The sequence below is a fragment of the Hevea brasiliensis genome, chromosome 10 (assembly GCF_030052815.1).
Source record: "Hevea brasiliensis isolate MT/VB/25A 57/8 chromosome 10, ASM3005281v1, whole genome shotgun sequence".
NCBI classification, from domain to species: domain Eukaryota; kingdom Viridiplantae; phylum Streptophyta; class Magnoliopsida; order Malpighiales; family Euphorbiaceae; genus Hevea; species Hevea brasiliensis.
Window position 1 is genome coordinate 90,600,761 of NC_079502.1, and position 68,927 is coordinate 90,669,687.

At 33.9% G+C, this 68,927-nt stretch overlaps 6 protein-coding genes across 9 annotated transcripts; 3 read left to right on the forward strand and 3 right to left on the reverse strand.

Annotated features, from left to right (window-relative positions):
• Positions 1 to 3,814: 3,814 nt before the first annotated feature.
• On the forward strand, positions 3,815 to 9,772 carry LOC110651447 (guanosine nucleotide diphosphate dissociation inhibitor At5g09550). The gene is made up of 13 exons (XM_021806798.2): positions 3,815 to 3,977; positions 4,434 to 4,496; positions 4,582 to 4,665; positions 5,667 to 5,774; positions 5,863 to 6,035; positions 6,261 to 6,372; positions 6,793 to 6,873; positions 6,955 to 7,017; positions 8,171 to 8,272; positions 8,531 to 8,655; positions 8,927 to 9,137; positions 9,334 to 9,408; positions 9,532 to 9,772. Exons 1-13 carry the CDS (start codon positions 3,891 to 3,893, stop codon positions 9,586 to 9,588), a joined length of 1,341 nt encoding a protein of 446 aa, XP_021662490.2. The 5' UTR covers positions 3,815 to 3,890; the 3' UTR covers positions 9,589 to 9,772.
• Positions 9,773 to 10,989: 1,217 nt separating this feature from the next.
• LOC110651448 (very-long-chain (3R)-3-hydroxyacyl-CoA dehydratase PASTICCINO 2) lies at positions 10,990 to 14,445 on the reverse strand. The gene is made up of 9 exons (XM_021806799.2): positions 14,241 to 14,445; positions 14,028 to 14,139; positions 13,836 to 13,854; positions 13,599 to 13,687; positions 13,358 to 13,411; positions 12,242 to 12,312; positions 12,057 to 12,138; positions 11,497 to 11,593; positions 10,990 to 11,387 (listed from the first exon to the last, which is right to left on the reverse strand). Exons 1-9 carry the CDS (start codon positions 14,309 to 14,311, stop codon positions 11,317 to 11,319), a joined length of 666 nt encoding a protein of 221 aa, XP_021662491.2. The 5' UTR covers positions 14,312 to 14,445; the 3' UTR covers positions 10,990 to 11,316.
• A 16,381-nt stretch (positions 14,446 to 30,826) lies between these two features.
• Positions 30,827 to 35,848, forward strand: LOC110641256 (O-fucosyltransferase 39). Of its 2 annotated transcripts, XM_058154364.1 has the most exons (11): positions 30,827 to 30,986; positions 31,299 to 31,478; positions 32,556 to 32,618; positions 32,707 to 32,788; positions 32,944 to 33,014; positions 33,142 to 33,230; positions 33,370 to 33,573; positions 33,939 to 34,209; positions 34,377 to 34,604; positions 34,703 to 34,900; positions 35,314 to 35,848. In XM_058154364.1, the coding sequence occupies exons 2-11, from the start codon at positions 31,368 to 31,370 to the stop codon at positions 35,521 to 35,523; spliced, it is 1,527 nt and encodes a 508-aa protein (XP_058010347.1). In that variant the 5' UTR covers positions 30,827 to 30,986; positions 31,299 to 31,367; the 3' UTR covers positions 35,524 to 35,848. The 2 variants fall into 2 exon arrangements, with proteins under 2 accessions (XP_058010347.1, XP_058010346.1); XM_058154363.1 differs by lacking the exon at positions 30,827 to 30,986 and having other exon boundaries at positions 31,211 to 31,478.
• A 76-nt stretch (positions 35,849 to 35,924) lies between these two features.
• Positions 35,925 to 45,880, reverse strand: LOC110641255 (mechanosensitive ion channel protein 2, chloroplastic). Of its 3 annotated transcripts, none has more exons than XM_021792915.2 (14): positions 45,791 to 45,880; positions 44,946 to 45,162; positions 44,797 to 44,856; positions 42,938 to 43,101; positions 42,487 to 42,610; positions 42,285 to 42,382; positions 42,053 to 42,166; positions 41,633 to 41,693; positions 41,055 to 41,204; positions 40,614 to 40,724; positions 40,171 to 40,338; positions 39,945 to 40,058; positions 37,339 to 37,395; positions 35,925 to 37,071 (listed from the first exon to the last, which is right to left on the reverse strand). In XM_021792915.2, the coding sequence occupies exons 2-14, from the start codon at positions 45,021 to 45,023 to the stop codon at positions 36,118 to 36,120; spliced, it is 2,253 nt and encodes a 750-aa protein (XP_021648607.2). In that variant the 5' UTR covers positions 45,024 to 45,162; positions 45,791 to 45,880; the 3' UTR covers positions 35,925 to 36,117. The 3 variants fall into 3 exon arrangements, with proteins under 3 accessions (XP_021648607.2, XP_021648608.2, XP_021648610.2); XM_021792916.2 differs by having other exon boundaries at positions 44,946 to 45,165; positions 45,791 to 45,865; XM_021792918.2 differs by lacking the exon at positions 45,791 to 45,880 and adding an exon at positions 45,622 to 45,647.
• A 1,530-nt stretch (positions 45,881 to 47,410) lies between these two features.
• Positions 47,411 to 53,383, reverse strand: LOC110641279 (uncharacterized protein At4g38062). The gene is made up of 2 exons (XM_021792945.2): positions 53,207 to 53,383; positions 47,411 to 51,692 (listed from the first exon to the last, which is right to left on the reverse strand). The coding sequence occupies exon 2, from the start codon at positions 51,660 to 51,662 to the stop codon at positions 47,583 to 47,585; it is 4,080 nt and encodes a 1,359-aa protein (XP_021648637.2). The 5' UTR covers positions 51,663 to 51,692; positions 53,207 to 53,383; the 3' UTR covers positions 47,411 to 47,582.
• Positions 53,384 to 63,535: 10,152 nt separating this feature from the next.
• LOC110641263 (uncharacterized) lies at positions 63,536 to 66,943 on the forward strand. The gene is made up of 2 exons (XM_021792928.2): positions 63,536 to 64,987; positions 66,435 to 66,943. The coding sequence occupies exons 1-2, from the start codon at positions 64,528 to 64,530 to the stop codon at positions 66,485 to 66,487; spliced, it is 513 nt and encodes a 170-aa protein (XP_021648620.2). The 5' UTR covers positions 63,536 to 64,527; the 3' UTR covers positions 66,488 to 66,943.
• Positions 66,944 to 68,927: the final 1,984 nt, after the last annotated feature.

Here is a 68,927-nt window from a genome sequence, read left to right on the forward strand (position 1 = left end):
ACAGACTTGACGACAATCACTGTGGCGGCTGGGCGGAGGAAGAAGTCTGTCCCGGCTCACCTGACAATTTTATTACAATCATTTTTGCAAAAACTGCCCAAACAAGCTCTAAAAATTATTAAACTTTGCCCCGCGGTCCTTAGCAATATTACTAGGCTATTGCAAAAAGAATCATAATTTTCTAAGCTACCACGAATATTTTATGGATTTTTAATCCTATTTAAGCACTAGAAAATTACGAAAAAGCAAGGTTCGGGTTTACCTTTGCCAATTCCGACTTAGGCGCTCGGGGCGTCGACAATGGGGCTAGCCAAAACCTCGGTCCAATTCGAGACTTTTAGATCAGTGCATGCGGCACGAAATTTGCGCACTTGGTCAACTGTCAAATTTCAGCGAATCGAGGATACCTACACGAAGCCCGTAACACGGGGTTAGTACATAAATTTTTCAGAATTTTCTAAGCTCATTAAATGCTCGAAAAAATACTGCGAAGTTCCGTGGGACCCACCGAAAAACGGTGTCGAAAAAATTCGAAATTTATGTCGTTGCGAAGCTCTCGACGAGTGGAGCGTGCTGGTAGCCTTGGTTTTCTCGTGGGATTCACGGTTTTCGAGAAATCTAGCCCAAAAGTCGAAATAGGCTAAAAACTTCCCGAGCAAAAATTGGACAAACCGCTCCATGGATTTCGGCGTTCTTGGTGTCTATGGAAAGCTCTCGCCGAGTAGATGATTTTAGACACAAGACCCGGTCCAATTGGTGCCCGGAGAAGCCGCTTGCAGGAGGGGCGTTAGCGCGTTCCGATCGTTTGGGGCGGCGTCATTGGGACAGTGAGGCCAGCGCAAGGTGGGGACGCAGGGGAGGCGGCTGGCCGGCGGCAGGGGAGGGGAGGAGAGAGAAAAGAGAGAGAAAAGGGAGAGGGAACGTCGCGCGCGAGAGGAAGAAAAAGGGAAGAAGACCGGTCCGATTCGACCGGTCCGATCCGGTCCGGTTCGATTCGAAATACAAAATTTTGAATTTTTTACTCTGCCTCGGGACCGAAAACGAGGTCCAAAAATTCCGAAAAAAAATTCCAAAAAACTCAGAAAAATACGTAGACTCTAAATATATTTTTAGTTTTGCCACGTGGTCTTTAAATAAATTTTTAAAATTCATCAAAGTTTATATTTTCGAAAAATCGAACCCGATTTTTTTTAAAATCTGAAAAATCTCAAAAAAATTCCTAAAATTTAAATAAAATTAAAATACCAAAAATGCTCATAAAAATTAAAATTTTGGGGTGTTACAACAGAGTCTCTCCTCAAGCCCACAATAACTACATTTTATGCCCATCCAAGTCCTACAAAAACCTAGTCTAAGTCCAGATCTCTAATCTCCAACTTGGATCTTTAACTCTTCTATAATCCAAATAAAATCACAATCTCAAAACCTCTTACTAAAATATTTTGAATTTATTATAATTAAATTCATCAATAAAATTTCAATTCCATAATAAATTTCTAATCAAAATTTGACAGAATTCCCTCTTAAAATTGAACTAAACTCCTTTTCACAAAACTCAAATTCACAATTCAAAACTATATCAACATATTAACTTGCATAACTAAAATCACAATTTCCCCACCACTCCCTCCATAAACTCAAATTTCCATTTTAATACTATTTACTTCCTTCAATTATAATTGATTCCAACAACATCAAATCATTTTTTTCCAACTACCAATGCTCACATTCACCCCAAATTTAACCATTCACAAATATAAATTTTATATTCTGAACCAAGTATATAAAATTTAAAGAATACATAGGAATCATAAATACCACTATTTTATACCCAAATCTCAACCTAAATATTCAAAACATGTTCATATCACTAAAATCTAACTAAACACCTATTATTATTTCTCAAAAAAAAAAATTCCAAAATCACTTAAAAATTCAATAAATACTATATCCCATCTCAAAATAATTTTAGTTCCAATAAAATAACTTATTCAATTTAACCAAATCCTTAATACTCAATTTAGTACTCTGTATATTAAAATTTATATATAATATTCTAATTGTCAAATAAATTTCAAATTTTAACCATATGTTCAAGATATTTATATACAATATTAGTAAAAATTTTAGCATTAAATCACCTCTACATCATGAGATATTAACAGATTTATCCAATTCTTCAAATTTTGAATTTTTAGAAATAATTCATACTGAGATAACTCATACAAAATAATTTATATCTCATAAACTACAAGTTCAAAATTTGTCAAATTTTAATTATTTCTCCTAAAGATCATTTCTACCAAATTTTATAATTTTCTAAGCACCTAATTATTTATTTTCCTCAAATTTTAATAGCCAAAATTTAGAATTCCAAATTCAGACAGACTATGTTCAATAATTTATATCACTAAATCCAACCATTGAAAAATTATCACGTTTTAACCATAATATCTACGCATATAAACCTCAAACACATCCAAAAATTAAAGGTAAAAGATGAACCAAACTCAGCTGACTAGAAGACAAAGTTACTGCCGTGCTTAACTCCTATTTTTGCTACTATTCACATTCTTTTTCCCTTTTATCTTTTTAATTTCTTATATGCTGGACCAAAATCTATCTTTTCCTCTCGTTAGTATTCTTTCTCATTAGAGAAACTCAAAAAAAAAAAAAACCCAACGCCACCCGTCCTTCCCTTCTTCTTCTTTTTCTTCTCCTTCTTTCTTTCTCTCTTTTCCTCTCATTTCCCTTTTCTTTCTCTTTCCCCGATTCTTCTTTTATCCTTTCTCTTTTTTTCTTTTTTTTCCCTTCTTTTATCTGCTGGAGAGCTGTGTTAATGGTCCTTTTTTAAACAAATTCCATTTTGATCCTTAAATTCTCTAAAAATTATATTTTTCACCCCAAAACTTCTAAAACTTTACTTTCAAGTCTAATATCAAATTAAATTTTTCTCCCCAAAACTTTATAAATTTTATTTCTATTTAAATAATAACTATATTTAATATTTCTTCAAAAATTAGGGTGTTACATTTTCTCTCTTCTTTATTCACTCTCCCTCTCTTTATGTTACGAGCAATCAAACTCACTCTTTACTATTTTATTTGGAGAGAGAGAGAGAGAGAGAGAGAGAGGGTGGGGGTGGGGGCGTGGGGTGAGGGAAGAGAGAAAATGAGGGAGAGAGGTGCGGAAGAGAGACAAGTCAAATAAAAAAATTACAAAATGTGACATTGTATGTCACATGACAATCCAAATATAAAAAAGTCAAAATTCTAAAATAATTTTTGAATTTAGATACAAAATTAAAAGTTTTGGATATGTGTAAAGGTTTAAATTTATTTGTTCAATAATCTAATAATAATAATAATAATAATAATAATAATAATAATGGTTAATGGGTAATTTCCATGTGAAATATACAATTATATATAAAAATAAAATTTTAATCCTTCTCTACAGAATCGATCATTGTTTCAAATGGCATTCAATTCCTTTTCGGCAAAAGGATAAAAACAAATTCGAGTTTTTGTAATTATATTCTAATCTAGTAATTTTATTTCAATTTTAAAAGGTAATTATAAATTTATTAAATTATCAAAATTAAAATTAAAAAATATTTACGTGGCAATTAAAAAGGACAAATAAATTATTTTTTATTTTAAAAAAAATTAGGGGCAAAAACGTAAAAGAAAGAAACAAGTGGGACAGATGTGAGAGAAGAAAGTAACGGAATTAACCGAAAAAGAAGGGAGTTCCCGCTATAGACCTGCTCTCTTTCTTCTCCATGTAAGTTGCTTAAAGGCTTCTTCTTTTTTTCTTTCTGATCTCTTTCGTTTCTCCCTCTGCAATCTTTTTCTTTTTTCTTTTCATCTACTTTGCTTCTTGAATCCATGGATGAAGAATACGACGTCGTAGTACTCGGAACAGGTCTCAAAGAATGCATTCTCAGCGGTTTACTCTCCGTCGATGGACTCAAAGTACGTAAGAGCTCTATACAACCAATTTCAGATTTAAATAGTCCCTCGATTTGATACTGGAATACTTGAAATTTCGATTGATCACTTACAAATTGGGGTTTTTAATTGGATGGTTTTTAAACCTGAAGGCTGAATCTCATATTAAAATGAAAATTTTTTATGGCAATTAGGCTACTAGTTGAAGAGCTGAAGGCTTCGCATCTGATATTTAAATAAGTGGCAAGAATTTTTTGCATCAAAGATGCATGTTAGAGATCTTGATAGTGTTTATCTTTGAATTTTAGCGCAAGCTAGTCATATTTGCATTAGATCTCTGAACGCACGATATTAATAATTTATGAATTGGTAAAGATTTCCATTTGATCCAAAATTTTGGTCATTATGCTTTGGTTTTTTGATTATGTAATGGGTTTCTTTAACTTCTGAAAAATTTATTATCTTGCTTGTTTGAGATAGGTGCTGCATATGGATAGAAATGACTATTATGGAGGAGAGTCCAGTTCCCTCAATCTAAACCAGGTACTATTTATCTGTTATTATTATTATTATTATTATTATTATTATTATATGAATTTTATTGGAAAAAGCCCTTTTTTTTTTATAGCTTTGGAAGCGATTTAGGAGTGGGGACAAACCCCCAGAAAATTTGGGCGCAAGCAGAGACTATAATGTTGATATGATCCCTAAGGTATCCAGAATTGATGCTGATGTTTTTTTGACATTTTTTAATTCCTATTTTAGTAACTTAATAATTCTTTTTTTTCGATTTGAACTATCTTTTCACCATCATTAAGTTTGTTGCAATGTTGATTGGTACCATTAGCATTTAGCAGTGAAGTTATTGACTACCATCTTCCGATTTTGCCTTTGTTATCCCCAAAATTTAAGTGTACTAGGCTGAGTTTTGTCAACTTCAGCCTCATTTTTTTTTACATACCTAGTGAACAAGTCTTCCTGCTTTTGCGAGAGTCCACGGCCTCAGCAAAGCACATTATTGCTGAATCTAGTGGACTCATGGAATTGGTTCTCACGTAATCCTATATTGTTAATTGCCCTCTCAAGATGTGCTAATTTTCCTCTGTTCTTCAACTTGAAGTTTGATTTGTTCTAGTTTCTTAATGTTGTATTCAACAATTGAAATGTACCATAATGCTATAGAAACTCGATGACTAAAAAAGAATAATGGGAGCCTTGTTGGAGCTGTGGAAGCGACATTTCAATCTCTCTTGATTTGAAGTCATTCAAGTCAACAAGAAACGTGGAAGTGGATTTGTAGCCTGAAATTTTATGTGCTTTTCTGCAAGTAGCTTTAAATGCAATAAATGATATAAATTTGATAATGATCATGCCAAGTTAATTGTAACTTTGGATCTTAATTACTCCATTTTATCTTGGTTCATCATTTGAAAACTTCATATTCTGTTATATCAATTCAGCAACCAATTTTTTCATTGGTTCTGGTATTGGAGAAAATATTGATTCTTGATATAATCATGAACATTTTTAAGTTACTGATGTATAATTGGGGAAGGACTTTTGATAATGAAGATATCCTGCGTGAGTAACATGGAATGTGACTGTGTTGTTCATTTTGCTACAACCGATTAACAATTATTTAGTGATTTCTTTTGCTACAACCTTGGCTTTCGATGCCATCAAAATGATAGTGATTGTTCCATGCTCTTACAGTTCATGATGGCCAACGGTGCCTTGGTTCGCATTCTCATCCACACAGATGTTACTAAATATCTGAATTTCAAGGCCGTGGATGGTAGTTTTGTGTACAACAAAGGAAAGGTTTCACATCTAGAACTTGAATTATTATACTATGTAAATTGTTAACAGTCATCTTGCCACAGTAAATGGACTTGATTGTTGTTTATAGATACACAAAGTACCAGCTAATGATGTGGAAGCATTAAAATCCCCACTTATGGGCTTGTTTGAGAAGCGTCGTGCTAGAAAGTTTTTCATTTATGTTCAAGACTACGATGAGAATGATCCCAAGTCTCATGAAGGGCTGGACCTCAACAAGGTTAAAGCTAGAGATGTTATATCGTAATATCTCACTCTTATCTATCCTTCCTCTAATAAAAACTTTATTTACAATTACAAGCTTCAACGAAAAGAATAGCATTCTGGAAATTTGTGAAAGATCATGTCGTAATTATCATATACATTGCAGAATAGAATTTACAACTCTTAAGGAAACCAAGTACTTATAAATTAATTTAGGCTTCTGAGTTACTAAATTTTCCAACAGGATATTATTGTTTGCTGTAGGAAATATGGGCTGGATGATAATACAGTTGACTTCATAGGGCATGCGTTGGCACTTTATTTGGATGAAAATTACTTGGATGAGCCTGCTCTGGATTTTGTGAAGAGAATGAAGGTAATAAGTCCCAACACATCACCTTCCTTAAAATGATTGTTGATTGTTGTATCTGGGTAATTAATAATGGATTTAATAAATAAAGATTTATTTTATCGGAGAAGAAACAATCTGCAAGTAAAATGCTTGGTCGATGATTTCTCTCTCTCTCTCTCTCTCTTTTTATGGGAAAACAGTAAAGCTACAGAACATTTAGTGAGAAAATTTATATATTTTAACATGAAGCTTAAGAGTATGATTTGAAAGCAAGAATCTTGTCTAACTCGAATCTTGGATATGGTTTGTCTTGGCCTTCATTTGCTTCCACAATGCAAAACCATGTATGTTATTGAACGATGAATCATGTTCTGCATGCATTTGTGCTTGCCTGTGATGATGGAACTTTATCTTCTCTATGAATTTTTTTTGGCGTTTGTATAGCTATATGCGGAATCTTTAGCACGCTTTCGGGGAGGATCTCCCTACATTTATCCCCTCTATGGACTAGGAGAGCTACCACAGGTTTGCTCCATATGACGCTGAAAGCATCTAAAGGGGATTCTCTCTGGTTCCTCTAATGACTGTATTTACTTATTTTGACAGGCATTTGCTCGTTTGAGTGCTGTTTATGGTGGCACCTACATGCTTTGCAAGCCAGAATGCAAGGTATAGTTGATACTGCTTCTTTTCATTTGATGAGCTGAGACGCTTGAATTATTATCACAGCAGGCTAGGCAAAACCTGATATTCAATCACTTCCTTTCTTCATGAATAGAGAAGCCATTCATGTTTATTTCAGTTGCCCCATATAATTTATTCTAATTGATTCTGACTTCAAATTGATATAGTTGTGATAGATGAGACGCGAGAAGGAGTCAATAGAAAGCCAGTGCTCTGAAAAAGTACTCTAGAGTCAAAGGTCTTTAAATTAAGTAGAACGAAGACAAAAAACATACATTGCAAGTTCAATGAAGACCAAATTAGTGAAAGGGAGGGAATTAGTTTGGATAGAGCGGTACTGTCCCAAAGTAATTATTTTAAATATCTCGGTTCAATTATTTAAGTAAATGGGGGATGTGAAGAGGACGTTAGTTAGAGGATTAAAGCCAGATGGTTGAAGTGGAGACGTGCCATGGGAGTCTTTTGTGACCACAAGATTCCCAATAAGTTGAAAGGAAAATTTTACCATACAACTGTATGACCGACCATGTTATATGATAGTGAGTGTTAGGAGCTGAAGGAGGAGTCATATGTGTCTAAGATAAGATAAGAGTTGCGGAAAAGAGAATGTTAAGGTGTATGAGTGTCAATACTAGACTAGATAAAGTCCATAATAAGAGTATTAGAGAAAAGGTAGAAGTTGTGCCAATTGAGAATAAGTTGAGAGAAGAGAGATTGATTTGGTTTGATCATGTGAAGCGCAGACATACGGAGGCTCCAGTTAGACAAGTAGAATACATTAGGTTGGTTAGAGGATAGAAAGAAAAGAGGGATAGACCTAAACTAACTTGGAGGAAAAGTAGTACAACATTACCCAGAAACTTTATACATTTCCGAGAATTTAACCCAAAATCATTTAGAGTGGATAAAGAGAATACATATAGCCGATCCTAAATTTTTTGGATGAAAACTTAGTTGAGTTGACTTGAGTTGAGTTAATTTTTTGGATAAAAACTTAGTTGAGATGAGTTGAGTTGAGTTGGGTTAATTCTGACTTCAGATAGCTTTTAATTTAATATATGGTCTCATTTTTCCTTTATAATTCATAGAATCCAATCTTGTACTCATGTTTTTGCGGCTTTTTTACTGCAAATGGCAGGTAGAATTTGATGCAGATGGGAAGGCCTTTGGAGTGACATCAGAGGGAGAAACTGCAAAATGCAAAAAAGTAGTATGCGACCCTTCATATTTGCCAGACAAGGTAACATTGCAGGAACCTTTATTTCTTGGGCCAGTTGTATTAAAATGACAATTTAAGAATTTATTGGAGTTAAGTTGGTGCAGGTTTCATATCTGATCTTCTCAAAGTTTTGTCTTACCACTCCAAAATAACAACCTATAAAACTGTGCCTACTTGAACATAGCAAACATTTCACCTCAGACTACTGAATTATGTCCACATAACTGTAACACAATGAGAAGGAATGCTCATTCCTTTACCGTTTTTGTGCCAAAACAGGTAAAAAAGATTGGAAAAGTAGCTCGTGCTATATGTATTATGAGTCATCCAATCCCAAATACCAATAATTCTCACTCGGTCCAGGTTATTCTTCCCCAGAAACAACTCAAGCGAAAATCAGATATGTATGTTTTTCTTTACGATAATATGAATGCTTTGGCAGTGTATTCCTGAAAGTTAATATTTTACACACACATAGATCTCTCAACATTTGCATGTGAAAAGTACTTCAATGTATGCGTATTTGCACATTTGAATGTAGTGACAAATTCATTCTATGTTCATGGTGTGCCTCTATCTTTCTGTAGTAATTAATATAATTATTATCTCTGTGTGCATATATGGCTTTTATGCACATTTGACGATTTTAGTAATTTAATTTTATTCTTATCATAGGTACCTTTTCTGCTGCTCCTATACTCACAATGTAGCTCCAAAAGGGAAATACATTGCTTTTGTTACAACAGAAGCAGAGACTGATGATCCTCAAACGGAGTTGAAGCCAGGCATAGATCTCCTTGGACCTGTAGACGAAATATTTTTTGACACATACGATAGATACGAGCCCAATAACCAACACGATGTTGACAATTGTTTCATATCCACAGTAAGCTTACATGAACACTTTCATTTTTTATAATTCTGAACAATTTATCTATCAACTATGCTCAACAGGCAAGCAAGTATGCAATGTCCAAGTTTTTGGTATATTTGCAGCTTGAGCTTACCACTGGGGTGCTAATATAAGTTTTAGTGTTATTTCTTGCTGAAACTTAATATTTTGGAATTGGAATGTCCTGCAGAGTTATGATGCAACCACACATTTTGAGACCACAGTACAAGATGTGATTAACATGTACAGCAAGATAACTGGAAAGGTAATACCAAGTTTTCTTCACTTCCAAACAAAATATGTGCTTAAGCTGAAAAAATGAAGTTAGTCTAATATAGAATTGAATATTCAAATGAATGACTACTGATAAGTTCGTGCCATGTAACAGACACTTGACCTGTCAGTGGATCTGAGTGCTGCCAGTGCAGCCACCGAAGAAGAATGAAATTTTGGGGATCACATAGGCTGGATGGGGCTATAAGAGCTGAAAGAACTGTGTTGCATTTTTTTTTTTCTTATGATTTTCCCTTGCAGGCATTCAAAAATTTTGACAGATTTTACACTTTTTTTTTTCCCAAAATGTGGAGCCAAGTTTTGTTCTTTATTGTTATTAGAATTTTTCTTCGGCTTGTCTACACTTTCTTATTGCTATCTTTAAATTTTAATTTTTATCTCTAAACTCCTCAAACTTTGCTATTAAAAAGCTTTCATTTAAAGCAGTGATATGACACAATTAAACTGATATTTAATTACCTTTTGTTTAGATCAAAGAAAATAGAAAGAAAAAAATAAAAGAAATTTAATTTCTTCAAAATTTTTTGATTTGAATATCGAATACAGGAAAAAAAAAGAAAGAAATAGAAATATTTCTCAACTCATTTGTAATTAACTAAAAACATTCTTCTCCAAAATGAGTGAAAAATTAAAAGAAATTAATATAATTTATAATAAAATATTTAATAATTATTTGTTTTATTATTTTAATAAAGAAATAATATTTATCTCCTAATCTAATAATCTAAATAAACAATACAAAGTAATTTATTTTTTTTCTTTTATTTTATCTTATTTTTTATTTAATTTCTCTCAAAACAAACATTACAAAATAAATTAAATTTCTTTTCTTTTATTTTCATTTTTTTTTTAATTTCTCTACATTTCCGTTTTCCTTTAACAATTAAAAATCCAAACAACAAAGGGTAAAAGAACGCATTTAAACCCATTCCTTCCCCTTTCCGCCTATTATTTTCGTGTAAACATACGGGAGAGAGAGAGAAGAGCCCGTCCCCTTTTTGCTCTAATTCGACCACGCGAGGACTTCTGCCGTCGTCGCTAATTCTAATTGAGCCACATTACTCTTCTCCTTTCCGACCATGGACCGACGAAGATCCCTATTTCCATCATGCAACTCTGTGTCGCGATTTCCTCTCATCTCAATCAGACGATCACATAGAGAAGAAATAAAGCTTACCAAAGCTCTTCAACAGCATTTTCAGCAATACTACGATCGGAGAGCTCGCTTCCGTCATTACCAGCAATTCCACGCTCCATTTCTCGGTCCAGTACGAGTGTATGCGTGAAGAAAAGAGACACAGAATAGAAAGGAAATAACACATTTTTTTCAACATGGATGTGCCACATCCGACTTGTTCTAATGATTACTGTTAACTATAAATTGATGGAGGTTGGGGAAATTTTAGGCTTAATTAAATTGAATGCAGAAGAGGGTATTGATGAACAAAGACTTTGATTTTTTTTGGCCATGAAATTTGATTATTTGACCAGTTTCTGAATAACCTATTCCTTCAGTGGTTTAACTACCATAATTATAGAGTCCTCCACCAAATTCAACAACATAAATGAAGTCTTCAATTTGTTCAGCTAACAGCCATCCATACCTACACATGGCCATTTCACTTGCTAGCATAAAATCATGATCATACATAAACAGCAGAGGAGAGAGAGGGAGAGAGAAGCAGCAAGACAATTACCACAATACTTTTTCATCACAAGAGATAGCTGTTCCTATAAATCTCTCGCCCCAACCCAGTAAATTCAATAACCAAATGATGTTCAATACAGATCAAGCTGACCAAAAACCTTTCCAAAATAAAAATACCTCACTACCCGGATAAAGTAATGATAAACCACATTAGAAAATTTTGCTTCCATTCTACTCCCTCTTTGATTTTGATAGCGCTTTTTTCCTCTGCCCAAGCATATAGCTGTACATATGAGGACTGCCTGCAATAGTTGATGACATTTGACCAATAAAGTTTGCACTTGGCAAGCAAAAACCCACCAAGAAAATAAATGAGGTGGATCTACCTTGGAGGATATAATAATTTCATACCTGGGACATAGACTCCAAGTACAAGAATTGCAGCATAGAAGTAATCAAAAGAAAAGTTCCATGTGTTGGGCATCCTTACACAATACTTATCAGATTTCTGCAGACGACAAAGTTTTTTTTTTTGGTAATTCATGTTTAAAAAAAATAATATACATGCTCTTCAAACCATGAAATTCATATTCAAAACATTAAAAACATGACAGAATTAATACTAAATGGCTGCCAAGCTTCCTAAGTCAAACTTCCATCTCCCTTCACATCTATCTAGTGATGCAGAAGTAGAGTTCAGCATACTCAAATTCTAACTTACTATCCCTATTGACAGTGAATGGTTGTGTACGATCGATCATATGGTTGCTGTCAGGTAGCATAATGAAATAAGCTAATTACTTTCAAATACACCCTGCTAACTTTCCATAAATTTGGATTCCACCCAATGACTGGGTGAATATACACCTTGTGACCTCAACAAGATATTTTCAAGCATGTATCAGCATGTCAGGTGTTCAGTTCACAAAATTATATTCATAGACTGCAAATAGCACGTCATCGTTGTTTACCTTGATGTATGGCAAGGCAAAATATATTAGACCAACTTCACTGCTGATACCAGTGGGATACAACAAAAAAAATGTGCTATATCTGCACAGAACAAATTGATATTATTTAATTAATCACATATAACTAGAACATTTTTATCCCTTTCCAGGGAGTTAAATCATATAGATTATACAACTAGTTTTACCTGAGCCACATGAGCCATGAAGGTGCAAAACCAAGAGCCTCTTTTGTGCCAAAGAAAGAATATCGAATTATCTGCAAATGCAAGCAATAAAATAATCTTTAGACAGGCCTCAAGAAATCCTCATATTTTTCACTGCCAGCACACCCATGAGAACTTTGGAACTGATCCAACAAGAAAAGACTTGTAGTTAATGCTTTACTTTTGGTTTATGGGGACCTCATCTAAAAACAGGTTCAGACAAACAGATACATCTTGACTTACATAGAAGTTTAGTCTTTAGTTATGTTTCTGAAATATGGCTGATACATTCACATTCTTTGTTATATTCATTGACGTCATAGCAAGAATAATGACTTTAACCACTTCCTCAAATATTTCTTACAAGCAACTAGCTAATATTATGATACAGATACACTTAGAGCTGTGATTGGATAAAACCAAGGTGAAGAACTCTCCATCCATGTGTTAACAAACAGAAAACAACTGTGATCAGCCAATGGCAAGTAATGACGCAAATAGTAATTTCATATTGCAAGACTCAAGAGCTTTTGTACATGAAAGTTTTAAAACTAAGAGAAAATTCCCCCATCCTGTTTGGAAGAAAAAAAAAATGCACTTGAATGAGAATTTTGCCAAAAGAAAACACAATAATATCCTAAATAATTGAATTCTGCCAAATACCATGCCCTTAGCCCACAGCGAATATTTATGCCTTGAAAACTTCAATTCTAAATCATTTCCCCTCTATTTATGTAATTGGAGACCATGAAAATATGACCCGAATATGTTTATACTTGAGAAGAACAAACGAAAACAGAACTGATTATATCCGAATATAAATGACATAAGCACCAGGAAAAATGAAGAAAGAAAAATACATGAATTTCTCCATGCATTTGCAGGATCTCATTCACTAACTTTTTAATAAAATTGGTGCCTATGTAGTTTATAACTAATGGCCAGTGATATAACAACTAATTCCACTTCATTCTATTCTGTTTTTGAAACTTCTTAATAACATGTCAATAAACCAAAATCAAACTAGAAACAGAAACCATGTAACTTAAGGAAGAAGTAGAATTGATATGACCTGTAGATTTAGTACAACATATTTACCTCAGTGATTGACCAGCTGATGACCAAAGAACTAACAAGAAAGTGAGTTCGAATCTGCAATGAATCAAATGCTCCAACATTGCAACTTCAGATTGTTTTCTAATTCAGAATAAAAATATTCAATACTACTTAATACACAAGTAACTAGCAAGGGAGGGGGGGGGGGGGGGGTGGTGGTGTGGGGTTGTGGGTGGTGGTTTTGGGGGAGTAGAGAGAGAGAGAGGTGAAAAGGGGATCTAACCTCTGGGAAGCTATATAAGATGCCCCATGTTACATACAATCTTGAACCTATCTGTGGCAGTGTTGCAGTTATTGGAGATCTCACCAAGCCTTTTCAATACACAAATGAAAGTAAACAAAATTTTAAGAGAAAAAACGAAATTCTCGAATTCCTTTCAATATCCTTCAATGCAAAGCATAGCTAGTGAAATGAAGAATACCAATTAAAAGAAAAAGAAAAAAAGAAAAGCGTACTTACCCACTAGACCATGAAGAATCTGATCCAAAGCAGAACGCAAAACCAAACCCAGAAAGAAGAAAAAGTAAATTTAGACAATTGAATAGAATAGAAATCCAAATGGATTCTTACCCTTTTTAATATGGAAAGGGGACAAAAAAATAAAAAAAATAAAAACTTTCCCAGAAAAACACAGAGCGTAAAATGGCGTACCTCCAAAACGGCAGCAGTCTGAGCGAGAAGAAGAGGTTTCTCAACAGAATTATAGACATGTTCATGGCCTGATTCCTTCAAAGTTCTCACAGCAAGAAACAACACCTGAGCCCTGAATTCTCTCATTTATTAAAGATTGAAATTAAAATAATCATAAGAGATGGGATTCAAACAAAGGAGAGAGATGAAAAAAAGAAAAAGATTGGAACTTGCCAGCCAACGAAGACGGTCCAGTTATAGAGGGTGAGGTAAAGGCGCCTCAGGAGTTCGAAAACACCCGCCATTAGAGGGACTTAGAAGCAGAAGTAGAAAGGAAAAGGAGAGACTTATGGATTTAAAGGGGAGGGGGAACGAGACCTGTAGAGCAAGAGGGAATCAGACAAGAAATTAAGATGTAGGTGGCACCGGTGGGCTGCTCAACTACTATTTTTAAATCATGAAGAATAACATTTTGTGGGTACTGAATAGGAAAATAAAACAAAAGAAATATTATCTTATATTTTAAAATAATAATTAAATAATTAAAAAATAAAAAAATAATAAAAATTACATTTTTTTAATCACTCAATTTTTTAAAAATTTCACATTAATTTAAAATAAAAAAAAATTAATGATAAAATAAAAATTATAAAAACCGAAGTTGCGAATATATTTTTACATTTTTACACTATATAAATAGCAAATGGATACAAAATGAATTTTATAAAATTATTTTTTTATTCACTTATTCAAATAAAGTAATTAGAGATTAATAAATTTTGATCAAATTAAAAAATTAAATTCAATTGATTTAATTTAATTTTTTTAATGATTTGATTTGATTTCTATTAGTATTTTTTTTAACAATTTGATTTTCTTTTTTTTTGCCTGATTTATTTAATTTAATAAAAAAATAAACCGATTATATATTATGGGCTTTTCTCCAGCAGTCCAGCCCCATTCGAAGACACCTATTTACAGTTGCAACTTGTAAACCTGAACTAAATACATAGCCCAGCCTAATCCCAATCTTCTAAGCCCCAAATCCTTCTTGGGGCTTGGCTTGTTCAGATTAGGCTTGAGCTTAAATGATTTTTCCTTTATTTTTTTTTTAAATCAAATTTAAAACCTTGTCTTTTTCTTGGCTTGATTGTTGAATCCAATGCTTTAAAAGTAAAATATTTCCAAATTGATTTGCATATAGTAATTAACAATACCAATATCAAAATAAAATGTTAATAAAATAACATAAACATAATAACTTACTCAAGAGAACTACTAAAATTAAACTAACAATTATCGCATAAAAATATAAGATAACACCAAATATTCATAATATTGACAACGAGTGAGGATAGCTCAATGGGCATACATCCTCCCCAAATCATTATAGCTTATGGCACTTTGATTATTATGTTATAAGGAATTAGAGTTATGCTTCTATTAAAAGTTTAAAATTTTAACACGGTGGTAAGCATTCGATCATACAATTAATATAAGAGCATAGGTCATCGGTTCGAATCCTTAGAAGGTGCTAGGGGTGGGTTGAGGATAGCTCAGTGCATTAGCATTCTGTTCATATCCCTTTGATTGTACTTGGACTACTATGCTATAAGTGATTAAAGTTGCGCCTCTATTAAAAGTTTAAATTTTTTGTACAATGGCAAGTGCTAAATGCTGCACAAAATAAGTCATACAATATTTTTATTCAAATTATAAAATAATAATAAATTATCGAGTATAATATGAGTTAAGATTAATGTAACATAAGTCAAGAGTACAAAATTATATAATTTTTTACTTTAGATAAATTTTTCATTATATTTTTATTCAACTCTTTAAAGTTAAAATTTTGTTTGACAATGTATAATTTTTACTAATTTAAATTTTGATTCACAATATTAAATATTAAAAATAAATTTAATTTTAATATAGTAGATGTTTATAAAAATTTTGTAGACTATAATTAAAACTTTTAAATTAAAAATAAGATAGCCAAGCCAATGTAATCTTAAACTTAATGAATTTAATTATTAATACTTACTCTTAAATATTGTTTTTGCCCATACTTTTCGGCTATCACCATAAACCTCACAAAATATTTTATTTAGATCGTATCACTTACATTTTGAATAAATCATAATTCAATCATATGAAAGAACATATATATAAATTAAGTCATTTCATAACATATATTTTAATAAATATATTCAACTATTATATATATTTTTTCAATTATATAATTTTTAATAAGAAGTAAGATAATTAATTACTATAAAGTGATTTAATGTATTTATAATTAAAAATAAGAAAAGCTAATATTAGATTACATGTATACATTTATAATTAATAACAAATTAAATTATATATATAACATTCTTAATTACATATAATATATATAACTTTATTGAAACTATGTAATGTATCTAAAATATATATATATATGTATAAAATCAGTTTTTTGGTTCAATTTCGGTTTAGTTCGGTTTTGATTCAATTTTAATTTGATTCTTGATGAAAAATCAAAGCCGAACCAAAACAATAAAATAATTTTGGTTCGGTTCCTATATTAACAATTAATTTTCAGTTTCAGTTCGATTCAATTCGGTTCAGATTCCTTAGGAATCGTGCACAAACTTAATTTTGCCTCTCACCTTCAAATTGAGTGTTAAAAAAAATGTTAAAATGACAAAATATTTTTTAATAAAAAAATACATTTTAAGTTCTCTTTCTCTCACACACGCGCATACACACACATATATATATATATATATATATATATATATATATATATTACAAAAATTTATAAAAGCCTAAGAGGTCAGTTCCATGTTTATGCCTCTCACCTTCAAATTGAGTTTTAAAAAAAATGTTAAAATGAAAAAATATTTTTTAATAAAAAAATACATTTTAAGTTCTCTCTCTCTCTCACACACACACATATATATATATATATATATATATATATATATATATATATATATATATATTACAAAAATTTATAAAAGCCTAAGAGGTCAGTTCCATGTTTATGCAAATAAAAATATGCTACATAATAACTCCCCATGAAAAACTTGCTTATATTGATATTTACAATTATATTCATATGAAGTTAGTTTAATTTAGTTGATAAAACTTATTTCATATGAATTATAAGAAATTGTCACATTCACATTCACCAATCCCACATAACAACTTTATATAGAGAGCAAGTAAAATTTTAAGCATGATAAAAATGAATTTTATGTAAAATGATTTCTATTTTCTTTTTTATTTATTAAACATCTAAAGTGATATTTTTTATGTTATTGGGCTAGCTTCATTTTATAATCTTCTTTTATTTTCTATCTGTTGGGCTAGCATTTTGTTTGGGCTATTTTAGCAAGAAAATAGAAATTAAATTAAATTATCAATTGAAGTACTTAAAATAATAAATTTAAAAACAAATAAATAAAAAATTTCAAATTTAAAAGTCTCTTACCCTCTGCATCTTTAATGGATGAAAATCAAGATAATTTTATTTCTCTTTTAGAAAAGCTTAATAAATAAAAATAAGATAAATCATAAAAAAAAATTTGAAAAGAAAAAGAAATAAGAATGTATAAGCTTAAGCCACTGAGCTTATATAAAAATTAAGACAAAGGATAATCTGAATTATTTTTTAATAAAAATTATATATAAAGTGGAAACATTTTTTTTAAATGAAAATAAAGAAAAAAAGTTGTCACGACCCAACCTATGGGCCGGACCGGCACTAGGACCTGGGCCAGCCTAAAGCCCCCGAGGCCCGTAGTAAGCCTTAATTATTCATTAACCCAACTCTAAGGCCCATTTGGGCCCAATATCAAGAAAACAAACGGACAGAGTCCGGCCATAAAATGGACTTTCCAACGGGGAGTTTTCAACTCACCCGACCTGTAAACACAATAAACAATCCATTGGGGAGCTCAGCTCACCCTCCACATACTCATCAACATAATAATAAATGGGAGCTCAGCTCCCTCATCCAATCCATCAAACAGACTTAAAATATTAAGTTTACAGGTCTAACATGAATATAATATTACAGACCAATTTCAAATAATTACTGCTAACACATGCGGAAATTCTAGGAGTAATTAAAATTACACAATATTGATAAACAACCTGCGAGGTAAAAAGGCAGGTTAACCCAGAACAAAATAGCCTCTGTGGCTGTAAAAATTTTTGAACAGGAGTGAGCGTTCGACTCAGAGAGTAAAATATCAATCTTAACTATAATCTCTATAACTATCTGAAACTAATGCAACCTGTAGAGTGAAATGCAACATATATAACATTTTCACATCATAACATCAAAAAGGTAATTTGGAGCACTCATACACCCTGTAGTATCAATCATAACATATGGGAGCTGATCCCCTATACAGCTCTCTTAAATCCAACATGGTGCCAGCGAATTACTCAAGCTCGGACTTCCACTTAATAACCAAATCGAGGGTCCCAGCGAATTACTCAAGCCGTGACTACCTCGAAGGATCGGGTCCCTGAATTACTCAAGCCGTGATCGCCTGGCCCCTATCCATAGTCCACACCACATCACACGCACGCCAACGCACGCACACTGCTCCAAATTACCACAACAACATTCATGGCACATTAACAGTTATGAATGCAACATAATTCGTGCCTAGAGTTTAACTAAATAAATATATGCATATAAGTGATGCATGGGCATGCTGAACATATAATAATATCGAAATTACAATTAAAATTAATATTTTACTCACAGACTTGACGACAAATTACTGTGGCGGCTGGGCGGAGGAAGAAGGTCATCGGCTCACCGACAATCATATTACATTTATTTAATACAATCGACTCAATACAAATAAAGAAAAAGACCAATTACGCCCTAAGTCGTGTAAAATCCGGCAGTCTCCCTATACCTAGGACCTACCCAACCCGCAAAAGGGCTAAAAACTCACTTCTATACTATCAATCCATACAACAACTTTTCAATCATATCACAAAGCAACTCCTGGGCCCATCAAATCAATCATCCATCACAATACGCAAAATTTCAATTTAGTCATTATTGATCATTTTTGCAAAAACTGCCCAAACAAGCTCTAAAAATTATAAAACTTTGCCCCGCGGTCCTTAGCAATATTACTAAGCTATTGCAAAAAGAATCGTAATTTTCTAAGCTACCACGAATATTTTATGGATTTTTAATCCTATTTAAGCACTAGAAAATTACGTAAAAACTAGGTTCGGGTTTACCTTTGCCGATTCCGACTTCGGGGACGCGCTCGGGACGTCTGACAATGGGGGGCTAGCCAAAACCTCGGCCCAATTCGGAGACTTTTCCGGTCACGGGTCTGTCTGGCCCGAAATTTGCAGACCCGGTCAACTGTCGAATTTCCGCGAATCGAGGATACCTACACGAAGCCCATAACACGGGGGTTAGCACATAAATTTTTCAGAATTTTCTAAGCTCATTTAATGCTCGAAATTACACTGCGAAGTTCCGTGGGACCCACCAAAAAACGGTGTCGGAAAAATTCGAAATTTATGTCGTTGCGAAGCTCTCGACGAATGGAGCGTGCTGGTGGCCTCGGTTTCCTCGTGGGATTCACGGTTTTCGAGAAATCTAGCCCAAAAGTCGAAATGGGCTAAAATCTTCCCGAGCAAAAATCGGACAAACCGCTCGATGGATTTCGGCGTTCTTGGTGTCTATGGAAAGCTCTCGCCGAGTAGATGATTTTAGACACAAGACCCGGTCCAATCGGTGGCCGGATCGGCCGAATTTGGCCGGAGAAACTGGAGCGACGCGCGCGCGCAGGGGAGGGGAGGAGAGAGAAAAGAAAGAGAAAAGAGAGGGACGACGCGCGCGGGAGAAGAAAAAGGAAAGAGAGCCGGTTCGATTCGAAATACAAAATTTTGAATTTTTACTCTGCCTCGGGACCGAAAACGAGGTCCAAAAATTCCGAAAAAAATTCCCGAAAACTCAGAAAAATACGTAGACTCCAAATATATTTTTAGTTTTGCCACGTGGTCTTTAAATTAATTTTTAAAAATCATCAAAGTTTATATTTTCGGAAAATCGAACCCGATTTTTAAAATCCGAAAAATCTCAAAAAAATTCCTAAAATTCAAATAAAATTAAAATACCAAAAATACTCATAAATAATAAAATTTGGGGTGTTACATTCTTCCCCCCTTACAGAAAATTCGTCCTCGAATTTTTACACAAGGCAGAATAAAGTACATGATTATACATTGAACAAGTAAGGGTACTTGCTACGCATGTCCCGCTCTGACTCCAGTGCACTCTTCCACCGATCGACTCCTCCACAAAACCTTAACCATAGGGATCTGTTTGGATCTTAGCCGCCTTACTTGGTAGTCCACTATGGCTACAGTCGCTCCTCAAATGTCAAGTTCTCTTTTAGCTCTATCACATCCATTTGCAAGACATGAGAAGGATCAGAATGTATTTCTGAGCATGGAGATGTGAAACACAGGATGAACGTGAGAAAGGTTGGGTGGTAGCTCCAACCGTGAGGCAATCGCTCCACTCTATCGGTAACCACAACAGCTCCAATATACCGAGGTGCCAACTTGCCCTTCTGTCCAACTCTCATGAATCCCTTCAGTGGAGAATCCTTCATGAATACATAGTCGACCATCGCAAACTCCACATCCCTCCGTCTGGGTGCATAACTCTTACGCCATCGAAAGCCGCCTCGCCGTTCCTCGATTAAAGGAACTACCTCAAGTGTACCGCACTAGGTCTACATCATGCACTTTCGCTTCCCCATTTCTGTCCAACACAGAGGAGACCTACACTTTCTTCCATATAATGCCTCATAGGGTGCCAACCCTATCTTTGGAGTGATAATCGTTGTTGTAGGCAAACTCCACGAGCTAGTCGCTCATCCCATCGACCTCCAAAATCCAAGACACTCATGCGAAGCATGTCTTCCGATGTTTGGATCGTCCTTTCTGATCGTCCGTCTGCGAGGTGGAAGGTGTCTTGAAGTTCAATCTGTGTGCCAAGTGCCTCTGCAACTTTCTCCAAAACCAGAAGTGAATCGGGGCCCTCTGCCGATATTATGGAAGCCAGGAACTCCATGCAATGACTATTTCTCGAATGTAGAGCCGCATACTGCGTGTCACGCAGTATGTAGTCTTCTGAGTAAGAAGTGAGCTGATTTGGTCAAGCGGTCTACAATTACCCATATCGAGTCATATCCTCGCGTGGTACGAGGCAACCTATCACAAAATCCATAGTAATCATTTCCCACTTCCATTCTCGGGATAGGGAGCTCTTGCAGCTTCCCGACGGTCTCGTGTTCAAACTTCACCTTCGACAAGTCAAGCACTTGGACACAAAGTCTGCTATGTCTCTCTTCATGCCATTCCACCGGTAGCTATCTTTCACATCATGGTACATCTTGGTGGAACACAGGTGGACACTGCATGTTGTATAGTGTGCCTCTTGCATGATTTCATTTACGAGGTTGTCCACATCGGGCACACATATCCTAGAACCTTGCACTAGGGCGCCATCATTGGCAAACCCAAACTCACCACCTTCACCTTCTTTGTACTCTTTCTATGATCTTCATCAATTGTTGGTCTCTGTCTGGAAACTCTAACTCTATCCTCAAGTCCGCCTCACCGAAAAGTGAGCCAACAATACCCCTCATCTGAAAGATCTAGGATTAAACCTTGATCCATCAACTCATGTACTTCCCGAACCAACGGTCTCTTCTCTCACTGAAATGTGCGCCAAACCGCGTAAGATTTTCTGCTCAAAGCATCTGCTACAACATTGGCCTTCCCAGGGTGGTACTGGATGGTGTAATCATAGTCTTTCAGAAGCTCCATCCATCTCCTCTGTCTCAAGTTTAAATCCCTCTGTTGGAAGATGTACTTTAAACTCTTGTGGTCGGTGTATATCTCGCACACTTCACCATACAGGTAGTGTCTCTAGATTTTAAGTGCAAAGACTACAGCCGCCATTTCCAAATCATGGGTGGGGTAGTTCTGCTCATGCCTCTTCAGTTGCCTTGAAGCATAAGCCACTACCTTTCCATTCTGCATCAAAACACACCCTAGGCCAACTCTGGAGGCTTCACAATACACGGTGTATCCTTCACCACTCACAGGTAGTGTCAACACAGGGGCAGTGGTTAGACACTCCTTAAGCTTTTGGAAACTCACCTCGCAGTCATCTGTCCAAATGAATGGAACATTCTTCCTGGTCAACTTAGTTAGGGGAGCCGCTATCCTGGAGAAATCTTGTACAAAACGCTCAGTGTAGCGGCTAAACCAGAAAACTTCGCACCTCAGTGACTGTTGTAGGCCTAAGCCAATAAGTTACAGCTTCAATTTTCTTGGGATCCACTTGAATACCGTCACTTGAAACCACGTGTCCCAAGAATGAGATGCTTTCTAGCCAAAATTCACATTTCAAAAATTTGGCGTATAGCTGGTGCTCCCTCAAAGTCTGCAACACCATCCTCAAGTGCCACACGTGTTCTTCCTCGGTCCGAGAGTATACCAGAATGTCATCTATGAATACGATGACAAAACGGTCCAAAAATGGCTTGAACACCCTGTTCATCAAGTCCATGAAGGCTGCTGGTGCATTAGTGAGTCCAAAAGACATCACCAAGAACTCATAATGACCATATCTTGTCCTGAAAGCCGTTTTGGACACGTCCTCATTCCTGATTCTCAATTGATGGTAGCCTGACCGCAGGTCTATCTTGGAAAAGAATCTAGCTCCTTGGAGCTGATCAAACAAATCATCGATCCGAGGAAGTGGATACTTGTTCTTCACAGTCACCTTGTTCACTGCGTAGTCGATACACAACCTCAATGACCCATCCTTCTTTCTCACAAATAAAACAGAGCACCCGGGGTGAAGTGCTCGGACGTATGAAACCCTTGTCCAAAAGCTCCTGTAGTTGCTCCTTCACTCTTTCAATTCTGGTGCCATCCTCGTAAGGTGGCATCGATATGGGGTTTGTACCGGAATAACATCAATGCGTAACTCTATTCCCTTTTCGTGGCAACCACGGAAGCTCTTCAGGAAGACATCCATGAATTCTCGACAACAGAACATTTTCCATGCCGACACCTTCTACGGATGTATCTCTCACCAATGCCAAATACCCTTGGCATCCACGCCTCAACATTTTTCTCGCACTAATTGCGACACCAAATTATATGGAGCCACGCTCTGTCACCATCAAAGCTAAACTCTTCCACACGGTATGTGGAAGTATACCTTTTGTTCCCGCAGTCTAAGGTGGCATAGGAGTTGCCAACCAATCCATCCCGTGATTACATCGAAATCCATTCGGTAGAGGAACCAAGTCTGCTGGGAGGATCTTTCCATCCACTACCACTGGGCTACCCGGAAAAACCATATCTACATCTATGTTGTCACTAAGTGGGGTAGCTACCGACAAAGGGCATTCTAAGGTTGTAGGGTTTCTACCCAACCTCATGGCAAACACAGGGGAGACAAATGAGTGTGTAGCACCCGGATCTATCAAAACTCGAGCCTCATAAGAGACCAGGAAGAATACACGCCACAACCGCATTTGAAGCTTGAGCATCTGGTGGGTCGGGGTGAAAACCCGAGCTTGACCCCTACCCGAGTGGCGTAACCACGATCGACTTCTACCTCTGACCGCCTCCAAATCCACGTCCCCCTTGTCCTCGGCCACATTGTGGCCCGATCACTGCCATGTTGGAAGCACCCGGATACAACTGTCGAGGAACATTCGCAACAGAACCCTGTGACCCCATCTGTGGCTCGCTGAACATGGGGCATTCTCTAGCAAAGTGATCCGGTTGGCCACACCTGAAGCATACTCCTAATCCCATCAAACAAGGTCCTGAATGTCCTCTTCCACACTGTGCACAAGGTGCCAAGGAGGATCCTGAACCAGACCCAGAACTACTGTACCCAGGCTACCCTGCTGGATCCGTACCGGTGCAGATCCTCGTGGTCGGTGTATCAAACCACTTCTCTTGCTCCTACCCTTTCCTCTGTAATTACCGCCACCACCGTCCAGGAGTACCCATGGAAGGGACACGAGAACCCTCGCTCTGTTTTTCTTTGCTCTTCCACTTTGTCATCCACAAAGATAGCTAATCTCAATTTGTCCAGCTCGATCAACCACCACATCAAAAGATCGATCCGACATCATGGCGGGTTCGCATACCTCTGTCAAGCCCCTTTAGGAATCTTTTCACCTTCATAGTCTCTGTAGATCTGCTGTAGGGGCATATCTGCTCAATTCGAAGTGCAGAGCATATTCATCTCTGCACTGCCATTCTGTCTTAAGGCCTCAAAGGCCCACCGCTTCGATCTCTCAAGCTTTCGCACAAACCGATTGATAAAAAGTTCCACAACCGAGCCCATGTCAAACCCTCCATCCGGGTAACACGTAGTCATTCATCCATTGTCTAGGCATGGGCCCCATGACGTCTTGCATACACTCTATCAATCTTCTATCACCAATCGTAATTACATTTCTGCTGTGCGAGAATCCAAAAACCGATATGCATCGTCGACACATCATAAGTACCGTGCACCAACTTCTTAAAATTTATGATCTTTTGTAAGGTTCCCCTCTTGGTGCGGTGGCCGCTGCTTTGTGGAGGGTGGACCATATCTGCGCCATCATGTCGATGGTTCTCTGCAGATCACCAGAGTAGTCGCCATGGGGTCCATGGGACCGTGGCCATGAAAGACTGTTTCGACCGTGGGTAGCCGCTCTTCTACTTGAGCTCTAGGCTCCTACCCCGCCTCCTGGCAGCGCCTCATCTGTCCGACACCTCGTCAGGCACATCTGGTTCTGGTGCAGTGGCAGCTCTCCTGCTTCTACGCATTTTCCTGAAATTCAGCAGCATTAGCCCACAAAATTCAAAATTGCACATTGCACAGCTCTATAGATTCATATTTATACATAACATATGGAGCAGAAACTAGAAGCAAAGATGACAATGCAAGACGAATATGGACCCTATTTTTCCGCATGTGACACCTAGTAGACTCTTCCCAACACTTTAGACAACTTTTCCCTAGGAATCTGGAGCCTAAGCTCTGATACCACATTTGTCACGACCCAACCTATGGGCCGGACCGGCACTAGGACCTGGGCCAGCCTAAAGCCCCCGAGGCCCGTAGTAAGCCTTAACTATTCATTAACCCAACTCTAAGGCCCATTTGGGCCCAATATCAAGAAAATAAACGGACAGAGTCCGGCCATAAAATGGACTTTCCAACGGGGAGTTTTCGACTCACCCGACCTGTAAACACAATAAACAATCCATTGGGGAGCTCAGCTCACCCTCCACATACTCATCAACATAATAATAAATGGGAGCTCAGCTCCCTCATCCAATCCATCAAACAGACTTAAAATATTAAGTTTACAGGTCCAACATGAATATAATATTACAGACCAATTTCAAATAATTACTGCTAACACATGTGGAAATTCTAGGAGTAATTAAAATTACACAATATTGATAAACAACCTGCGAGGTAAAAAGGACTGTTAACCCATAACAAAATATCCTCCTGTGGCCTGTAAAAATTTTTGAACAGGAGTGAGCGTTCGACTCAGAGAGTAAAATATCAATCTTAACTATAATCTCTATAACTATCTGAAACTAATGCAACCTGTAGAGTGAAATGCAACATACACAACATTTTCACATCATAACATCAAAAAGGTAATTTGGAGCACTCACACACCCTGTAGTATCAATCATAACATATGGGAGCTGATCCCCTATACAGCTCTCTTAAATCCAACCTGGTGCCAGCGAATTACTCAAGCTCGGACTTCCACTTAATAACCAAATCGAGGGTCCCAGCGAATTACTCAAGCCGTGACTACCCCTCGAAGGATCGGGTCCCAGCGAATTACTCAAGCCGTGGATCGCCTGGCCCTATCCATAGTCCACACCACATCACACGCACGCCAACGCACGCACACTGCTCCAAATTACCACAACAACATTCATGGCACATTAACAGTTATGAATGCAACATAATTCGTGCCTAGAGTTTAACTAAATAAATATATGCATATAAGTGATGCATGGGCATGCTGAACATATAATAATATCGAAATTACAATTAAAATTAATATTTTACTCACAGACTTGACGACAAATTACTGTGGTGGCTGGGCGGAGGAAGAAGGCTGTCCCGGCTCACCTGACAATCATATTACATTTATTTAATACAATCTGACTCAATACAAATAAAGAAAAAGACCAATTACGTCCTAAGTCGTGCCGAAAATCCGGCAGAGTCTCCCCTATACCTAGGACCTACCCAACCTGCAAAAGGGCTAAAAACGCACTTCTATACTCACAATCCATACATCAACAGTTCAATCATATCACACAGCCCCTCCTGGGCCCATCAAATCAATCATCCATCACAATACGCAAAATTTCAATTTAGTCCTTATTATTGATCATTTTTGCAAAAACTGCCCAAACAAGCTCTAAAAATTATAAAACTTTGCCCCGCGGTCCTTAGCAATATTACTAAGCTATTGCAAAAAGAATCGTAATTTTCTAAGCTACCACGAATATTTTATGGATTTTTAATCCTATTTAAGCACTAGAAAATTACGTAAAAACTAGGTTCGGGTTTACCTTTGCCGATTCCGACTTCGGGGACGCGCTCGGGACGTCTGACAATGGGGGGCTAGCCAAAACCTTGGCCCAATTCGAGACTTTTCCCACACGGTCCGTTCGCCCGAAATTTGCGCATCGGTCAATCGTCCGAATTTCCGCGAATCGAGGATACCTACACGGCCCATAACACGGGGTTAGCACATAAATTTTTCAGAATTTTCTAAGCTCATTTAATGCTCGAAATTACATCTGCGAAGTTCCGTGGGACCCATCAAAAAGGTGTCGGAAAAATTCAAATTTATGTCGTTGAAGCTCTCGACGAATGGAGCGTGCTGGTGGCCTCGGTTTCCTCGTGGGATTCACGGTTTTCGAGAAATCTAGCCCAAAAGTCGAAATGGGCTAAAATCTTCCCGAGCAAAAATCGGACAAACCGCTCGATGGATTTCGGTGTTCTTGGTGTCTATGGAAAGCTCTCGCCGAGTAGATGATTTTAGACACAAGACCCGGTCCAATCGGTGGCCGGATCGGCCGGATTTGGCAGGAGAAATCGAGCGACACAGGGAGGGGAGGAGAGAGAAAAGAAAGAGAAAAGAGAGGGACGACGCGCGCGGGAGAAAAAAAAGGAAAGGGAGCCGGTTCAATTCGAAATACAAAATTTTGAATTTTTACTCTGCCTCGGGACCGAAAACGAGGTCCAAAAATTCCGAAAAAATTCCCGAAAACTCAGAAAAATACGTAGACTCCAAATATATTTTTAGTTTTGCCACGTGGTCTTTAAATTAATTTTTAAAAATCATCAAAGTTTATATTTTCGGAAAATCGAACCCGATTTTTAAAATCCGAAAAATCTCAAAAAAATTCCTAAAATTCAAATAAAATTAAAATACCAAAAATACTCATAAATAATAAAATTTGGGGTGTTACAAAAGTATAAAAAAAACTCAAGTTATAAATTATAAATAATCATTAATGAGGTATGAAAATAAGATGATATCTGAAAGTAGAAGGTAATAAAAATTTCTTGCTATAATTTAAGGATACTTATATTATAATTAATTTTTTATAGCACCGTGTATATGCATATTTTTATTATTTTTACTAAATAATTTTTAAATTACAATTTTTATTTAAAATATAATTATTTTTAATTTAAATATTTTATTTTTTATATACAATTATTTTATATAATTTACAACTAAATAAATATACAAATATAGTTAAATTTTTAGAAAAATTCAATTAGTAAAAAATTAAAACTTTTAATCATTATAAAAAAATAATTTTCTTTTTAGTAAACCATAAATATCTCCTACTTCAAATTATATTTAATTATGCTCGTGTTGGGAAGATTTATTACAGAATAAAGCGCTCCCAGTGAGAATTTTTTCTATTTACAAAAATCAAACAACCTTGTTTAAGGATAAAAATTTTTTTTGCCACTCGTATCAATCTCATTGGTAAATAATAATTAAAAAAAAGAAAATATTTTTAATTATTATAATAATTCATATATGTATGTGAAAAGATAAAAAAGAAAATGCTATAAATACTTTGATCAGAATATTAAGTTTTGTTGCAGTTTTTATTTATTAATATTTATCTTTTAACATTAATATTTATATATGTGTGGCTTATGTAGATAGATTCGTAGCTAAATTTGTTTTAAATTTTACTATAGAAAGCCTAAAATAATAGGAAAGCAATAAAATTTTTGTAATTGCTATTTTATTTTTATTAATTTTATTTTTTTAATGATTTCATTTGAAAAAAAAAATTATTTACATGAAAAGAATTTAATTCAATTCTATTTTTTTAACATAATTTTTATTTAGTTTAAAATAATTTTTTTAAATTAAAAATTCATATTTTTAAAAATGAAATTTGATAAAAAAAGAAATTAATTAAATAAAATTTTTATAAAATTTTATTTTCCAAATAGGGGAATCTAATTTCAATTCTTTGTGTATTTGGACTAAACAACAATAGGATTATATTTATATTAACTATGATAGTTAATTTTTTTTATAAATAATGTATAAAATCATTTGCTAATTTATAAATTTATCATATATATATTAAATATTATTATATAATAATAAATAAAATAACCATAAATTAACAAGATTATAAGATATACATACAATACAAGATAGATATATATATATATATATATATATATATATATATATATTGTTTATTTACATATCTCTTTATTTATTTATCTTTTATTATATTGTTTGTATTCGTTATATGTACTTGTGGGAGTGGACACAGGCAAAGATTTGACTTCTTAAAAGTTTTTAAAATTAAATGTTTACCCATAAATTTTAATTCTTTTAAAAAATATTGCTATTCACACTAAAAATTTATCTATAAATTTTAGTAAATTTTTTTTTATAAAAATTATTATTTGGTCCGATAATATTTTTATTTTTATATGATGCCTACACTTTTATGTAAAATTCATTCACATATTTTATATTTTTTAATTTTAATCTCTTAATATTTTATATTTTTATGAAAATTTTATTTAATTTTTTAATATTTATTTTTATCCCCCAATATAAACTTCTAGCTCTGCCTCTATGCTTGTGATTTATTTTGTTATATATAATTTCAGGAAAAATTTTATATTAATTAATTAGTAAATATTAAAACTAAAAGAAAATTTCCATAAAAAATGAAACTAAGAAAATCACCTAAAAAATAATTTTTTGTATAAATTTTGAAATGTAATTCTCCTAAGTCCATAATAATATCTCTCTTTTTACGTTAGGGTTTATATATATATATATATATATATATATATTTTATGGTAAGGTAAAATATTCTATAATATAACATTTCTTGAAGTAGAAAGCAAACAAATTTTAAAATTTTAGAAATTAATGCGGTAAATTTTTTTTAATTAAAAATATTATTAAAAATGATAATCTTAGGCATCAAGAACTAACTGAAGCAATTAATTTTAAAATAACATGAATGAAATCTTGCATAATGCAAAGTATTAAGAGTTTTAATAATTTATTCATATTTTTATTTTAAAAAAAGATGAAAATACAAAAAAATAAAAATTAAATTCCTAATCTGATAGACTATGACCTAGGACTAAGGCAATGGCCAATGAGGTTGTTCATAAAGAAGCATAGTTGAATTGATAGAGACTTTACATGCCAATTAATTGGGGGTGGAGAAGCATACCAATTAATTAAGAAGATTAGGGTAGGGGTGGTAGTTGGGCAGATTTTGGTGGGTAATTAATTTGTTGGAATGAATGAATTTGGATAATTTTTAAATAAATTTAAATGTGTATTAATTTAAAAATTTATACCCTTGGATTTGAATAGAGTTTGAGTTTAACATTCGGAATATTTACTACCTAAATTTATTTAGTTAATAGAGAATTGATATCTAAATACATCCTAATCCATTTAGTTAAAGATTTTTAAATTTATAATTTAATATTTTCTTTAAAATTTATTATTAAATTTTAATTTATTATTATTTGAGATATTAATTTTTTTATTATAATTATAATCAACTTAAATTTTAATTTATGTATTATACTTATTTAAAGTATGTAAATTTTCTTGAATTTAGTATTTGTTTATGGTTAACTTTATTTATAGATTTTTTTATAATTTATTTAATGAAATTAACATGTGAATTGAAACTATAATATTATTTTTATTTTATTATTTTAAAATTTAGAATTTTTTGTCATATTTTTTTAAATATTTTTCCTTTTGGATTCAGATATATGACTCATATATTCATTAAATTTCTAGTAAAAATAAAAAAATAAGGAAAAATTAAGGTAAATTCTCATGAGTTTAGGACGAATTCAAATATTATATATAATAAAATTCGACTTCTATCGTCCTTAATTTTGCTGCTATTCTATACGTTATCATCCCTTAGATGAGGGGCCACGAAGGCATAGTTTCCATGCTACGTGACAATGGGGATGCAAATGGAAGAAGAAGACGAAGAACAAAAAGGTGGAGGGGAAGACCCATCAATATCTCTCTCGTCCATCAATTGTTTTCAAAAATAGATGGGCCCCAACTATGACTTATCTTCCATAGCCACAGCTTTCCCTTATAAATTAGTATAATACACTGTAATATACAGCTTGAAGCCTGCAAGCGTCATAAACGGTGAAAGTGTCGGTGGTGGTGAGTAAAGGGTATTCAATGAAATTGAAAGTAGAGAAACCACCCCAACGGCTCTCTATCCAAGAAGTACAAATCTTGCAAGTGCTGAGAATAATTGGAAAAACTCCAACAGCTAAAACAAAGTTAAAAGGTACAAAATTGCTGCAATCAACTCTAAAAAACATTGCTTTTTTCCTGGGTCCTTGAAAAGGGACACCACCCTCCATAATCAGCTACTGCTTTCGTTGTACAGGTGTCCATGTGAGATGCCTTAACTTTTCTTTTCCTTTCACAGACCTCAAGGCAGGGCAAGAAAGGAGGGATTTATGTATCGTTTGCATCCTCTATGTATCATATAGAATGGAATCCTCTATGTATCGTTTGCATTTAACAGGGGCTGCTTCTCTTGTCCTCCATTTATATATTTCCTTTTATAATATTTTTTCTTTTCTCTATATCACAGACCAACCAAGAAGAGAAACGCCCAGAAACCCAATTTTGAGACCTGATTGGTGAGTTTTAACTGAGGGTCATGGACCTCCAGAAAAGAGGAGTTCTTGCTGGACTTCTGGTGCTGCTTTTACCTCTTCTTTTGCCTGGTTTGTTTAGCCTATTGAGCCATGCCTCCCCTTCTGCGTTCTCGGTATGTGAATGTTAATATCTCCTGGATTGGCGTTTCTTTTTTCTTGTCTTGAGTTTTCATTTCTCGAGTATAAGGCTCTTATGTGAACGGCTATTTTGCAGTGAAAGCTTATTCTTTAATTTTTAATTTTTTTTTCTCAAATTAAATTTTCATGTGAATATTCAACTGCGCTTCTTGGTTTGATTTTTTTTTATTATTGCTATTTATGTCTTAATGGTGTGCAAATTCTGGGTTAGTATCTGCCTATTTCATGCAAATAGAAATAAGAACTGTGAGGAGGTTGCCAGAAGTAGGGATTAGCCTGGGTTCGTTCATTGAAAATGTCAAGACAAGTAATTGAGTGGCGTATTCCACTAGTTTTAAGTATAATATAAACGAATAAATTTTTTACATAGCTTATCTCAACCTGGAACCGTTGACTGGTTCATGTATTGGGTTTGGTCGGTTCACTTGACTCACATGGTCTTCTTTAGCTATTGACTTGTGCTTTAAGAAGCTATTGAAGGCATAGGAATTTTGGGGAGTTTCCTGTGTGATCTCAGAGTGGATGTTATGTTCTTATGAGCATGCATGGAGTTGGGAACTCAAGGTAGATTTATTAAGATAGCCTTTATTGTATCGGTAATTGTGATACTATTACCCAGCATATGACCAGCCTAGAAACTAATTGAACAAGACAAAACCCAGTTGTCATCTGGAATTTGAGTGCATTGGACTCGACTTAGATTGCAGCCTTTCTCCACAAGATTTGAATAAAAGGAAAGGGAATCTTATTTATGATTGTTGCCTTTATTCTTAGTGTCAGGCATTGCAGACTTGTAGTGTGTTGCTCCTTGAGAGGCATTTGGGTTTATATGAAACTTTCATATTGTGCCATCACCTTTGCACATATAATAATACATATTGTGCCATCACCTTTACATTGTCTGAAATATCACCTTTAAGAATGAATGGAGTTTGTGCACACTAAAACCATGCTTATAGCTATGATATTTTAATTTTAAGTTGGTTCTAATATTATGGAATTGACTTTATAGAGGTAATATTACATTGTAATAATTTGGTTGTTTTCTGCAGGAATGGAATGTTCAAAAACCTAGGCACTTATCTCTAGTGAAGAGTGCTTCGCAGCGTGAGACTGTAAGTAACAGGTCAATGCACATGAAGTTTCTGTTTAGTTGATAAAGTAAGATCATATTTTTCACTCACTCAAATATACTTTGTTTAGTCACAGGAAAAGCAGTCTGATCTCTGGGTCCCTTTGGCCGATCAAGGATGGAGGCCATGTTTTGAATCTACAAATGCCCCTTGTGAGTGAAGAAATATGGTAGAGTTATTGTTTGAGTTTTGTTTCTGCAGTCTGACCAAATTGTACATTAAGAATGTGATTTGGAAGCTATGCATTAATATATATGTTAACATTCATGTTCATACTTCTTCCTATTGACTTCGTTGTTTTGAGCAGCATTACCAGTGAAATCAGAGGGATACCTTCAAGTATTTCTTGATGGAGGGTTGAACCAGCAAAGAATGGGGGTAGGTATTTAAAGGTTTTCCAAGATGGCTAAAAATATTTAATAGCCACTTCATTGATTAAGTCAACAAATCATGCTTGTTATAATGTATCTTCAGTATCTCATGTGATAAGTTGTTTTATTGATAGATATGTGATGCAGTGGCAGTTGCTAAAATACTGAATGCAACACTTGTCATCCCACATTTTGAAGTCAATCCCGTTTGGCAAGATTCAAGGTATTGTTTTGCATATCCATTTGTGCACACAGAATTCAAGTTCTTATAAATTTCCTTATATATATATATATATATGCAACTTTCTTATTCATATATTTCAAGAAGGCGTTATTCTGAAGCTGCATATTGTTTCTTGCAGCTCATTCATGGATATATTTGATGTCGATCACTTTATTGATGTGTTGAAGAATGACATTCTTATAGTTAAAGAGTTGCCTGATGAGTTTTCCTGGAGCACAAGGGAATATTATGCCACTGCTATTCGAGACACCAGAATTAAGATGGCACCTGTTCATGCTTCAGCTAACTGGTATCTGGATAATGTCTTGCCTGTACTGCAGAGGTTGGTAGTGCCTTCACTTTCTTCTCCAAAATCCAAATATGAGATTAAGTTGGTCTTTCAAATTTTTGTTTGTGGGAATTAGGATTCTAGTTTCAATAAGCTACTATCTGGTCAGGCATCACATCTCAACAATGATGCATTATTTAGGATAATAACATGCATTGGCACTTGTGATACATGAGAATGTACATATACGTGTTAGCTAATGCTTCTACGGTTAAATCCTCTGCCTAAGCCCAATAATTCCACAAGTGAATTTTAGCATTGTTTTTTTAATTTTATTTAATTTAATTTTATTTTATTTTTTGCTTCATTTTCTTAACTCAGCAAATTCTTAAGTCAGTTATTTGTTGTACATGGTCCAGTTATGGGATAGCTGCAATCTCCCCATTCTCCCACCGTCTGACTTTTGATAACTTGCCCATGGATATCCAACGTTTACGTTGCAAAGTCAATTTTCAAGCATTAGTTTTTGTTCCCCACATCAGAGCACTTGGAGATGCTCTTGTCAGTCGCCTCAGATATCCTTCCAAAGGAGCTGAAGTCCTTAGCACTGATTACCTAAGGGAAACCACTGATGTGATTGATGAAAACAGAGCAAGGAAGTTTGTTGTGATACACCTTCGTTTTGATAAGGTACGAGTGAGTTGTATCATACAAATTTATGTTTGGTTTGTATTTTGCGTATGTATCTGTTTGGAGTGTGATTGATCTATCACATTCTAGCAGTTGTAGTTTAGTAAGTTTGCATGGATGAATGCTTATCCTTTAGTTTGTGCCTGTTCCAACCTATCTCTTTGCAGGATATGGCTGCCCATTCAGCCTGTGATTTTGGTGGGGGCAAGGCTGAAAAATTGGCTCTGGCCAAGTACCGACAAGTCATTTGGCAGGGAAGGGTCCTTAACTCGCAGTTCACTGACGAAGAATTGAGGAGTCAGGGTCGTTGCCCATTGACTCCAGAAGAGATTGGATTACTTCTAGCAGCTTTGGGCTTTGACAACAGTACTCGTCTATACCTTGCTTCACACAAGGTATTTTATCCTACTAACTTGAGTTTGATGGTGTATAAATGATTTTAATGATTACGTTTAGGTGAGCTATAACTGGTGCATTTCCGCCTTTTTTTCAGGTGTATGGTGGGAAAGCTAGGATATCAACTTTACGAAAATTGTTTCCTCTAATGGAAGACAAAAAGAGTCTTGCCTCTTCAGAAGAACGTACACAGATTAAAGGAAAGGCTTCTCTGTTAGCTGCAGTTGATTACTATGTTGGCTTGCATAGCGACATCTTCATCTCTGCTTCTCCAGGAAATATGCACAATGCATTGGTGAGTATTTCTGGCTGATTTTTATGTAGAAATAACTTCATGGTGAATTCAATGGGGTGGCATATAATTTGTAACATGCTGTTCTTCTCTTCTCGCTGTTCTATTATAATCTTGAAATTTTACCCGTCTGAATCCTATACAGTTTAACTTTTATATATTCTTTGATTTTCACTCACTGCTATGCATTGCAAATGAATGAAATGGGGATTTGGTACATTTACCCGATTATGGTCACACTACAGTGGGCTCTTGGGGAGTGGTAAAATATGAACTAGAAATTGTTGAATGATATTATTGTTATCGTTGGCTTGTTGCTTTCTTTTTGTGTTCTCTCTTTTTATGTTGACATGAATTTTGGAACCTGGATTGCATTAAGATGTATGTGAAGATGACAAATTTTGTGATGCCAACAGGTGGGACATCGAACTTACAAGAACATGAAAACCATAAGGCCTAACATGGCATTGTTGGGGCAACTGTTCCTGAACAAAAGCATTAGTTGGCCAGACTTCCAACAAGCAGTTCTTGAAGGGCATGAAAACAGACAAGGCGAGATCAGACTAAGAAAACCAAAAAAGTCCATATATACATATCCTGCGCCTGATTGTATGTGCCAAGCTTAAGTTGATTTACCTGAAGGATGTCAAGTTATTTTCTCTATTCTATTGATTTGGCACCACAACTATTGTGTGTGGCCGTTATTATAAATAAACAAGAAATTCCATTTCTCCTTTGATGGAAGAGCACAGATAGCCATTTAGCTAGAGAACGTGAGAGTGAATTAGATAATGATAGTGTATTTTGTCAGCTTCTGGGTTATGGACCTCGTTTGTGGACCAGAAAAATATTTACTTGTGAAGTATCATTTAATAGGTCACAGCTGTATCTGTACTTCTGTTTGTGATACTTTTGACTTTATGTGAAACGTTGCATTGGTTATCTTCATAATGAACCCTGCTAGGTAATGACTCGCTAATGTTACAAGTCATCAAATGACCAATTTACCAATAAAATAATTTAAATCTTGGAAAATGGTACATTTCTATATGCTGTATCGACAATGTGAGGTTGAAGAGTATAATTACAGTGCTCTAATCATGGACGATATACCCTGAACTTGTACAATGTATGAAAGAGCTTTAAAGAGAAGGTTCCAGGAAGAAGTTAGTTCAGAGGGCAAAGTTCAGCATATATGCAAATATTAGTTTAGATGATTTTCACTGGTCGGATGTAGAACTAGGAGGGATTGGACTTTGACCATCTTTCCCATCCTCACCAGTTGGAGATGCAGTTCCATTTCTGCTTGCGGCAGCCATTTTCTTTGCCTCTTCTGGAGATGAATGGGAAGCCATGCCTTCCTCAATGGGAAGAGTTCTCCTTGAGCCCTCCAAAGCAACACCAAGAACTATATTTTCCTCCAGTGCAGGTGTTGACACTGATGACTGAGTGACTGTTTGTCTCTGTGCTCCCAGTTTCAATGGGGAAGATTGCTGCAATCCACTTGCTTCGTCAGTACCGGCTTCTGATAAGGAAACTGAAAGATTATCAAGCTGGCTATTCTGTCTTGTATTCCCAGGACTCACATTGTTAGGCTTCTTGCTGTCGGAGATCTTTTTGTTTTGTGTCACATTATTGGAAACTGAGCCTGCTGCTTTGGGTTCAGAAATTGATGCTTCTGCAAGGTTTGATGTCTTGGGGACAGAATTAGGTGATGATTTCACTGGCATTTTATCACCAACCCTGGGATCAGAGGTGGAAGCTGTTGCAGCTTGTGTGCGTTCCTTGGCATCGGAATTTGGTGTTTCACCAATTCTGGCATCCACCATAGGGTCAGATTTTGGTGTTTCTTTGGCTTTGGGATCTAACTTTGGGTTACCTCCTGTTTTGGTGTCAGATGAAGACCTTGGTGTAGCCCTATTTTCTTGGTCTCCAACTCCGCGCCCAGAACGAGTTTGAGATTTCGCTTTATCTTCCCCATTGATTCTGTAAGAAGGTTCAATTAGTAGCAAAGGACGGTTGGATGCCACTCCACCATGGTTATAGATAGCATCCGCGAATGGAACATTTTCCAAGTCAGCATCGCTATATATCTTCTGAATAGTTCGAATTGGCGTAGCAAGTCGAGCACGGTGATGGCTGATGACTCTTAGAAGGTCCAACAGTATAGCCTCCTGTTTCATCGCACAACATTCAATCTCAAATAAGTCCTCAAACGGGAGAAACTTAAATAAGCTGCATTCCATAGACAACAATAACATTTAGCTCAAGCGACTAAAAGCTCCATTTGTTAGAAAGGCAAAATATCATGAAGATTTACTTTATGTATTGTACACTGCTGCTATTTTATGGAGCATCTATACATAGTGAATCCCACTGGGGGAACTAAATTCAAAATAGAAAAAGATAGTCCTAGCAAAAAGAAATAATATTCTTCTTACCTTCACACACAGATATTCTTCATAATGTGAAGTCTTCACAAAACAGGATATCAAAATCTGCAAAACACAAATGTAATAAACATAAGTTATATAATGGGCATGCAAACAAAACAGGATAAAGGCATACCCGAGTTTCTCTTTCTAAGAAGATATTGTCATAATTAAAGGTGTCATTCTAGATTTTATTTAAAAGAAGAAGATTATATAATTATGGGATATTATTTTTCTTGAATACGTCATTTATTTAATATAGGAATTTAACGCGTGCAACTACTTTCAATGTGGATGCAATGATGGAAAAAATTAAGCATCATACGAAATTAATATATTTATCTTTAGATGTTTATATTTCATATATAAAAGATCGAACTAAACAATAATTACATGGCATCCTCGCACTACAGGGGTTACAAGAAACGATTATTGGGAAGGGAAAAAAATATAATTCTAACATTCTGTCAAGTAAATGCTCTCAGTACTTAAACCGATGCATTTCCTCTGGTAGCTCAAGATGAACATCATTGTGGAAGAAATTACTGCTAATGCAAAGGTCTAAAATATTTAGTGAAAAAAGCAAAATTGCAGAAAACTCCCTTGGAATAAAGGTTAAGTTTGCATTTCGTCTATTGTTTTTATTTGCAAAATGTCTCGTAATATGTCTAATAGAATGTTTCCTTATCCATGAGCAATGTGTCCCAGATTGCAACCAAAAGGAAACCATTCTAAACCCCATTTGAATTTCATTTTCAGGTCAACTAGAGAGAGAGAGAGAGAGAATAGTCACATTTTCTTGTATGAAAACTGTGGAAAAATTGGCCTTTCAAGATGTCATCTTGATGCATGAGCATTTATATGTCAGCTTTTGTTAAATACATAAAACCCTACGAACATAAAATAAGACAGCAAAACAGCACTTTGCAAAATCACAGGGCCAACGCAAATAGAGAAGAAAGCATTTTAAACTTTCAAATTTTGATCATCACACACATTAAATTTCTTTTATATAAGTTGAAAAAAAAATCTAAACATATTTAATTTCTTTTGTATAAGCTGAAACAAAATATCCAAACTAGACATAGAATTTCAGAAATTGATAACTTTCACTCGTTAAATCAAGATAACAATGGCAATATCACTACACTCACAAACAAAAGAAATTTTTTAAAATACTCAACTTAACTCAACTAAACCTTTATCCCAATAATTTGGGGGGTCGGCTATATGGATTCTCTTTTTCTATTTTAAATGATTTTGAGTTAAATCCTCAGAAATGTGTAATGCTTTTAGGTCATATTGTACTACTTTCCTCCAAGTCAGTTTAGGTCTACCCCTTCTTTTCTTTCTATCCTCTAACCTAATGTGCTCTACTTGTCTAACTGGAGCCTCCGTATGTCTACGCTTCATATAACCAAACCACCTCAATCTCCCTTCTCTCAACTTATCCTCAATTGACACCACTCATATTTTTTCTCTAATATTCTCATTACGGATTTTATCTGGTCTAGTATGACCACTCATCTAACTTAACATTCTCATCTCTGCAACTCTTATCTTAGACACATACGACTCCTTCAGTGCCCAACACTCACTACCATATAACATAGCCGGTTGTATGGCTGTACGGTAAAATTTTCCTTTCAACTTATGAGGAATCTTGTGATCACATAAAACTCCCGTGACACTTCTCCACTTCAACCATCCGGCTTTAATTCTATGACTAACATCCTCCTCACATCCCCCATCTACTTGAAAGATTGAGCCGAGATATTTAAAGTGATTACTTTGAGGCAGTACCACTCCATCCAAACTAACTCATTCCCTATCACCAATTCGGCCTTCACTGAACTTGCAATGCATGTATTTTATCTTCGTTCTACTTAACTTAAAACCTTTTGACTCTAGAGTACTTCTCCAAAGTTCTAACTTTCTATTGACTCCTTCTCGCGTCTCATCTATTAGAACTATATCATATGCAAACATCATGCACTAAGGGATACTCTCTTATATATGTTTCGTTAATTCATTTAAAACTAATGTAAAAGGTAAAAGCTTACAGCTGAACCTTAGTGTAATCCAATTGAGATAGGAAAATCTCTTGTGTCTCCTCCCACTGTGCACATAATAGTAGTTGCTCCTTTATACATATCTTTTAACACTTGTATGTACCTAATAGATACCCTCTTTTGTTCTAACACTCTCCATAAGATATCTCTTGGAACACTATCATAAGCCTTCTCCAAATCGATAAAAACCATGTGTAGATGTTTCTTCACATCTCTATATTTTTCCATGTATAGATCTTTTAAAATACTAACAAAATATATTAAATTGACAAAATCCCAATGTTCCTCAAAGATAGTGCCATAAAAGCAAGACACAGAATGATATTTATTAAGTCTTTAACTTTCCTTTAATTGGGTTAGGCATTTTAGAAGTAAAATCTGAGTTGGGGTAAAGGAAGTTTTTATATAAACAGGCAAAATAAACCTCTTGCTATCTTCAAAAAACTATAATTTTGGGACAAGCCAAAATATAAAAATAGTACATATTTTAAGGGACAAAGGGGGTAAGAGAACTAGAACTATCCCTTTGTAAGAATCACTAACCTGGAGAGCCTGATTTTCAGGACTGATATTATCCAAAAATACTCTTCTATGTAACCTCTGCTGCTCAACTTGAGGATTCTTAGCCAAGACTTTGCGCATATCAGCAACAATATTCTGCATAAGCAAACCCAAAGCCACTTTATGACAAAGGAAATATCATACGGAAATTTAATGATTGAAAAGGAACTATAATCATTGAAGGGATGATGAACTAATTTCTCCTCACATTAATCTTATGAACATCCAAGTGACTAATGGCTAGGTGGGTTTTAATACGCCAATGAGATTTTTGACTGAGATTTCTCACTACATTCACTGTGAACTTGTGGTTTGGAATATGAACTGCTTCACGATCTTCACCTCTTATAATTGTTGGCGACCACCAACCCACATGCTGCAGACAATACAAAAGAATGGCATGCACATGAAAAAGTCATCTTTAAGCATGCTATCCATTTCCATGCAAAAACACTACTACTTGATTGTTTTACCAATTGTCCAGAAAGAAATTGTTTTCATTTTATTAAATATCATTTCCCAATCTAGAAATTTAGAATACACCCTTTATATGGATCTATATATTTGAAGCCACCATATGTCAAATCTACATATATTTTCTTTCTATTGGCCCTTCTCAAATTCCAGAGGGATTGGCTTTCAAATACAAACCTCAACAGTACCAGAAACTTCATAGCCTTCAATCTTTGTTTGAATCCACTCATTCACAACAAAAGGTCGAGTTGCATGAATCATTGCACTTGAGAGGAAATTTGTGAATATCTAAAACAATGAAAAATACCAGTGTTATATTGGAAGAAAATGGATCTATATGGTACTTTTTAGAACTAGTGAACAACATTGAGAAAAAGAGGTTCCTCTAGTAGTTATGCAGGAAGGAGATAAACATAAGGTCCAGAAAAAGCAACATGTGAAAATACAATGACAAAGAAAACTCAGTTGCACCTCACGGATCTATATGGTACTTTTTAGAACTAGTGAACAACATGGAGAAAAAGAGGTTCCTCTAGTAGTTATGCAGGAAGGAGATAAACATAAGGTCCAGAAAAAGCAACATGTGAAAATACAATGACAAAGAAAACTCAGTTGCACCTCACGGCCAGCAAGGGTCAGCAAAACTGTTCCAAGACCTCCAGCAGTGAGCCACTTCTGGGTAGAGAAACCCAGCAACTCCATGAAAAGTGAAACAGCAGCTACCCACACTGCAGAGTATACAGCTTTCCCTGCAAATTGGAAACCCATCTGCCCAAAAAAAAAATATACCATTTGTCACTAGCCACTCATTGAAAATTCTATCTAATTAACATTTTAGGATGTTTTAGCATAAAAGCTAAAGATAAGCGAAAGAGAAATGAGAGAGCAGAGGTATCTTCATTAATCCTTATTAACTAGCTGAGGAATTATATATATTGCACATATCATTAAATTGAGAAGGAATTCTATCACAAATAAATGCATTAGACTGAATATTTCTTCACAGACCCATGGAGTGCGTCACAAAACAAATGACAATAACAATTTAAGAGGCCCACAGAAATAAAACGTGGAAAAAGGATCATTAGAACAAAAAGCAAAATGATAGCCATGCACATGAAGTCAGAAACCGGTACAATAACAACATATAAAATACTCATAAAAGCTGTTCTTCAAGTTAGAGCATTGATACATACATTTCTTGTATCACTGGGCTCATTAGACTCCATGAAGAACTTCTGAACTTGTTTAATCATGCTGCATGAAAATATTTAGCACATTAAGTTGTCATGAGAAGAACTGCCAATAAGCATTCTAACTTGGAAAATGTAATCCAGATTGAAGAGCCAAAACACTATAACTTTATCATAAATCTCAAAAGAACAATAATAAGTAACATAAAGCAGATAGGATTATAATGGCAGTAGAATTTGTGACAACAGAAAACAGAAGGTAAATCAACTAAAAGAAATGGGGATAAACAACCTATGCAAAACAAATCCCTTAGGACACCAGCGGAAGTCTAACAAATTCCATTTACCATGTCAAAACTGACTACTCATCCTATCATATGAATTAAAAAAAAAAAATAGTAAGGAGACAGGACAGAAGTTTACCTTGATAAGCAATAGGCAAAAGCCAACACAGTTGACAGTGATCTTACAAAATTCAAAAGCCTCTGTTTAACAACCTGGCTAGCTTCCGTAGGCAGAACAACAGGATCCAGCACTCTGCAATAAAAAACTTAAATCCTGATCATTACATATTCCACTAACTGGACAACAGGTCTTGCACTTAAGACTGAATGGCTGCAAGTCCTTGCAATTAAACTAAGTCATGATGTTAGACCTGCAGATAAGTGTTGCACCAGTCCACAGTAGCAAAGGTTGAACATAAGAGGTCATAACATAATATGTGCCACTCTTTTTCCAACTGTTATCATTCTTCTGCAGGATATTTTCAGATATAATAAACACAGTTATATAAGTACATTATCCAATAAAATGCTCTACATAACACAAGGATAAAAACAAAGGAGACTTTAATGTACATTTAGTAGCAAATTTCTGCTTTGGCGCATGAATGGCGCAAGTCCCCATACAGCAAATATGATAACACCAATTGCAGGAGCCAACTTCAATATGACTGGACTGCTTTTTAAAGCTTTATATGACCTGCATAATATGAAATATTTAATATTTTACTAAATTTAAAAGAAAATGTATATATGATGCCACCCCTAGACTCTAAAGGACTCCTAAGAGAAACATTAAACTTTTGGAAAAGCCCATCTGAAGTCTGTACATTAAAACACCATAAAATTAAACAATTTCACAAATGATGACATGATTACAAGCACAAAATAATGTGGTTGAACTTGGTTCCATCCAACTTTTCAAACAATTATTTGTATGATATTCATGAAAGAAAAGAGCAACCATGAATATGTGCTCATAGACATGGATTTATATCTATTTGGGTAAAAATGAAAGAAAAGTTACCTTGACAATGCCATGGAAGTGGCCTTCATACCAGGAAGTTGAAATGCTTGGCCTGGAACTAGAAAAGAATGGCACCTAAATACATTACTTCTATATGACACAGCGCATAATGGTCTATATAGATTGTCCGATAAATGAATACTCCAAGAATCCCATTGCCGAAACTGTAACCAAAAGATATCTCAAATTTAATTTTATTTCAATGAAGTTTCAAGGACAATTTTAGGTATTGATGCATCATATGTGTAGAAAGAAATATTAGCATAGGAATATTCAAGCTTATCATGACAAAGCAATAACATAGCAACTATTTACCATAACCTTAGCCATCTTTCTCCTCTCTCTCTCTCTATTCCTTCTTCTTCTTCTTCTTCTTCTTTTCCCCTTTGTGGCTATTTTGGGCTTCCACCAGTCCTTTTACGAAATGATAAATTCCCTTATCAACAGTTTTTTCTCCCTCAATAAAGTAGAGTATTTTTATCCTCATTCCTTGAGTTTTCCTCCTTTTAGGATTTTTTTTTAAAGAATAGTGTTTTTTGGGTGAACGCTTTGTCCTCTTTTTTTTTTTTTTGTTCTGTTTTTTTTTTTTTGGTTATCCCCTACTTTTTGGGGGCTCTTAATACTTGAGAAATGAATCAATTGCAGTTTGCTGGTTTTTCTAGTTTGAAAAGCATATCAGATGTGTGTCAACTCTCAAAACATTATAGCACATGGTACTTGGAGTGGGGATCTCCATCAGTAAAAAAAGATGTAGTGTCACTTAAAATTTTTCATGGCCAGAATAAATGCCAACATTTTGGGGCTAACCCAATTTGCTGTTATTAGTACTAATGAGGAACTTTTTTAATATTGGTATTTTAGATTTGAGAGATATTTTTGTTTTAGATACTGTACAATTATTCATAAATGAAAGTTCTCTGTTTTGCTATGAAAAGGGGAGATATTTTCAATGGTTTCAAATGAGAGATCACTGTGTTGGTCTTCTCCTCATGAAATCAAAGTTCCTGATATTAGAATCCTACTCTTGGAGCATAGAAAGGATAAAGTGCCCATTAATTGCAATAATTTGAGCAGTTAACATGCAGCAAATCAAAGACTGCAAATACTGCCATGGTGCAATAAATGCTAGTTACAAAAAACACTCTCCAAATCCAGTTATAAGTTAGCTTACAAGGAAAACACCTTTAAAATGAAAATTTGATAATATGACGTAAATTCAATCCAACTCAATTTAAGTAAGTCTCAATCCAACTCAATTTAACTATGTCTTAATCCCAATCTAATTGTTGTTGGCTATATGTATCTTTTTTCTTCATTCCACTTGGTTTAGGGCAAAAATATTTGGCAGGACTGGCAATGTTGGACACCATGTTAGATCATCCAACAAAAAATCTTAAGCTGGATGATAGAATACATAAGACCAAACCAAGTTTTACAACAAAGCAATATGTAATTATCAAAGCTCTTCTTCACATCACATGCTGTCCTGACAAACTTAAAAATAAACTTGATAACAGTTACAACTATTGATCCTCGCCCAATTCCACTTGGAGCATCTAACCTAAAAGTTTAAGATAGTAGGTAGAGAGGTATGTATATGATATGTAAGAATATATTAACAAACATGATATCCATCTATGAAGTGAAATTTATCAAGTCAGGAAATTTTCTAGAAACTTGAAAAAAAAAATAATGTAGAAAAGCAATCATCTTTTTCAAAAAACCAATATAGAAAAGCAATAATCTGAATGGCAAGTAAATGGATGGAAGTAGAATATATTTTTTTTCCTCAGAATGATAACTTTTGCATGCAGGTTGCCAAAAATTCTTGACAAAAAAGGACAGTATCGGCATATTACCGAGGCACGTGATGAGAGTGTGGTGCTCAATAATGGTAGGTTGCCCCTACTCAGTAAACTCTGAAAAAAAAAATTTTCTATAGGTTGTAAAATAAAAAAAGACAGAAATTTTTTTAAAAATAAAGAAAGAAAGAAAGAAAGAATTATACCTTATATCGTTTCTTGTACCCCTGGTTCTTGCGAAGTCCCAAATCATGGGACAATTGCAAGGAACCAGCAACAGCCATTGCCAAACTGAAACTGAGATCCTAGAAGGTCCCAGTAGTCATGAAAGATCAGAACAATACTCAGTAACACTTAACCTCTATTTTCCCAATGTGATATCAATAGTCAAAGAGATTTAAATAGCCTCACAATTTCTGACACCTGCTATAGAAGATTGAGAATTTCAGATGGAACCAAATGGCAAAGCGATATTAAGCTGAAAAGTCAACAAGCGTTAATAGCATTACTGTTAATGTTAATTAAACTTGAATTAAACCAAAAAAGGAGGTATCATCTGGCTTGAGCAAGAATAAAAAAATCCATGTAAAAAAATACGTAACGTTTACATTATCCACGTTTACAAATAAATTAATTGCCTGGATTCCATTCTCCAGAGTTGCATTGCAGTTTTCCATTACCCCCCAAAAAAAAAAATTTCAGGGCTAATCTTGAAGGGGGTAACTTAAACATCAATCAATAACCAAAAACATGAGAAAGAACCAAACCAATCCACATGGAAACGAAAACCCTAAGCATCCAAAAATAGAATTAGTCAAAGGACAGCAAAACGGAGCTCTGTTATGCCAATCCAAAATGGAATAAATCAGCCAAAAACTTTACCTGAAAATCGATTGAATTTACAAGCTAAAAAAGAGAAAAAAAAATTGCTCAACGAATTACGTACAAAAAGGAATATAAAGGATAAGCAATCCAAATTTATTCCACTTCAAAAATTGAAAAAATTCTAAGAAAATTTAATTAAAATTTTGAAAAAAAAAATTCTATTTACCTTTGTGTTATAAACAGCAAGCTTCGACAATGAAGCGGAGATTCTCAGGTTTGAAAAAATGTTTTCCTTCCCTGTTCCTGGCTCTAATTTTGCTTAAAACGGTGCGTTCTGGTCGAAAAATCCATTCCCCGGCTCTCGTTTCGCCACGTGGTACAACAAGTCAGAAATGTCGCGGCGGCTTTTTTTTTTTCCTACATTTCCAATTAGATGGGGCGGCTTTTAAAACGCATGTCTGTCCGCCGTTTTATTGATCCTATTTCCTCTCCCTTCCCTTAGAAAAAAAAAGCAGTATTCTGTATTGTTGCTCGAAGAAAACTCAATATTGTCTTTAAATTTTAAACTCATGTTTAAATAATTTTTTTAAAATTTTTTTATCATAATTAATTATAACTTTTTGTTTAAATTTAAATAGATTTAATTTTTTAAAAAATAAAAATTAATCAAAAATTATTATTTTAATTTTTATTAATAAAAATTGACCTTATTCAAAATTAAACAAAATGTTGTGACTTGTTAAAAATTAGTTCTTTTACCCGCGTGAACTATTTTATTTTAATAATATAAAATAATATATATTTTTATATTTTATATTTTTATAATTATAATAAAATTTTATGCTAATTATAAAATTTTTAATTAATTATGATTTTATTTTAGGTGATAATAAACAAGTTAATAAATAAAATATTTTTTAAATTAATTGATATATATTAATAAAATAATAAATAAAATAAAATATATATATATATATATATATATAAGCAGCGTGATAATTTTTAAAATATTATTATTAAAATTTGCAAACTTTAAATATTAAAAAAATTTTAAAACTATATTTTAAATTTTATAAATAATTGTTTATATATATATATATATATAATTTTTATAAAATAATTCATATTTTTTAGTTTAATTGAAAAATTAATTATAAATGATTAATTTTAAATATAAATAATTTTATAAGTGATATTTTATAATATCTGAAATTGCAAACTCAAAAATTTTAAAATTCTTAAAAAGTTATAGTAAATAGAATTTTCAATAATTATTATGTTTATATCTAAAACAAGTTTTTAATTATTGAAATTTAAAAATATTTAAATAAAAGATAATATTTAATGTAATAAATTAATTTTTATATAAAAAAATACAAAAAATGAACCACATGTCAATTTTTTAGAACCTCTCATTAGGTTAGGTGGCATACTCTTATAAAGCCATTGTTAATTATGGGTAAGGCTTGGCTTTAATATATATATATATATAGACTTTTTGGAACATAAACCAAGAGTCAAAGTATCTTTATTTCTCCTGTGTCTTCTAAGACCATTTGTAGATGAGAACTCAATAATTTTATATCTTTATTAAAATATCTTCCTTGTGCTCCAAATTCTGAAATATGTACCAACTAGACTAATTCAACTAGAATCATATTTGAAGCTTTTGGGAGTTTTAATTCAAGTTTTTATTTAATATTTGTTCACTTTAAGCAATCACTATTTCCATTAACTGTGTTACAGGGTTTATCATGCAGGAAATTTTCTCCAGCGGGACTCATTGTCAAACTCTCATGTCTTCAAAAAGGATTGAGAAGGACCAAAAAGAAAATTACTAGAGAAATAGCAAATCAATCTGAATTTGGGGCAAATTCTCATAGCACAGAAACAGATTGCATACACGTGCATCATGTACAAACTAAGACCACAAATCCCATGCTTAAAAATTGCATGGTAACAATAAGGGAAAAATTAAAAATAAAATAAAATAAAATAAAGTGAAGAATCCCCAGTTTCTAGTTGAGCTCTCGAAATGGTGATCTATCAAGGCCAAGAACAGCCTGAAATTTCTCTGTTGTGGGTGAAGGATTGGTATTCTCAATCTCTTCCACAGACTTGAGAACTTCCCCATCTCCCATCAAGGCCAAACCAGATCCACTATCACTAAGAGACTGCATCATCCGTTCCAAGGTTCCAACCAGTTGCTCATCTTCATTAGAGAACTGACTGATCCTGTCGCAAAGTCCCACAATAAAACCCAATAGATTCTCCCTTTCTGTTGACAACTTCATTACATCTTCAACCAAATTTCTTTTCTCGCTCGTGAGCTCATTAACCATGGCTTCTGAAGTTCTCAGCTTGGTTTTCATTTGATTTGTTAATTTCGTCATTTCTACTTGCTTTGCTTCAAGTTTAGCTTCTATCTCCAGTGCTTGCTGCTGTGAAGAAGACATGGATTTTTCCTGTGCTTCCAGTTTCTGTTGTATAGAGCAGATGTCACCCTCCAGCTCCACAATCATCAACTTCTTCTCTTCAATTTCCAGCTGGGCGAGAATCTCAGTGGCAGCTATCTTCTCCCAAGCGTCATGGACTAAACCAATTTCAGCTTGCTTCTCTGCAAGCTCTGAAGAAAAAGAGCTTAAAGAGCAATTAAGTTTTTGCTCCATTGATCCTACAAACTGTAGGAGTTCATCTATGCTATGATCTTTCTCTTCTAGAAGCTGTCTAAAATTCTCTTTTTCAAACTCAAGAGTCCTCTCTGCCCCTACATGTGCAACAACTGCATCTTCAAAATCTCTTCTCAGTGATTCTTCTTCCAGCCAACCAATCTCTTTCTGGAGATCCTCCAAGATCATGTCCTTTTCTCTCATGGTTCGGAGAAAACTCTCTTTCTCCAACTCAAAGGACATGACTGCCTCCATTCTAGCAGAAGCAGCAGCTTCTGACTCTCTTGATTTAAGCTCTTGTTTGAAGGTTTCCCCGACTTCAACTTGTGCAAGAAGTGAAGCTTCTAGTTCTTTACGCAAAGCCTGATTTTCTTCAAGGTCGTCATTTAAGCGTTGAGCAATAGATTTCCATATCCACAATTCAAATTCAACTGCTTGTACTTCACAAATTTTCAATGCCAACTCGGAGTTTGCTCTGTCTAAGGCAGCACAAACTTCTTGAAGTTTCTCTTGAGAATCACTTTCCTTCTGTAAAGTTTCCTTCTGTAAGTGAAGTTGGCACTTGGATGATTCCTCAATCATTTGTTTATACCTCCCAAGTTCTTTCTGCATCAGATTCTGCTGCTCTTCAATAAAATTAAAGGACTCAACCCTCCTCAATAAAGATGCCACCTTCTCACGCTCTTCATGCAATTCAGAATTTGCATTGTCCAATGCATCACAAACTTCTCTAAGTTTCTCTTTGAAGTCAGTTTCCATGTCAAAAGCTTGCTCTTCTAAGCGAATTTGTTTCCTGGATGACTCCTGAAGCATTTCACTATACTGCTCAAGCTCTTTCTCCATCAATTGCCGCTTTTCCTCAATGGTATCTAAGTATGCAGCTTTCATTGACAAAGAAACTGCCTTCTCACGTTCTGTGGTCAATTCTGAATTTGCCATGTCTAAGGCATCACAAAGTTCTCTAATTTTCTCTTGCAGCTCTCTTTCTGTCTGCAAAGCTTGCTCCTTAAAGTGAAGTTGAGACATGGATGATTCTTGAAGTATTTCCTTGCACCTTTCAAGCTCTTTCTCTAATAGGAGTTTCTGCTCTTCAATAAAGTCCAAGGATTCAACTCTTTTCAATAAAGCAGCAGCTTTCTGACGTTCTTCATTGTTATCTTCCAGTGCTTTAGCCAGAGCAGTGTTCTTCATCTCCAGCTGCCTCATCAAGAGAGACACAGTTTCATCTCTTTCTTTGTCATGGAGATTCATCGCAACCTCAGCATTTTTATGGGTCAAATGAGCCTCTTCTAGTTCTGATTTCAAGACCAACAACATCACTGATGCCTCCTCATTCCGCAACTCCAGTTGCATTATTGCAGAGTGACAATTTTCCAACTCTAGCTCTAGCTCTTTTGCTGCTGTTTCTTTGCTCTCTAGTGCAGACCTATAACCATTCAGCTCTTGAGTCAATTTTTCCAGTTGAGAGCTCCATTCAGCTTCTTTAGCTCTAAGATTTGCAGAACAATCTTGGTGCATCTGCTCCACTCTTTTGAGCTTGTTTCGCAGTTTTGCCAAAGAAGAAGAATTTCCCACCTCGTGAATCTGAGCTTCCTGGAGTTCTTTAAGGGATTCCAGTAACTCTTGATTTTCTTGCTCTAATTTCCCAGCTCGGTACTCAATTTCTTTGTAAAACGTCTCTTTTGTGCCCAATGAATGTCTCAGAGCTGCAATTTCTTTGTCCCTCTGAGTAGTCAAGCGTTCTAGTTGAGACTTCGCATCTTGGCACTCAGTGAAAGCAGTCTCAAAGCGTGATTTAAATTCACAAATTTCAGTTTCCAGATACTTTCTCCTGCTTTCTTCATGAGCTAGTGCTTGGTTGCACATCTTTAACTGGTTTTGAAGATCATCTGAGATTCTGGTCTGAGAATCTAAGCTTGTCTGCAGGGAACAAATCTGATCAATTAGTGCAGACTTCTCCAGCTCCCACTCTTTCTTGCTTTCCAGTGCTTTAGCCAGAGCAGTGTTCTTCATCTCCAGCTGCCTCATCAAGAGAGACACAGTTTCATCTCTTTCTTTGTCATGGAGATTCATCGCAACCTCAGCATTTTTATGGGTCAAATGAGCCTCTTCTAGTTCTGATTTCAAGACCAACAACATCACTGATGCCTCCTCATTCCGCAACTCCAGTTGCATTATTGCAGAGTGACAATTTTCCAACTCTAGCTCTAGCTCTTTTGCTTCTGTTTCTTTGCTCTCTAGTGCAGACCTATAACCATTCAGCTCTTGAGTCAATTTTTCCAGTTGAGAGCTCCATTCAGCTTCTTTAGCTCTAAGATTTGCAGAACAATCTTGGTGCATCTGCTCCACTCTTTTGAGCTTGTTTCGCAGTTTTGCCAAAGAAGAAGAATTTCCCACCTCGTGAATCTGAGCTTCCTGGAGTTCTTTAAGGGATTCCAGTAACTCTTGATTTTCTTGCTCTAATTTCCCAGCTCGGTACTCAATTTCTTTGTAAAACGTCTCTTTTGTGCCCAATGAATGTCTCAGAGCTGCAATTTCTTTGTCCCTCTGAGCAGTCAAGCGTTCTAGTTGAGACTTCGCATCTTGGCACTCAGTGAAAGCAGTCTCAAAGCGTGATTTAAATTCACAAATTTCAGTTTCCAGATACTTTCTCCTGCTTTCTTCATGAGCTAGTGCTTGGTTGCACATCTTTAACTGGTTTTGAAGATCATCTGAGATTCTGGTCTGAGAATCTAAGCTTGTCTGCAGGGAACAAATCTCATCAATTAGTGCAGACTTCTCCAGCTCCCACTCTTTCTTGCTTTCCCTGAGCTGATTTCGGAGCTTTTCATGTGCTTCTTCTAGATGTTTGAATTGTTCTTTCTTCCATTTTAGTTGATCTTCAAGCTTGCTATTCTCCTCCTCTAATTTGAGTAGCGTATCATCTCTTTCTCGAAGTTCTTTGGATTCTTTGGCCTTTTTCTCTGCTTCCAAGCACTTCTTCTGTGAAGTTGATAGAAGCCCTTTAAGACCCTCAATCTCTGCCATAAATACATTAATTTTTTGTTCTTTATCTATGTTCTTCTCATTTGCCTCATCTAGAGCCAACAGCAACCCACGTCTTTCCTCCTCCCATTTTTTGTGCTTCTCATCACAATCAACTCTAAGCTTATCATTTGAGGAGCTCAGACGTCTGATGATGGAGTCCTTTTCATTCAAACTGCATTGAAGATCTTCACACATTTTTCTTGCCACACAGATCTCCTCGGCCTTTTCACTGAGTTCTTGGGTCTGCTTCTCAATTTTAGAGTTTGCTTGTTGAATTTTAATGATTCGGTCGTTGTGAGCTTTCTTTAAATTCTCTGACAGTTCTGCTTTGCATTTTAAATCTACCCTGAGCTTCTCAATCTCAGCTTTAGCTTCATCTAGCTCTTCACAGGCCCTGTCCATTTTCCTTTGGAGTTTGTTTCAAAACAATACCTGTTTTCCAAGCAGAAAATTTCAGATAACAATTAGAAGTTTTTCAAAACTTAGTTATCAGATAATTGATGATAATAAACATTATGGATACAACAGCGATTTCAAAAAACAAGTGACTGGTTAAGTTTCTCAATATTAATATCTCAGACCATGGTGCCTTTTATAATAATATTGCTTAAAAAATTGTAGATATTAGAATTTTGAACAAAACGACAATGTGGAAAATAATGTCACCAATCGGAGCCACCCAAAAAATAATAAAATAACTGGATTGGCTGGAAAGACCAAAATTTGTGGCTTTTATTTTTTCTATGAATATGTAGAAATTTGCTCGAAGTTTGAGTGATTGATTGAAAGATGAGAATTGAAACCACAAAATCGACTGTAATTTCTTTTTCCCCTTTTTTATTTGCAGGAAGACTGGCAATAAGGATGGAAATACTAAAATATTTGTCTTCTATTCTATAATATCTTTGAAATTTGGTTAAATTTCAAGTGATATTGACATTGACAGAAGATAGAATTGAAAGATAATAACAAAACCACTCATTTTCCCATTGACATTATGGCTGAAAACCGGAATAGCTGGAAAGACCAAAAATTTGTGGCTTTTTTTCTAAGAATATCACTGAAAGTTGGTCAAAAATGAAAGAAAAATGAACCGCTCAATGCACTCATGCAAATTCCAAGCCATGATATTAAACTCAATTTCAAACTTTGGAACTGCCGAAAGACCTAACGATATATATATATATAAAAAAAAAATTACTCTGATTGAAACAGCTACGGCTGTGATATGGAAGTGGGGAGTGAACATGCCCGCACACACCAACAACAAAACTCTCTGACCCAATTAGCTACTCTTTTAATATTTTGGTGAACATTTAACAAAGATAAACTAGTTTCTACACATTGCTAAATTAAGAACATAAAATCAAAACAAACAAAAGCAAGCCCAAAACATGAAGGTAAATACAGTATAATCTTCTGTTGTTTGTTCCAATTTTTTAATGCTGTTGTTATGATCATTTAAAACCTCTAATTGCCAAACAAATCCCAACTAACACAGAACTTGAACTAGACACATAAAAAAGTCTCATAATTAATTGACAACCTGTTTTGTTTCCAAGAAAATCTAAGGACAAAAGAACAAGGACGGAACTAAATTCTGGAATCTAGTGAAGAGACTATCGAGTGAGGGCAATTAGCCAAGAAAAGCTTAAAAGATCTCATTTTTTGTTACCTTTTTACTGAATTTCTCAGCAATTAAGCATGGGCTAACTTGAAAAATACAACGTAAAAAACGAAGCAACAAAAACCCCAAAATCATTTATGCAAATAGAACGAAACAGACAAATCATGAAATAGTACACAATAAAAACAAATGCACTGTGTTTCAAGAAAATGAAAAGAACTCCAAAGCAAATGGCTATTCAACAAAAAATAAAAACTCTAGGTTTTCTACTTCACTCTACGCAATCCTGCGAAAAAAGAAAGGAGAGTCAGAAATGTACCTGGTAACGGATCTACAGATACGCCATGTACAAGGAGTTGTGAATTCTTGGTTCCTTTGTTGGAGAAGTGAAATGGAGACAGAGAGATGAAGAGGAGGGGTAACAAAAGAACTGAGAAAAGTAGTTTCTCACAGAGAGGGAGAGAGCCGTTGGGAGGGAAAGGGGTTCGATGGATTTGAAATTGAATATCTTGGATGTGCTTATTTTAAATTAGTTATGGCCGTTAGGTTGAGGAAATTGGGTTGATTGCGGCCCAGTGTTGGCCAGATTTTGTGAAGCTCTTTATTTTTAATTTTTCCTTTTTCAAAGGGAGGCCCAATGGACCGTCCTCACCAAAGTTTAAATGAAGCTTCCAAAGCAGAGTAAGTCTCGCTCACACCTTAGGGTGAGCATTTGATTCAAATCGAATCGAATCGAATCGAATTAAATTATAAAAATTAAATTGTGAATTTTAGAAATCGAACTGAATCGAAGTGGGTGAAAAACTGAATCAAACCAAATCGTTCTATTTCGATTCGGTTTGGTTTAAACCGATCGGTTTGATTTTTTATTGATTTTTTAATTTAAACTTGATTTTCAAGTTATTTGGTCTAATTTTAACTTTAGTTTAAACTTAATAACCATTAATCAATGAAATTAAACAATTAATATATATAAAATTAAATATAATTCATAAATTTTCCATAAAAATAAATCAAATAAAAAATCAATTCGGTTCGATTTAGTTTGATTTGACTATATAAATTACTATTCGGTTCGGTTTAACCGATTTTTTTTTCTTCAAAACCGAATCGAACCGAAATAACTGAAATTTTTATAATGTAAAACCGAACCGAACCGATTTAATTTTAAAACCGGACCGATTGAACTGAATTGACTCGGTTCGATTTGATTTTTCGGTTTGAACCGAATTTTGCTCAGCCCTACTCACACCTGAATGTACATACTGACCGATCAATAAAATATTATTTTAGCATTATTCATCCACGACTTAAATTAAAAATTATTACTCAACTCAACTCAACTAAGCCTTTATCCCAAAAATTTGGGGTCGGCTATATGGATTCGCTTTTTCCACTCTGAACGATTTTGGGTTAAATCCTCAGAAATGTGTAATGCTTCTAAGTCATGCTGTACTACTCTCCTCCAAGTCAATTTAGGTCTACCCCTTTTTTTCTTTCTATCCTCTAGCCTAATGTGCTCTACTTGTCTAACTGGAGCCTCCGTATGTCTACGCTTCACATGACCAAACCACCTCAATCTCCATTCTCTCAACTTATCTTCAATTGGCACCACTCCTACCTTTTCTCTAATACTTTCGTTACGGACTTTATCTAGTCTAGTATGACCACTCATCCACCTTAACATTCTCATCTCTGCAACTCTTATCTTAGATGCATACGACTCTTTCAGTGCCCAACACTCACTACTATATAGCATAGCCGGTCGTATGGCTATACGGTAAAATTTTCCTTTTAATTTATTGGGAATCTTACGATCACATAAAACTCCCGTGGCACTTCTCCACTTCAACCATCCGGCTTTAATCCTATGACTAACATCCTCCTCACATCCCCCATCTACTTGAAGGATCGAGCCTAGATATTTAAAGTGATTACTTTGGGGATGCCACTCCATTCAAACTAACTCCTTCCCTATCACCGCTTTGGCCTTCACCGAACTTGCAATGCATGTATTCGTCTTCGTTCTACTTAACTTAAAACCCTTTGACTCTAGAGTACTTCTCCAAAGTTCTAGCTTCCTATTGACTCCTTCTCGTGTCTCATCTATCGTAACAATATCATCCGCAAAACATCATGCACCAAGGAATACTCTCTTGTATATGTTTCAGTTCATCTAAAACTAATGTAAAAGGTAAGGGCTTATGGTGATCCTTGGTGTAATCCAATTGAGATCGGAAAATCTCTTGTGTCCCCTCCCACTGTGCCCACAATAGTAGTTGCTCCTTCATACATATCTTTCAATACTTGTATGTACCTAATAGATACCCTCTTTTGTTCTAACGCATTCCATAAGACCTCTCTTGGAACACTATCATAAGCCTTCTCCAAATCAATAAAAACCATGTGTAGATCTTTCTTCCCATCTCTATATTTCTCCATCAAGCTTCTAATGAGAAAGATCGCTTCCATAGTTGAACGACCAGGCATGAAACCAAATTGATTGAGAGAGATAGAAGTATCATGACGTAGTCGATGCTCCACAACTCTCTCCCACAACTTCATAGTATGGCTCATGAGTTTAATTCCCCTATAATTTGAGCAACTCTGTATGTCTCCCTTATTTTTAAAAATAGGTACTAAAATACTCTTCCTCCATTTATCAGGCATTTTCTTTGAGTTTAGAATCTTATTAAATAATTTAGTTAACCATGCCACTCCCATATCTCCCAAATACTTCCACACTTCAATTGGTATTTCATCGGGTCCACAGGCTTTACCTACTTTCATTCTCTTAAGTGCTTCCTTTACTTCTAAAGATCTAATCCTTCTAGTATAATTTACATTCTTTTCTATTGTTCTATAATCTATATTGACGCTATTTCCATTTTGACTATTATTAAAGAGATCATTAAAATAATTTCTCCATCTTTCTTTAATGTCCTCATCTTTCACTAACACTTTTCCTTCTTTATCCTTAATGCACCTAACTTGATTGAGATCTTGACATTTCCTTTCTCTACTCCTTGCTAATCTATAAATATCTTTCTCCCTTCTTTAGTTCCAAGTTTCTCATATAACTTTTCAAAGGCTGTGCTCTTGCTTGGCTAATCGCTTTTTGCCTCTTTCTTTGCTATCTTGTACTGGTCATATGCCTCATTATTATCACATTTAGGTAATTTCTTATACCATTCCCTTTTTCTCTTCAACGCTTTTGTACTTCCTCATTCCACCACCATCTCTCTTTTGAGGGTGGTCCATGTCCTTAGACTCCCAAGTACTTTTCTAGCTACTTCTCTAATCTTTGATGCCATCTGTATCCACATATCATTGGCCTCCATATCTAGCTTCCATACTTGCACTCAAGAAGCTCATTTTGAACTTCACTTGCTTTACTCCTTTGAACTCCCACCACTTTGTTCGAGCTACACTATTTCTTCTGACCTTACTTGAATTGTTCCTAAACTTGACATCCAAGACCACCAACCTATGTTGACTTGTTAAAGCCTCTCCTGGAATGACCTTGCAATCCTTGCATAGAGCTCTATTTGTCTTCCTGGTTAAGAGGAAGTCGATTTGGCTTCTATGTTGCCCACTTTTGAAAGTCACTAAATGTGACTCTCTTTTTATAAAGTAGGTATTTGCTAGTATTAGGTCGTATGCCATAGCAAAATCCAGGATGCTTTTTCCCTCCTCATTTCGACTGCCAAAACCAAAACCTCCATGAACATTCTCATAACCTTGCTTATCACTTCCTACATGTCCATTCAAATCTCCACCAATGAAAACATTCTCTTCATTCGGTATGCTTTGCATTAAATCATCCATATCTTCCCAAAACCTTTGTTTACTCTCACTGTCTAGTCCTATTTGTGGGGCATAAGCACTAACTATATTTATTGTTTCTCCGTCTAGTACTAGCTTTACTAGTATAATTCTATCTCCTACTCTTTTCACAGCTACTACTGTGTTTTTCAATGTCCTGTCTATGATTATACCCACTCCGTTCTTATTTCTCTCCTTTCCGGTAAACCACAATTTGTAACCTGAATTACCCACTTCCTTACTTTTCTCTCCTACCCATTTAGTCTCCTGAATGCAAGCAATATTCACCCTTCTCCTTTCCAAGGTATCCACAAGCTCCATTAATTTTCCTGTAAGTGATCCAACATTCCAAGTACCAACCCTGATCCTTCTCCTATCCTGCTCCTTCCTAATTGGTCTCCTTCTATGATATCTTCTATTATTTTCTATGTTTATCTTGTGTTCTGTTCCACTATTTGTTCTATTATCTGTCCTATGGACTAACTTCTTTACCCACACCCGTCCATGATGTGGGAACCCTTGCTCACTTAACACCACACCCGGGCGCAGATGGCGCTGCGCGCGGTGAACGCCCTACACCCTTGCATATTTATCACTACACCCGGGCTCCGATGTAGCGCGTCGTTAGTAGAGGACGCCCCAATGTTTATATCATTTGAATCCATATCATAGGGTGTGACGAAATTTTTACGCTGGTTGTCACCTACCGCAACCCTCCTCCTTTATCTTAATAAATTAAAAATTATTAAGATAATATAATTTTAATTTAATTAAAATAAGTCATATATAAATAATATTTTATTTATAATTTATTTTAATTAATTTTTTAATTTATAAGCTAAATTAAACACTGATCTACTTATATTTTTTTTATTTTTAAATTTAATTAACTTATAAATCAAATTAAATATTCTCTTAAATATTTTTTTTAAGGAATCATCCTCATCCTTTCTCAACAATGTGAAAAGGGTGGCTAATATTGGTGGTCTAATCCTCTTTCCTTCTTTTTTCTTTCTTATCTTTCCCTTGTTCCAAACAACACAATGGCCACATCAAATAGGACAAGCAACTCTAATTTGCAATATTCAAGCAAATGACACTGAGAGATCCCTATTAGTTATTACCAAGTTAGTCAATTTGCACTTGCAAGTCTCTTTCCAACCCATTTCACTTTTTTTTTTTTCCTTTAATTGTTTACATCAAGAAAACAAAATATATAACTAACAAAATAAAATAAAATAAAATTCTTCACTATTTCAAGTGGGGGGAAAACAAAGAATAATTACTAGGTTGATAAGGCAACTAGAAACAAATTGAATAGTTTAATAACCAATCATAATCTTAGCTCAAATAAATAAATTAAAATAATAATGTTTACAACCGCCCAAATTAAAGATAGGAATTGGGATCACAATCATAATTGATGTATTCACTAATACCCAAAAAATATGTAATTAATTACCTATTTTTTATATAATTCATCAAATTAAAATTAATTGTATTATTGGAACAACAACATATGATAAAATGTACTTTAGACAACAAATACACTACAATAATTCATGTAGCATTAACCAAAATTATATACCTAACATTTGAAAATTTTGCATGCATGTGCAATTCATGTGCAATTGTTAAAGATCTATCAATTATGATTAAAGAAAATCATAAAATACATTTGATATATTAAAAAATAATACATCAAACACTATTTTTTTTATTAATAAACTTTAATTTAGTAGTATTTGAATCGCCTATAAGATAACGATATCTTAAATTCAAATTCAGATAGAACTAATAATTATTAGAAAATTATTATTTTTTAAATATAAAAAATAAAATTTATATTAACCTCAAAAACACCAAAACATAGGTTTTATGATTTCATCATTCTATTATGTTGATATATTTTTTTTGGTACTTCATGAAATCTTCTATATTAGTTTTACGATTAATAAAAGGCTAATCCTTTTAGAGTTTGTGACTACTACTCCTAATAATACTTTTTCTTTAATGATCGAATCTAAGTTTTCCCTTTCGAAGGCCTTATCATTACACCTAATACTTATTGATTTTTTTTTTTTATCTTAAATAAGAAAGAGCTCCAATCAATGGCTTTTAAAGGGTTGGTTTAATTTCCAATTTTGGGGATGAATACTTGAAAGCAAAAAATAACAATGATATACATAATCCTAACTCACATGTCATTTTGTTGGTGTGTAAGTGTAACAGGTGCACATGGAGGGGAGATTCCCCATATTGGAGGAAGGAAGCAAAGTTAAATAAGCCAACCTCTTGGTCAGTGTAAGTGGGCAACAACCATACATTGGCCTCTTTTTCACTCTCTTGATTTGATTTGATTCTCACCCTCTTTGACATTCTTGGCATTTTTCATTCTTCTTTTTCTATTTTTATCAAAAAGAAATTTTTAATTACCATATCCCCAACCCTAAATATCAATTTTGGGTTTTCAATTTCTACTTATTGTCATTAATTGGACTATTAGGTTGTATTTTTATATAAATATTTTAATTTTAAAATAATGTAAAATTGATTTGAGATTTTTATTTAAAAAATTATTAAAACAGACCATTTATTTAGTGGATTATTATTATTATTATTATTTTAACTTTATGTAATAAATAATATATTTTTAACATTAAATCAAGGCAGATTAGGTAAATCATATTCTTAAAGTTTCTTGATATTTTCCCCTCATCATAGAAAAAGCTACTTTTGCACTAACAAACAAAATCATCATAGGCCATAGCAACAATAGTTGAATTGACCAATTGCAAAGAGCACCAATATAATTAAAATGCAGTTGTGAATGATTGGAGAATAGGCATTAACAGAGAGAAAAAAAATTAGAATACTGAAATTATAATTTAACAAGAAATTGTTTGAAATATTATCATTAATGGGTAATGATTAGAAAATTGGAAAGTAAATGCTAAAAAAAAGAAATCATGGACCTTGCTTTACAAAGAAGCCAAAATCAACTTGGTAGACCTCCAATAGCAATGAAAAGCCAAGATCTTAGATCTCAATCTCAAGTGCCATATGGAAATAGATATGTGAATGAGTACTTATTTAAATGTCAAGTGGATATTATTTAATGGCCCCTTAGGATACGTTCATGAAAATATAGTATTTAAATAAAAAAATTAAAGTGAATCATATTTAATTTAGTTGTTTTCCTTTCCATGATTTCATTTTCATGGTAACTTTTATTAATATTTAAATGTGTTTCACTTTTGTCATTTATCTTTCATTAAATAAATTAATTAAATATTAAAAGTATATAAATTTTTATTTATGTACTAATATTATGTTATAAAAGTTATATATTAATTAATTTAGTATATTAATTTCTAATAGTTTATTCATATTTTATAACTTTTTTAATTGATGCATTTAATATAAATTAGGTTTTCTATAATAAAAATTTTATAACTATAAACAATGGCAAATTTACTTTATAATTAACCTCACTCAATTTTTTTAAATAATTACTTCATATATAAATTATTAAATTATTCATACAACCCATTAAAATAATTTTTATCTCATTAAAATATTTATATATTTTTATATTTAATAAATTTAGACTTATTATTTTAACAATTATTGTACTTATTATATATAATTAGAATTTAAATTAATAATTATTGTTCTTATTATCTTGATAATTGATATGTAATGTATGAAAAATCTAGAATATGATCTATTAGTTTCTTAGCTTGTAAAATTAGCGTTTATATTACACGCGCTTTTCCTACATCATACACAATGCTGGCTTTGGTTGGTACATTTTAGTCAAATTTTTACGCTAATAGGATATTAAAATAGACAAGTTAATTTTACAACACGAAAACAGTAAACAGAAGAAGAAAAATCAATGCAGATTTGTCATTTCTTTCTTCTATCCATTGACTATGGAAGTATTCTCTCTTCATTCCAAATAATTAATGCCAATTTTGCTTTTGCTTCCACTTGACAGCAAAATCAACTTGAGTTACTTTGTACTTTCTCTTCTATTAATTAATTCATTAATTACCCACTTTATTTCTTTAATCAGGAAAACAAAATTTCTTTCAAGTTGCGTAGTCAACTTTCATTGTGACTCCAAGCATCATGTAAATTGCTTGGAAATTTAATTTTAGATAATTAATTGTTTAATGAGCTTAGCAGCCTATATAATTAAGATGATATTTAATTTAACTCATTATAATTAATTTATAAACTTATTTTCATTTATAAATATTTAAAATTTTAAAACAGTTACGTATTTAGTTAAAATATTTATAAATGATTGATAAATAATGAATACATTTAGTAAATAATTAGTTTATAAATATATTTAATTATTAAAATAATTAAGAAGGATATTAAATGAAATTTATTATGAAATTTTAAAAATTAAATAAAGATAATATAATAAAATACTTAATTAAACTAACTTAAAAATATAAAACTTATAAGCACTAAAATAAAAAATTGAGTATCTCTAGCTTATTATTATTATTATTATTTTAATTTATAAACTCAATTTATAAATTTAAAAATTATTATGAATAAATAGATTAATTTATTTTTAGAACATATAAACTAATTTGATCAACTTATAGTAAAATAAACAATAACCTTGATCGGATCAAGTTGAAAAATAAAAGTTTATATTGATAATTTATATTTATAATTTGTGGTTTTTTTTTTTATTTTACCTATTGAAAAGAAACAATTGCAACGCAATAAGATTGATTCTGTTGATAATTTATAAAGGAAGTGTGCACTATTGTAATTATCAAAAAATAAATTTTAATATAAAAAAATTGATAAAAAAATTGATATGTAAAACAATAATTGCACAATAAAGGATAACAATGAAAATAAAAAATTGAATAAATAAATAATTATTGCTTTAACATGTAGGTTTAAGCATTAAACATTAATAAATCATTTTAATTAGGGTTTTTGATTTAGTTTTCAAACTAAATGGTTTTTTGGGTTTATTTTAGGAAAATTAAACTATTTGATTTTAGTTTAATTATTGAAGCCAAGAATCAAATTAATCAAACCGAAATAAACTTATATAATACTCAAGTGATAATTTTTTTTATTTTTATTTATTAAAATTCTAACACTAATTTTCTCTCTCTCTCTCTCTTCTTTCTCGCTGTCGTTGAAACAAATACAGATGATGCCTTGCACCCCTACTTGCTTGCCATATCATAATCTGTAAGGAGTCTCACATTGAAAAAAAAAATAAAGAATTCAAAATCCTCATAAAGAATTCAAAATCCTCATAAAATCCTCATAATTTTATAGCTATAAAATTAATTAGCTATAAAATTAAGGTTAGCCATGGAAACAAGAAAATTTAGTTTTACTTGATTGTTCAATTTGTGTGACAAAAATTAGAATTTTATTTTATGTAAAAAAGAAAGATGTTTTATTAATTGAAAATAAAATGCAAAAATACAGTATAAATCAACATGTTATATTTATACAAAAAATGAAACTTACAAAAAACGATATAAAGAATTTTAAAGATTTAATAGCATTGATAGAGTATATAGATTGGCTAATAGACGAGTTGCGCACTTTACTCTTTGACTTTATAATCTTTTATGAGTTCTATCAAATAATCATTAAATTTAAATCTTCTACTGAATAAAGTTTTATACCGTGTAGGGCATCATTCAAAAAACAAAATAATTCCTTAATAAACACACATAAAGACTCTTTAATAAGTAAACATAACTCAATTAAAAGAGAGAAACACAATAAAATCTCACTAAAAATATAGCACATACACTAAAGATTTACTAATAATAATATATTTAAAAATTTATTCACTCAATATTTATTAATAATAAAAAATTTTAGGAAATTCACTTAAAGCCTATTCTAAATAAATGAGTTATTAGAAAACAAATAAAAGTAAAAAAAAAAAAAAAACAGAAAAAGAAAGGAAAATGGTTGTCACATGTGAAAATGTTCATTGATTGCCACTTAATTAGGAGATCAAAAGAGGAAAGATGGGAGAAAAAGTGAAATGATGATAGAGATAGGAGAGATTGTAAGTCTTATTTGACTCCAAGTACCTTACTTTCCAAGAAGTATATTTTCCAGAAAGCATACTCATAAGAAATTAATTTTGTGAGAATCATAATATAAATGTATTTAATATACAAATTAAATTTTTAAAAAATAATTTGTATCTAAATTGTAAAAAGATAATAATGTCTAAAAAATAATTTAAAGTATAATAAATTAAAAAATAAATTGATAAATTTATAATTTAATTTAAAATATATTTCGATTCCTCCAATATCTTTTGATTCTTTTGCATGCATTAGAGAATGAAAAGTTATTCTTCCTAAGAAATTAGCAAAGCTAAACACCACACGCTAATTTTGTCTTACAATCAAAAATACAAAAATCAATTCTTTGTTTGGAATTTTAAAACTCATGAGGCTGACGTGTCTACACGTGTCATCAACGAGAACCGCACAGACACGCAAAGATGGGATATATGGCTACCACGTCAGCTAATTTGGACCGTCCGACCCCACTAGTCACCATATCAACGGTTGATAGTTACTGTACCCCACCTTCCAAAATTTAAAAATTAAAATCTTTGATTAATAAATGATCATTAGTCTAATCAGGGTCTTAATTTACTATTAGCTGATTGGATCGATCGTCATCAACCTCATGATGCAATGTCAGCCGTTGGATTTGCCTCGGTAAGCTCAAATCGAAGAAATTAACAAAAGCTGATTCTTATAAATACAGAAGACGACGTGCCTCTGTCACTTGGTTTCACAGTAGAGGGAGAAGCTGGAGAGAGAAAGGTTGCGGGCTAGAAAGAGAGAGGGGGGTTAGGGGAATATGGTGACTCGAGAGAGAGAGTTATGGCTGTGATTTTTTAAGACTATTTTTTTTTTTTATTTTATTTTCTTGGTGAAATTCACCGGAGGCTTTTATCGTCGCTGCAGAGGAGAGAATTCAGAATTCTCTCTCTTCTGGTGTGTTTCTTCAATCGGCGAGACGTTTAGTTTTTCAAAGAAGTTTTGTGGTTTTCTGGCGAAACGTTTCGGGTTCGTTTGTTTTGTAGTCGGCGAGGTGTTGGGGAAATATATACGACCGTTTGATCATCTGAGATCACGGGAATTCCCGATTTTGCGCACAAGGCTGCTGCTCATTTTAAAAATCATTTGTTGGTTTATTGAAGATTAAGCAAAAAATTGGTGTTTTTTAAGTTTTAATACGGATTTGTGCGATTTCTTTGGTGGAGATTGTAGAAAAGTTTTGGGCTTTTAACGGATATATTTTTACCAAAATTATATAAGCGGTTTTGGCTCCTGGGTTCATTTAAGGGTGTTTTCGACGGATTTTTGTTGGTGTTCCATTTTGTAAGTGTTAAAAATTTTGCTTTTCAACTAGTTGTTTTTCAAGGTCTTCATTTTCTATTTTGATGGGTTTCTAGTTTTGGTGATTTGCTGGGACTAGAGAGAGTGGACTAATATTTCTTTGTTCTTACATACTGATTGGATGGCTTTGTAGGAGTGATATTTTTGAACAAATCTTAGAAAAGGACCCTCTTTTTGGTAGAATTTGGCTTTTCCTAGTTGCCGTAATTTGATAGAGGTTAATGGGTTTGATGGATGAATTCATAAATTCCTGATATTTGGTGTATGGTTTAGTTTCATTAAATTGAATCGAACTTTTCTTAGTTCGGTGGTTGCTGCAAAAGGCAGGAGCTACATATCAAAATCCAATTCATTTTGAGAAGTGGAGGCAAAAATGGCAGTTTCTTTGACTCGTTTTTCATGGTGGTTATGGAGTGGCAAGGAAAAAGAACCTGTCTCAAATGGTTCTTCTTTGAATTCATCTACTGATTGGGGTTCTGGATTCAGAGAGCTTGAATCTGTTAAATTCCCCTCAAGGAATTTAGCCTCACCTAGAAAAGCTAAGAGGAAATGGCACAGTAGGGAAGACAGGAGACTTGATAAGCAATATGGTGATGCAGTTTTGGTGCCATCTGATGGTGGGGTTTGCTTGTCAGGGTCAGAATCGGATGGCCCAGATTGGTCCATCGGTTGGGTGGAGCCTCATGGACCTGATTTTAGAAGTGATGACGAGACCGATGATGGTTTTGCCGTGCTGGTTCCTTGTTACAGACCTGGCTGCAAGGAGTTGGTGGAAGGTTCAACTAACCAGCTTTTAAGTGCTATCAAGAATTTGCCAATTGAGTTCTCTTCTGGTAATAGATCTTTCCTCTTCTTGCATATGTTTTCATATTATTGTTTGTTGTCGTATTTGTGGCGTTTTATTTCTTTTTGCCTTTGATTGAGTTTGAAGTTTTAAGGATTAGTTTGTGGGTGATACTATTGAACTATTTAAGTTATTGACTTTTATGTATGTTCTTGGGTGGTTAGTTGATCATGTTTCTTGTTATCTAGTGAACAAATCATTTGGATTGTTTTTGTTTGATCTGAATTATTGCCTAAAATAACTTCTATTGTAATGATCTTTTGGTTTGCTTGTTGCACAATTGAATATGCTGCACTACAGCTCATAGAGTCACTCTAATTGCGTTGAATATATTTTCTAAAAGTCTCCTAGGATCCTACTTCAAGGCATATGGCTAAAAGAACATGTAGGGAAAATATGTAAAATGCTTTTTGTTGCTGTGCAAATTATGGGTGCATCCGGTGAAGACCCTATTAAAATTGAGACAACAACAATAGACCCAAAGTTACTGTTTGAAAACAACATTTAATTCCTAGGAGAAAGGATTTTGAATTCCATAAACAATGTGATTTAGGTACAAATACCCTTTTGTCGAGTAACTGTACGCCACATGTTATAAACGACATCGTTTTCCAGAGGCTCAAATGAGTTTATTATGATCATTTTCTTGATCTTGCAACCCATTTGCAAGATGTTGCAATTCTGGCCTTCCCCTTTTAAAACCATTCCCATGCATGTTCCTAACTTTAATTCTGGAATAGCTTAAACACGTACGAGAACTCGTCTAAGAAGTATATAATTGCCATGGTCATTGTACACAACCACGGCAATTATAGACATAAAGAATATGGTCTCTGGAGACATATTGTGAAATATATATTTGCAATGATAAAATAATCACAACACAAAGTTTAACTGGTTTGGCAATTTTCCTACTCCACGAATCAGGAAAAATGAAACAACCACTAATTAACCTCGCAAACTCTTTATCCCAATACAGCTTTCCCAGAAGCCTGGGTTTCCCATTTTAATTTTTTTTTTAATTCTTCTTTTAATGTCGAGATTATGGGCTGAATTATAACATGTGTTATCGACCCTTTGAAACTCACTGCTAATTTTGGTGATGACGGTGATTTAGTAGGTGGATGGGTTGGCAATAAGGGGGTTTCACTAAGCCACTCAATTAATAATGTCACTGTAAATTCCTATATGTAATTTCTGTTGTATCGTATTGAGTCTTAAAAGTTACTTCTCATGTAGCCTATTTTGGTTCATGGAGAATTTGTTACTTTTTGTTGATATACAGTGCCTATTTTTTTTTTTTTTTTCATTTTTTGCCTTAAAAGTTATTATTTTTTTTATACTCTTTGTTTTGATTACAGAGGATGCCTTCCTCCACTTTATATGAGCCTATAATTTAACATGCATGCTGAGTTCTTTTTTCATTGAATATGCAGAGGGAAAGAACTACATGGAGTGGCTTTCTTCCTTCAGAATTTCTGAAGTCTAGAGTTGGCTGGCGACTTGTGGAAGAGTCATTGCATCCAGTGAAACATTTCAATGACCCCCAACCTGTTACAAAGTATCAAATTTAATTCAGAAATGATTGAAGAAATGAAGTCTAAGCAGCAAACATTATGTATATAATATATGCATTACCTTCATGTGTTGAAGTGCGAAGGATTAAACATCCATTCAATCAAGTTGATGGTAATGTTGTTTAGTTCAGAAAACATATTGAGCTTGTTTAATTTGGAGATGAGTTAGATGTTTCTCAGCTTATGTCATGGTTTGCTAGTGATATTTCTATGATTAGATGCCTGATCAACTGGTTGTTGACAGGGAAATATGAGATGGGATGGATTTTCCTTTTTGTAAATACTACTGTTGATGTGAATATCAGAATATGTATGCTTTGATCTTATCAGTACATGTAAATAATTCTCTATATCATATTTCCTGTTAATCAATGTTCAATCTCAAATTTATGATGTTTGCATAAGTTTATATTTGATCCCCATTTGTTTATTTGGTAAAATTTCTTGTTTGCATTGCAACTCTTTAACACATCTTCCTAGCTTTCAGCTAAAACAAATTGACCACTGGCCTATCAATTCAGAGATGTCACCAGTGAATCTTTTCTGTTGCTTGGTTTCCACTAATGGTCTTGAGGCTGTGGTCTAAATGACAGCTAATGGTCTAAATGATTTAAAGAGACAGCTAATCATGAGTAGGGTTGTGTTTGGTTGGAAGGAAAGTACAAGAAAAAGCTATTTGGCCTTAATAAAGACTAGGCACATTTCCTTTCCATTCTGTATCTAGTCATATTATTGACAATGTACATTTCCCTCTTGTTTCTCTTCCATCCTATATTATGTATATAATATATGAATATTAGTGTAGTGATACTGGAGTGGTTTTTAAAAGACTGGATTGTAAAGTCTCAAATTTTAGTTAAAATAAAATAAATAAAGGAGATAGATATACATATTTAAATTAAAATTTGTTGATTCATATTTATGGTTTTTAAAAATAAATAAATAACAAGTCAAAAAAATGTTTAGGGTATGTTTAGATGGGAGAGAGGAAGAGGGAAATGTATAGTGCCATTAATATGACTAGTTACAAAATTGAAAGGAAGTGTATCTAGTCTTTATTATAGGCTAAATATATTTTCTTCTTAAAAAATGAAAGAAAAACATGTTAAAATCTAATTATATGAAATATATTAAAGTTAGAAAAATGAGAATAGCGTTTAGTACTATTGATAGAGTTGCACAAAAATTGAAGAGTTGGAAAGAGAAACATTTATCCATGATAGATAAAGAAGTGCTTTTAAAGGCAATGATTCAATTTATTCCCAATGATATATAAGTGAGATATTATTTTTATCCTAAATTATTATGAGATCTTAATAAACTCTTCATGTTTAAGATCGAATATTTGAAGCGTTAAGCATTTATGAGAAGTTTAAACATTAGTTAAAAATATTCTGATACTATTTTAAGAAAATTGATCAGACTTAACTAACTTAACTAACTCTAAAAGTTAATTTAAGAAAAGAAGAGCATCCAGACGGACACGTTGAGTATCCCAAAGTTACCTGTGACAAAATTGAAGCATTTATGGCTCGATTTGATGGGATCAACATAACGATGAACACCATATTCTTTGGGTACGTTGGGAGGAGCTGTGTAAATCCAACTTTCATGGGGTATTAGTTTTAGAGATATTCATTTACTCAACCTTGCTGTGCTTTCTAAACAGTGTTGGAGACCAGCTTTGAATGAGTCTCAACTCTTGCCCAATTTTTTAAAGCAAAATATCATCAAGGAAATCCTTCTTAGATGCCGACCTGGGTTGCCAATGGAGTTTTTCTTGGAGAAGTTTGCTTCAGGCTCGCTTAATTGAGGATAAATGGTTTTCATTTATGGTGCTCTCCTTCTGTTTTGGATGAGAATGCCATTGTTCACAACCTCATGGATCTTGATTTATTGCAATGGAATACAGATCTTATAGAGTCTTTATTTATGCCTTTTGAAGCTCAACAAATATGGAATATTCCTTTTAAGTAGATATTGCTAATTATATACATATGTTTTTAATAATTATGTACGCATAAATATAAAATATCATTAATTGAAATATATAGCAGTGGGTACTGAGCCCATGTATTTGGTCCAGTCCATCTTATGAAAGTCTGGACATTTATTACTCTTTCTATTTGGTGCACATACCCCACAAAATAGTGGATTTTTTTTTTTTACAATGGATATTGCATTAATAGACCTAAATTAAGTAAATTTAATTTCAATTTTTTTTTGAAAATAATTTATATATAAAAAATATTTTTTATTAAAATATTTTTTATTTAATTAAAATATTAAATTAATGGTATGTGTATATATATATATATATATAAAATAATTTAATCCTCACCCCCAATCTCC

Coding starts and splice junctions, on each gene's coding strand:
- LOC110651447 (XM_021806798.2), top strand. CDS start 3,891: ATGGATGAAGAATACGACGTCGTAGTACTCGGAACAGGTCTCAAAGAA. Junction 5,775..5,862: donor TTGTGTACAACAAAGGAAAG/GTTTCACATCTA, acceptor TGTTGTTTATAG/ATACACAAAGTACCAGCTAA. Junction 7,018..8,170: donor TTTGCAAGCCAGAATGCAAG/GTATAGTTGATA, acceptor TGCAAATGGCAG/GTAGAATTTGATGCAGATGG.
- LOC110651448 (XM_021806799.2), bottom strand. CDS start 14,311: ATGGCGGGTGTTTTCGAACTCCTGAGGCGCCTTTACCTCACCCTCTAT. Junction 12,313..13,357: donor TCAGCTGGTCAATCACTGAG/GTAAATATGTTG, acceptor TTGCATTTGCAG/ATAATTCGATATTCTTTCTT. Junction 12,139..12,241: donor TCATGGCTCATGTGGCTCAG/GTAAAACTAGTT, acceptor TGTTCTGTGCAG/ATATAGCACATTTTTTTTGT.
- LOC110641256 (XM_058154364.1), top strand. CDS start 31,368: ATGGACCTCCAGAAAAGAGGAGTTCTTGCTGGACTTCTGGTGCTGCTT. Junction 32,619..32,706: donor GTGCTTCGCAGCGTGAGACT/GTAAGTAACAGG, acceptor TACTTTGTTTAG/TCACAGGAAAAGCAGTCTGA. Junction 34,901..35,313: donor GAAATATGCACAATGCATTG/GTGAGTATTTCT, acceptor TGATGCCAACAG/GTGGGACATCGAACTTACAA.
- LOC110641255 (XM_021792915.2), bottom strand. CDS start 45,023: ATGGCTGTTGCTGGTTCCTTGCAATTGTCCCATGATTTGGGACTTCGC. Junction 40,059..40,170: donor TGGATGTTCATAAGATTAAT/GTGAGGAGAAAT, acceptor TTGCTTATGCAG/AATATTGTTGCTGATATGCG. Junction 37,072..37,338: donor AAGAATATCTGTGTGTGAAG/GTAAGAAGAATA, acceptor GCGATGAAACAG/GAGGCTATACTGTTGGACCT.
- LOC110641279 (XM_021792945.2), bottom strand. CDS start 51,662: ATGGACAGGGCCTGTGAAGAGCTAGATGAAGCTAAAGCTGAGATTGAG.
- LOC110641263 (XM_021792928.2), top strand. CDS start 64,528: ATGGCAGTTTCTTTGACTCGTTTTTCATGGTGGTTATGGAGTGGCAAG. Junction 64,988..66,434: donor GCCAATTGAGTTCTCTTCTG/GTAATAGATCTT, acceptor TTGAATATGCAG/AGGGAAAGAACTACATGGAG.